At 37.5% G+C, this 72,089-nt stretch overlaps 1 protein-coding gene across 4 annotated transcripts; it reads right to left on the bottom strand.

The window, feature by feature from the left end:
- Nucleotides 1–49,205: 49,205 nt before the first annotated feature.
- On the bottom strand, nt 49,206–68,501 carry LOC131065064 (uncharacterized). Of its 4 annotated transcripts, none has more exons than XM_057999465.2 (2): nt 66,515–68,501; nt 49,206–49,350 (listed from the first exon to the last, which is right to left on the bottom strand). In XM_057999465.2, exon 1 carries the CDS (start codon nt 68,144–68,146, stop codon nt 66,515–66,517), a length of 1,632 nt encoding a protein of 543 aa, XP_057855448.1. In that variant the 5' UTR covers nt 68,147–68,501; the 3' UTR covers nt 49,206–49,350. The 4 variants fall into 4 exon arrangements, with proteins under 4 accessions (XP_057855448.1, XP_057855449.1, XP_057855447.1 ...); XM_057999466.2 differs by lacking the exon at nt 49,206–49,350 and adding an exon at nt 49,950–49,968; XM_057999464.2 differs by lacking the exon at nt 49,206–49,350 and adding an exon at nt 54,096–54,453.
- Nucleotides 68,502–72,089: the final 3,588 nt, after the last annotated feature.

Raw genomic sequence — 72,089 nt, 5'->3', positions numbered from 1 at the left:
CACTCAATGGAATGTTGTCGCGTGGCTGATTTCTTGTTCTGCTCATTGCAATGATGAACTATTTGGCTCCAACATGTCTAGTCAGGCATTATTACCCTACGCATGCTCCTATTTTGCCCCCTCACTCAATCCAACGCTCGGGGTCATACCCTACGCATGTGACATCCATGAAGGGATATGAAGGGATATTTTGTAAACAATCAAAAACCTTTAATGATAATCAAGTTGAAGCCTTGAGATTTATGCAATATGGTTCAAGTCCAAAACTGTACCTTGAAGCCACACACTCTTCCCTCTCCCAACATACACTAATGAGTCACAAGTTAACATAGAATCTGGAAGGATTTGATGAGAGCGTTTTGATTTTACTTATGTCTTGTGTATTATAATAAAGACCAATTTGCCAATGTGACATCTTCATATGAGAGAAAAGCTTCATTTTATCTCAATACAGTTGTACCTATTTCATTATTAGAAAAAATAAATATACAAAGATTTGTTATTAGCATCCTCCATATTATGGATTTGAATTGATGTTCTCAATTAGTTATTATATGTTCAGTTTTTCTTCATAAGGCACAACCATCTGGTGGTTATCATATCAGGACAACCATCCATGACTTTCAAATTAATTGATATTTATTCCTACACCTCACACTCACAAGATTAATAATGAAATGACATTTATGATTCATCAAATGCTGACAAAGTCTAATCAAATTTCAACTTCAAGATGTATACAACATATCATATTCAACTTCAAGATGCATACAACTTACCATATTCAAGCTCATGCCAACCACCATTTGGATATTGTTATGTGTTGATTAAAGTACAATATATGTAAGAAAACCATATTGTCTTACAAAAAAGCCATCATAGACCATCTATGTCAATTAAAGTACAATTCATTTGTAACAGGGGCACACTCACAATCTGAAGTTGCAAAGCCCTATGGGAAGCATCAAATTAGAAATTTACTAATCTGACTCATACTACTGTCAAAAGCATCAAAGATGCTACTGCTAGAGAACACCATGCTCCATTATGGAGAGAATATTAGGTGCATCTGATGTCAGCGTCTAAAAATGAAACAATGTTATTCAATTGCCAAAATCTAACTGACTTTATTTTATAAACCATTAATAAATAAAAATAGACAAGGTTACCTGAGTGAAAGTTCGATGACCACCTTGACTAGTAGGTGTTGATGTTGAAGGCCCAACATTAACCTATTTACCTGACTATCAATGTAAAATGTTTGATTCAATAGATCATCTGTCATGACAATTTGATCCACTGCAGATGTTTCCTGGCCACATGCATTTGAATCATCTTCATGATAATAAACGACGACAAGACCCACAATTTAATCTCATTAATGCACAAAGGAATATGTACCATCACCAAGAGAGGGTCTTGTCAACAATGAATGATCTAGCATGAACCTGTATTTTTAAGAATTGTTAGTCTACACATAAAATGCATGGATGAACATAAAGGATTTATGATAATCACTTCAACTGAAATGCATGATAATAAATGAAAAGGTGGGATTATATACCATAAAAATACGTCCCTTTAAATTATATCAACAGAACCCACTATGTTGATGCAAAAATCATAATGTGATACTGTTGTATATCATCAAAAAAGACCTTCATGAGCATAAAGGTTATGCGATAATTATATCATAAAAAATATCAAATAGTGTTGTCTAATAACAAAAATTGTAAAGCTCATCAAATGCATGATAATAAGTCGTGTTGCAAAAATACGTCCCTTCCAATTATATCGAGTGTACTCGCTATGTGCATGCAAAAACCGTGTTGCCAAAAAAAAATGTTCATCAATAGACCTACATTTTGAACACATCCTTAATATACATGTAACAAACTTGAACATTAAGGTTTAATGATCATTGTTTGAAATGAAATGCATGATAAAAAAATAAGGCACCATTAAAGACCTACTACTCAAGTGTTCTTGAAGGGTCATCTCTTTGCTTAAGAGTATCCAGTATTGCTTCATGATCAACAGTAGTCACTATCCATAGCTCTTTGGTCTTTGGTTTTGCTTGATGCTTCAACAACTTGACATTTGTAGCTATAATAAGGTGTGAATACATTATAATGGTTTTGTGTCTCTCATAGTCTTCAAATGCAAGTATACCATTCTTTCTAATCATGTATGTTCGCAACCAAGTTCCCACAACAACAGCTGAACTTGTAGGATATGTGAACCCATCATCATCTGTCATTGGTTGTGTTAGCTTTTATTTTTCCTGTACACATCGTGCCAACCAATATTCTGATCTCTCTTCATTCCCTTGCGGTACAACAACTGCAAAAACATGTCCTGGTTGTACAAGATCTAATAGACGATCATACTCAAGTGAACTTTCCATGTCATTGTTTGACAAGGATATTGTTTGAGATAAAGGAGTTAGATAGTGGGGAACCCATGTATCAACCCACTCACTTCACTGGCATTGATCCCAATCACACCGAACACAACTCTGACAAAAACAAGCCAACTCTCATGTCCAAATGGTCCATGTACTTGCATCTGAGCTGAGAAATGAATGCATCTTTGAAGAATCTTTATTTGTTTGACAATCCAATCTATCTCCCACTGTTCCCTCCTCAACCAACCAAAAGAATTTTCTCACTGTTGAATCAAGAGTACCTCCATGTGACAATGTTGAACTACACCAATCAACAATAGAACGTGCATCAGAGAAATTTGCACCTAAAATCCTCAATTGCTCCTTAACTATAGCTCTCTTCAAACATGCACCTGCTCCATCATGCTCTCCCTTCACATGCCCCGCCTCAAAAAAACACCAAATATGAGGTATACACCTCTCCACATGCATTCTACTCAACCAATAAAACATACGGGCATTCTTGAATTGACCCGTACAGTTATCTGACCATATTATATGTCGGTTAATTGCAATATCTTTCTCATGCAAGAACTCAAAAAAAATCTCAAAAGAATGTTGCACATACTCGGAGGAGTGTGATCTATCATCACTCATATAAAAATGATACTCCCTGATTATCTTCCTATCCTCTTTTGTACTATCAGGAGCATGTCTATATGTAATGTGAACAAAAATAGCAATCTAGAATAAATTGTAGTACTGAGACTGTACCTCATTTTGTGGTTGCAATGTATAGTTCTCTGCAAAATCAACCACCAATACAATAGTGCCAATCAGGAAAGAGTTCTTACACATCCTGAACTGTTGATCCAACCACTAAGACCTATGGGTGTGCCTTGCATACTTGTAGAAAATATTTTCCTTAAAATCAAAAATAAAATCAGCAATACTTACTTCTCTTGAGACTAATTCGCATCTAGAACCTTCAACTCCACTCTTCAAAGTATATTTCACTGTCTCGTATCTTTTTTTCTCAACATAATTATTTCCAAACTCGTGTTCGCTGCCCTCATGAAAACATGAAACAAACTTTGACAACCCACTGCATTCTAAGCACTTTTCATTCAAACAATCATTTCTATAGAAATAGCAGCCATCATCTCTAGGGCATAAAAATAGATCTTGCAAATCTCTTGATGATCTCAGAAATAGCATTGCACCACACTCCTGCAACATCTCATTAGTATGCATCGTAGAACGAATATGACATAAAAGTTCATGGTACATTGAAAACTCCACATGGTACTTGCAACAATAGGTATTGTGAATCTTAAGAGGAACAAAATAAAATGGTTTCAAAGATTCAAAGGCCCTTTGTGATATTTGAAAAGTTGGATGTAATTCACAAAAAAAATTGTACAACATTGTTTGGCTTGATTCCAAGAAATGTTTGGGATGCGGTGTGCGGTCTTGGTTGCCGATTCTTAATTTCAAAACATCATTTACATTGGGTGACACTCTAGAATTAGAGTGCCAAAATTGTTGAATCTCTTCCTTCACATTGTCGGTCAACTTTCTATCAACACGTGGAAGCCTCCCACCAAATTCCCATGTATCTTGTTGAAGTGGATCGTCAAGTCTTTATCTTCGTGCAAGTGCTCTATCCAAAGTTTTACGGTTTATGTTAAAATCAACACAAGTTTGTCTCATTTGATGAGCCTTCCTCAATTTATGGCTTACTAAGGAGGTTGTAATCACTCTTTGAGCGGCTCTCTTATCTCTGTCTCCGGTATTCTTTCCAATAGAATTCAGAGCGTCAAATAGATTTTTTGCAATAATAGAATTTCTCTCCATCTTCTTGTTCATATGAATCTTCAATTTTTTTAGCAATGGTCTCATATTTATCATCTTTAGCAATTGAACAAAGAGTTGGCATTTCTCGGTCAATGTCTTATTGCTAAAATTTTGGTTGAAAATTTGTGTAGCCCACAACCGAATGATTCTTGTTGACCTCTTGCCTTCAAGATTCACAATAATGTTCTCATCGATTTCAAAAAACCATTTTGGGGTTCTTGAAGGTCTTGGATTTGGAATTTGTCTTTCATCCATGAGAGGGTCTTCATTTCTAAAGTAATTAGGTGTTACATATGGTTCACTTGGTTGAGCAATTCCACCTTCAATGTTAAAGTTTTCCACATTTTCACCTCCTATGTCAAAATTTTCAACATGTTGAGCATTTTCATTATCACTTTCAACATTTTCAAAATTTTCAATATTTTCACTTTCAAAATCTATATTTTCATTTTCAATAACTTGTGGCACATTTTCAAATTCAATTTCCTCTTCAATTGAAGTAACATTAGCAATATTTAACATACCTTGTCTTCTCCTCCTATGACATTCTCTATCTCTTTCTCTATACACTTCAATTTGGTCATTTGAAAGTTTTCTTTTGTGTTTAGACTTCCAATGACTACTACTCCCCATTTCCCTCCACACATGCTCCTTTGTGATTGACAGTGTAAGTTTTCACTTTAAGAATATCCCAAAAGCACAAATTTGTCTCTAGCTATTTGAAAACCCATGATCCTTGACAGAAAATAGAATATATGCAGACTGTTGGTCGTTGGAATCTACATAATGGCCCACAAACCCTTTTTTTCTCGGTTTTTTGTACAAAAATCGGATATCGGATAAAATCGGATATCGGATTTTATCCGATATCCGATTTTAATACAAAAATTTGTGGTCCCCAAAAAAATTCCCGTTGCCCGCCATTTATTTTGTAATCTGCCACATTGCAGAAATTCGATATCCGAATAAATCAGATATCAAATTTTATTAGTCATATTTTAGAGAGAGAGAGAGAGAGAGAGAAGGAAGGAGAGAGTGAGAGAGAGAAAGAGAGAAGGAGAGGGAGCGATGGAGAAAGAGAGAGAGAGAGAGAGAGAGAGAGAGAGAGAGAGAGAGAGACCCCTATGGACACCCTATGACCCCTAACGACATGATTTGGTGTCTTAAGGGGTCCTATGGTGTCGTTAGGGGTCATATGGTGTCTTGGGACACCATAGGACCCCTTATGACACATATGACCCCTTTTCCCTACAATATGACCCAAAGTGACCCAATATGGTGTCATTAGGGATCATATGGTGTCCTAAGAGGTCATAAGGGTTCATGGGACACGATATGACCCCTATGGACACCATACGGCCCCTAACGACACCATAGGACCCCTTAAGACACCAAATCATGTCGTTAGGGGTCATATTGTGTCCTACAACCCCGTAAGACAAAATATGAACCCTAACGACATGATTTGGTGTCTTAAGGGGTCCTATGGTGTCGTTAGGGGTCATATGGTGTCCATAGGGGTCATATGGTGTCTTGGGACACCATAGGACCCCTTATGAAACAATATGACCCCTTTTCCCTACAATATGACCCAAAGCGACCCAATATGGTGTCATTAGGGGTCATATGGTGTTCTAAGAGCTCATAAGGGTTCATGGGACACCATATGACCCCTATGGACACCATATGACCCCTAACGATACCATAGGACCCCTTAAGACACCAAATCATGTCGTTAGGGGTCATATTGTGTCCTACGACCCCGTAAGACACAATATGACCCCTAACGATATGATTTGGTGTCTTAAGGGGTCCTATGGTGTCGTTGTATGGTGTCCATAGGGGTCATATGGTGACTCGAGACACCATAGGACCCCTTATGATACAATATGACCCCTTTTCCCTACAATATGACCCAAAGCGACCCAATATGGTGTCATTAGGGGTCATATGGTGTCCTAAGAGGTCATAATGGTTCATGGGACACCATATGACCCCTATGGACACCATACGACCCCTAACGACACCATAGGACCCCTTAAGACACCAAATCATGTCATTAGGGGTCGTATGATGTCCATAGGGGTCATATGGTGTCCCATGAACCCTTATGACCCCCGTGGACAGCATATGACCCCTAACGACACCATAGCACCCCTTAAGACACCAAATCATGTTGTTAGGGGTCATATTGTATCCTACGACCCCGTAAGACACAATATGACCCCTAATGACATGATTTGGTGTCTTAAGGGGTCCTATGGTGTCTTTAGGGGTCGTATGGTGTCCATAGGGATCATATGGTGTCTCATGAACCCTTATGACCTCTTAGGACACCATATGACCCCTAATGACACCATATTGGGTCACTTTGGGTCATATTGTAGGAAAAAGGGTTCATATTGTGTCATAAGGGGTCCTATGGTGTCCCAAGACACCATATGACCCCTATTGACACCGTATGACCCCTAACGACACCATAGGACCACTTAAGACACCAAATCATGTTGCTAGGGGTCATATTGTGTCTTACAGAGTCGTACAACATAATATGACCCCTAACAACATGATTTGGTGTCTTAAGGGGTCCTATGGTGTCGTTAGGGGTCGTATGGTGTCCATAAGGGTTCATAAGGGTTCATGGGACACCATATGACCCCTATGGACACCATACGACCCCTAACGACACCATAGGACCCCATAAGACACCAAATCATGTTGTTAGGGGTCATATTGTGTCCTACAACCCCGTAAGACACAATATGACCCCTAACGATATGATTTGGTGTCTTAAGGGGTCCTATAGTGTCATTAGGGGTCATACAGTGTCCATATGGGTCATATGGTTTCTTGGGACACCATAGGACCCCTTATGACACAATATGACCCTTTTCACCAACAATATGACCCAAAGCAACCCAATATGGTGTCATTAGGGGTCATATGGTGTCCTAAGAGGTCATAAGGGTTCATGGGACACCATATGACCCCTATGGACACCATAGGACCCCTAACAACACCATAGGACCCCTTAAGACACCAAATCATGTAATTAGGGGTCGTATGGTGTCCTAAGGAGTCATATTGTGTCCTAAGGGGTCCTATGGTGTCCCAAGACACCATATGACCCCTATGGACACCATACGACCCTTAACGACACCATAGGACCCCTTAGGACACCAAATCATGTCGTTAGGGGTCATATTGTGTCCTACGACCTTGTAAGACACAATATGACCCCTAACAACATGATTTGGTGTCTTAAGGGGTCCTATGGTGTCGTTAGGGGTCATACGGTGTCCATAGGGGTCATATGGTGTCTTGGGACACCATAGGACCCCTTATGACACAATATGACCCAAAGCAACCCAATATGGTGTCATTAGAGGTCATATGGTGTCCTAAGAGGTCATAAGGGTTCATGGGACACTATATGACCCCTATGGACACCATAAGACCCCTAACGACACCATAGGACCCCTTAAGACACCAAATCATGTCATTAGGGGTCATATTGTGTCCTACGACCCTGTAAGACACAATATGACCCCTAACGACATGATTTGTTGTCTTAAGGGGTCCTATGGTGTCGTTAGGGGTCCTATGGTGTCCATAGGGGTCATATAGTGTCCCATGAACCCTTATGACCTCTTAGGACACCATATGACCCCTAATGACACCATATTGGGTCACTTTGGGTCATATTGTAGGGAAAAGGGGTCATATTGTGTCATAAGGGGTCCTATGGTGTCCCAAGACACCATATGACCCCTATGGACACCGTATAACCCCTAACGACACCATAGGACCCCTTAAGACACCAAATCATGTCGTTAGGGGTCATATTGTGTCTTACGGGGTCGTAGGACATAATATGACCCCTAACGACATGATTTGTTGTCTTAAGGCGTCCTATGGTGTTGTTGGGGGTCGTATGGTGTCCATAGGGGTCATATGGTGTCTTGGGACACCATAGGAACTCTTAGGACACAATATGACCCCTTAGGACACCATACGACCTCTAACGACATGGTTTGATGTCTTAAGGGGTCCTATGGTGTTGTTAGGGGTCCTATGGTGTCCATAGGGGTCATATGGTGTCCCATGAACCCTTATGACCTGTTAGAACACCATATTACCCCTAATGACACCGTATTGGGTCGCTTTGGGTTATATTGTGTCATAAGGGGTCATATGGTGTCCCAAGACACCATATGACCCCTATGGACATCGTATGACCCCTAATGACACCATAGGACCCCTTAAGACACCAAATCATGTCATTAGGGGTCATATTGTGTCTTACAGGGTCGTAGGACACAATATGACCCCTAACAACATGATTTGGTGTCTTAAGGGGTCCTATGGTGTCGTTAGGGGTTGTATGGTGTCCATAGGGGTCATATGGTGTCTTGGGACACCATAGGACCCCTTAGGACACAATATGACCCAAAGCGACCCAATATGGTGTCATTAGGGGTCATATGGTGTCCTAAGAGGTCATAAGGGTTCATGGGACACCATATGACCCCTTAAGACACCATATAACCCTTAATGACACCATAGGACCCCTTAAGACACCAAATTGTGTCGTTAGGGGTCATATCTCTCTCTCTCTCTCTCTCTCTCTCTCTCTCTCTCTCTCTCTCTCTCTCTCTCTCTCTCTCTCTCTCTCTCTCTCTCTCTCTCTCTCTCTCTCTCTCTCTCTCTCTCTCTCTCTCTCTCTAAAATATGACTAATAAAATCCGATATCTGATTTAATCGGATATCGGATTTCTGCCATGTGGCAGTTTACCAAATAAATGGCAGCAACGGGAAATTATTTGGGGACCACAAATTTTTGTAGTCAAATTTTCAAATTTCAAATTTTGGCTCGGGATTGCTTTGGTATTTGGCTTGGAAGTGACAAGCCTGGAAAGTCAACTGAAAAAACGTGTTTTTCAGTATTCCTTGATTTTCAAGATTTTACACTGGTGGCTGACAACTTTTTTTGTAACCAAAATTGATAAAACGAAAAGGGTTTTTAAAGGACGTTCCCAGCTTTCCAACAATATAAGGCTTGTCTTATTTTGACTTTAATAAATTATTATTATTTATTTTCTAATTGAATTCTGACAATAGTCCTGATTGATATACTGATTGAAAAACACTCATAACTTTCAAACGGTATAACATTTTTTGAAACCGAAACATGTGTCACATCCTATGCTTCGTCTACTATAGCGAAAAATCAAAAAAAATTAAATTTCATAAGGTTTTGACCAAGTTAAGGTGGTCAGACGTAGGAGTTTCTGAATTTCTGAAAAGCTTGTAGTAAAAAATTCATAAATAATTATTTAATTTATAAAAAAAAATTTAAAAAAAAATGTGTCACATCCGGACATGAGTCTAATAATTATATTATAAATATTATAAAAAAATATTAAGATTTGATTGTGATTAGGGTGGTCAGACATACGTCTACTTCTTATTTTTTTCCTAAAATTTTAGTACCATTGCATTGAAATTTGAAATTTTCATCAAATAGGATTTTTTTTTTCCAAAAAACAACTAGTAGCTTAGAAACTACATTCAATTTTCTATATATTCGCTTCTTACATATTTTAAAAATAATGTTCACAACTTATTCAAATTTTCATGTCAAGTTGCATAACTCTGATTTTCTGAAATTTCATTGCCACTTAAGGGCCTATTTTGCAACACCATGATCCTGCACATACCCAAAACCTAAACAAAACAACAATTTTTTTTTTAAAATTGAAAAAAAATATACATAAAAAATAAAATAGGAAAAAAAGCCTACCTAGAGGGGTTGGCAGGCGGCTGAATGCTCTTTGAATCATGATCTCAAGTAGGTAAAATGACTAGGATCCTGATTTTAAAAAAAAAATAGTTTTTCGAATCAGGATCTTGATTCATTTAAAACGAGATCCCAATTATCACTAAACAGGAACTCGTTTCTAAATTTTAGGCTTGGGATCTTGTAGCCTATGGGATCCTAATTCGTTTGTCGACCCGAGATCCCAAAGCGAACCGAGATCCCAATTCATTTTTGTTGTGCTTCGTGTGATTTACGAAATTTGACTAAGTGTAAAACTTCCACTCTAAGTGGACTCAACTTCTTGCCAAGAATGACTTATTGGAAAAATCAATCTCAAGGTCAATTCTCATTTCTATTATCAATGGTCTCAAAGCAGATTCAGCGGGTCCATTTCCTTCATGGATACATACATACAGGAATACCATTGGTGGGCCTTTGTTCTCCACTACATTTTTCAAGTTTGATGCCACTTGTGAACTTCTTGATCATGCCAAAATTGATCCTCATGGGTACCCATCCTCTTTTCCTCTTCCTTCAGATTTACCATCTTCTAAAGAATCTTCCAATGGGAAAAAAAAATCAGTATTGTTGTATCTTTCTAGTTTTTTGTGAAGATCTTCTTCTAATAGTATGTTTTGGATTGTAATATGGGCTATAGCTATGGTTTTCTTCTTTCTGTATGTCGAGGGTTGATAGAACTCCCTTTTTTTGGCTTTCTTGTGTCAACATCTATATGGGGTGTATAGCACTAGTTTTCTTCTCATTGTAAGTTGAGGGTTGACGGAATTCTCTTCTTTTTGGCTTTCTTATATCTTATATGTAAACAATATTTTTATATATTATATATAATATTTTAGGCTTTGGCCTTTTGCCCAAAAAAAAAACTTCTTGCACTTACCCGCTAAGCATTCAATTTCTAAATATTTATGTTTCTTTATATTGAAGTAATAGGAACTCGGTTATTTCTATTCTTGCAATTCCTATGAAACTTATTTGTTATCTTATACATGAACCTTGGGTGAAGTAACCCTCATATAGTGTAAAACAACATGTGTTTTAGGTGTGTTAGGAGAGTCACCTACATCATTATTCTAATTATTTAATTAGTTAACTAAATCTTTTATAATTAAATTAATTATTTAATTTTTTTAATTATTCACGTTTCAAAAACAAATTCTTCTAAAATAAATTTAAATCTTTATTTTATTTATTTCTCTCTCATGCACATAAATTAAATAATATATTTATTTAATTTTTTTCTAATTCCTTTCACATGCTCAATAACTATTACTTTATTATTTAATAGTAATTTAAGTCTTCACTTCCACCTCTTCAACTCACACTCCCTTTGAGTTCAACGAACTAATCAACCTCTTAACTAATAAATCATTTTTGTTTGTCTCAATCATTCAATTAGTTAACCACGTAATTATCTCAATCGAATCATCTCATCAAACCTCAACCATTGATCATCAAATCTTCTAATCAAATCTCCATTGTTGATCGATATCAAAAAAATCTATAAAAGCAACTTTGATCATCTATCAATTTAAACCATATTCTTTGAGATTTCATGCGATCATGCTACAGGTTTTCAGAACAACATACTACCATTACGCGAAGGTCAAGAAGAGCAATTGAGTCAATTATTCATTTTCTAAGGATATTTCTTGTAGTAATAGATAAAATTATTATTTTATTTATTTACCACATGCACATGAATTAAATTAGTTATTTGTTTCTCCTTTTCTATTTCTTCTCTCATATACTTGATTAAATATTTTTAAATTATTCAATTATTATTATTTTTTTAATATTAATTAAATAATTATGTCAAAGACATATTACACTCACATACGGATGTTAAAACATGTGTTAATAAAAAATAAAGGCATTTAATTTGACCTATTTGTGAGTGGCAAAGAAATTAAATTAAATAAATTGAATTAAATTAAATAACTTAAATGAAGTGTGGTCACTATCATTTAAACTCGAGTTGAAATATCCAGACTTTAAGTTTGTTGAATTAATGGTTTGATACATAATTAAAAATAATATCATTATTTTTAATATACAATTAAGAGAGAAAATGAACTAATTAAAATTTAAGAATTATAAAATTAAATTAAATAACTAAAGTATTGGTCATTTAAACTCAAGTAAAAAAATTCAGCACTCTAAGTTTGTTTATTTCATGGTTTAATACATTAAAAGGAATATGATAATTTTATTTTTAATATAGAATTAAGAAAAAAAATAGGCTAATTAAAATTTAAGAATAAAAAAATTAAATTAAGTAACTTAAATTAAATTAAATAAGTAAAATATTGGTCATTTAAACTCATGTTAAAATATCGAGAGACTAAGTTTGTTGATTTCATGGATTGATACATTAAAAGGAATATCATAAATTTTTTTTAAAAAATATCAGTAAAAGTTATTTTATTAATAATTTGAATTTTAAGCCTGGCCTGAACCAAGAAGGGCTACAACCAAGGAGCCACCTCCCCATTCCACAAATCACCATAGATCAAATACCCATCAATAGGTCAAACAACTAGACATCTACTTAACTCCACTTGGATCTTGGGTGCAAATAAGTTGGTTAAAAGCTCTTTCCTTCATTGTTTTTTAATTCCTCTTTCTCTGCACCTCTATCCACACATCTCCCTCTACAATATCACCTTGAGACATACCAACAAACTCACATGATGAAGATTCCTTACCTTCCCCCACCACCCCACCACACAAAGTGGTTTCCCCATGACTACCATCTATAATCTCAACAGATCAACAACCAACAAGAGCATTGTTCCTGTCAATAGACATCAATTTCCCTATATATTTAGAAAATGATGAGACCTTGCTCATATTGCCCTTCACTGATTTATCAGCCTCCTTTCTTGTAGCGGCCTGAATCAGTTCTCCCTTAGGAATTATAGCAACTTCTTTGTCTTTTCCCTCATGCTAAGTGGAAACAACCTCCTTTTCCATCGAGTAATAGTGGGGAGAAACCTCCCTCCACCAAGTAGCTATTGTATTCAATTTTCGCTTAGCACAATTAGTTGCCACGTGAACAGTCTGATAGCATCTTTTGTACCTAAAGGGAATATTTTCATAATCAACCAGCTACACCCAAATCTCATTTGCCAATTTCAAAGACAGCTTAGCAAGAGGAATATTTAAAATCCATATCAACTAAAATTCTTACATAGGCGGTATGCAAGTAATTTATAGAACCCTCATCCACTCCCAAATATTTCCCTAAAGTGTTTCCCATACATTGGAAACAAGATTCAAAATGAAACTGCAACGGCAAATTAGGCAACCTTACCCATAAAGGGATTTTGTCAAAAGAGTTTGTGGCAAGGTTGAAAGCTGGATACCGCGGTTTTAACAAAAGAATGTATTTCTTCTCCCAAATCCAAAGATACTCACAAAGGATTCTCTTTTCATCTTGCTCATTGTCAAAAACCACCACAAAAAAACTTTAGGTTCCAGGATAAATCTGCACATCCCCATCCAAAATGGAGTTCCAACATTCCATGATCTACTTGTGTAATTCTACCAAACTTGGCCAAAACCCTTGGAATTGTCCAATCAAGCCCATCTCAGCAAAATAAAGTTCATTCTCCTTCACGTCTTCAATGGTTTCTGCATCAAAACTCATTGATGGCCTTTTAACTACTTGATCGCCCTACGAAAGGGGCAAAATCTTTCCTTTGGAGCCCTCTCACCCATTGACTTTTGCACCAAAAACACCCTTTCTCTCCACACCCTTACTCTCCACATTCATATGTGAGCCCATTTGGCATTGCCTCTCGACCTAGTTGCTCTCTTTCAGCCAAGAAGCAGAACTAGTACCACCTCCCTACCAAGCACCATCAACGCCAAGCTAAGCTTCACGCATGGCAGGAGCAGATGCAAATCACCTGGAAACTCACCCATTATCTCACCAAGCGTTGATGATAGGTGCCACCAAACTAGAAGACTGTAATTGCCAATGGGAGCCTGCAACGTTGCTGCGAAAATCAACAGAAACCCTAGAGCGCATGGAATAGCGTCGCAACGGTCGCATTTTTCCTTCACACAATGCATCGAGTTTTAGGAATATCATACTTTTATTTTTAATATAGAATTAAGAGAAAAAAATAAGATAATTAAAATTTAAGAATTAAATTAAATTAAATTAATTGACTAGAATTAAATTAAATTAAAAAACTAAAATATTGGTTATTTAAGCTTGAGAATTGAATAATCGAAACTCTAAGTTTGTTGATTTCATAATTTGATACATTAAAAAAAATATCATAATTTTATTTTAAATATAGAAAAGAGAAAAAATAAGCTAATTAAAATTTATTTATTTAAGAGTTAAAAATTAAATAAAATATTTTAACAAGTAAACTAAATTAAATTAAATAACTTACATTAAATTAAATAACTAATCCAATAGGTAGTGCCTGATCCAATCATCTTATACTTAGTCTAGTTAGCTTGCAGTAGTGTAGGAAATTATTTTATGAAAATTACAAGCTTTCCTTATTAATATTACTCTTAACAAGAAGAGAAAGTATATGTTGCATAATTTGCAAGTTTTTCTTATTTATAATTTGTCAGGGTGTTGCTTTGTGTCATGGGTTTGGGAAACCCAAATCAGAGGTGATGTTTTCTTAAGAGTACATAAATTGGATATTTGTTGTGAAACAAAGATCAAGGTATGTGTTTAGAATTTTTAAATATCTTCAGTTTCTTTTATTTGAAAAAATAAATTATTAAACATAAACAAATGACAATGAAATCCACATAAAATAATTTTTGAAATATTTTTTTACAATTGTCCAGGTTATTTGAATCATATTTATATCTTGGAAGAATAGGTTTGATTTTGATCTTAATTTTTTAAATAAGAATGTAGCTTCTTCAAATAGGATTATTCTTTTTTTACGAGTACTAAATTTTGTAAACTATAGCAGGATGATGTTTTTGTGACAGTAGTGGCCTTTTTTCAATATCGTACTCTTGAAGAAAAGGCCAATGAGGCTTTTTATAAGTTGGGTGATATAGGGGACAAATTCAAGCATATATATTTGAGGGTAAAGTTAATCTCTGGATGATTTCTTTTGAAAAATGAAATTCAAAGGATAATTCTAAATGAACAATAAAGATAAAATCTCTAACTCATATCAGATATTGCAATTGGTAATATAATTTACTAGAATCGTCAATTTTCAAATCCATGATATTACTTTAATATAAAGTCTTGACCACTTTAATCATGGATTCATTTGTTACTCTTTATTCTTATTTCATGGATGACAATTGAAGAAAATAAATCATGACCAACAAATTTCAAATTATGAAAGACGATTAGGCTCACTACCTTGTTTCAAATTTTTTATTTACATTTATTCATTGTACTACTTAATTAATAGAAATTGCCTTATAAATAATTTTTTAATTAATTTTGTTGAACTTCAAAATTGCGCTATTTAATTTTATTAGGACATGCATAGAGATATTATCTCTAATTTTAGATATTTTTTAAAAACATATATTTGACTCAAATTTAAATTTTATGTTATATGACTATCTTTAATAAATTTATTTAAAGAAAATTATTTTTCTTTAAAATAAAATAAACTTTCATTAATTACACATTAGTTAGTTATTCATTATACTGTTCAAGCAATAGATATTGCCTTAAAAAAGCTAATTTTGTTGAACTTTAGAATTATTTTATCTAATTTAATTGGGACGTGCATGGAGATATTATCTTTAATTTTAAATATTTTTAAAAATATATCTTTAATTTAAGTTTAATTTTAATGTTTGATGGCTATCTTTAATAACTTCTATAAAAGAAATCACTTTTTTTTAAAAGAATAAAAAATCATTGAGTACACATTAGAAAAAAATTTATTAAGCAAAAACAAGTTTTTAACGGACCCAAACCCTATACAAAATAGGTTTTAAAAGGGGCTCCTGCAACCCACCACATGAGATATTCAATCAAGTTCACAAAATAGAACGAAACAAAACAAAGAAAGGGTAGAGACCCCAAAGAGAAAAGTTGTCTCAAAAGAAAAACCCAACTGCAGGTAGACCATAACAAACAACGGGCAGTAGAGAGAATAAATCAAAGAAAGTTCCAGCTACCCACAAGGGTAAAGACAACCCCCCAAACTTAGGATATCCCTATGGAACCCTTCTTGTGGGATCGAAGGGTCATGTCAAAAGAAGGCGAGGACCGCTTAGAATGTGTGCCTTTGACCTTAATCCAGTCATCTTCAACTTTAGGAGCCTCATCTTGCCACTCCAAAGAATCTAGTGCTGGAAACCTAGCAACCATGGAGTGACCAGCATACAACACAGCTCCAACAGGACCAGCAAGGCTAGAGCCAGAAACTGCCCTGGTAACCGAAACAAGCAAAGGGACCGCACCAGCAATCTCCCCAGAGACAGGAACAACCCAAGCAAACTGGTCAGATCTAGCAACCGAGGCAGATCCAGTAACCAAAGAACCACCAACATCACCTTCCTTCCTAACGGAAATGGGAGGGACAACTTCAATAGAAGAAACACCAGTCGGCAACCCACAACCCCCAGCAACCACCTCAAGCTGCAAGGAAATAGAGCCACCCACCATGGGGGAAGTCACCCCATCCGTCAACGGGACCGTTGTGGCAGTCGGGCTATCTTGAGTAACCACCTAGAAAAAAATTCGATGTGAAGAATTCTTCACAACAGAATAATGTTGAGTTGAAGCACAGTTCTACCAAGACACAGAGTGTTTCTTAGTAACACCAAGATCACATTTGGCAGCAACATGACCCATTTTAAAGCACCTTCTACACCTGAAGGGAATCCCTTCATAGTCCAAAGGCTGAATTCAATGGCCCTTAGGAGACATAAGTTTAATCTCTGCAAGCAATCCCTTAGACACATCAATGTCCACCAAGATGCGAGCATAGGTAGAATGGAGAATATTAAAGGAATCAGAATCGAACATCAGGAAGTCCCCAAGAGCCTCACTCACTTCCTCAATCCACCCAAAGATGAAGTGGGAGGTTAGGGATTCTAACCCATAGAGGCATCTTATTGAAAGTTTCAGAAGAGGGATTGAAATATTTGTGCCAAGGTTTAATTATTAACACAAAATGGTCATCCCAACTGAAGAAATGATCACACAGAATACAATTTTTGTCCTCAACAATGTCAAATTTTTCTATAAAAAACCATTTAGCTAAAGGGAAAATATGAATTATACTAGAAATGAGGAGCTCCCAGTGCTTGGAAATCCACACATGAAGTTCCAGAAGGCTGGGCCAAAAACCCCTAAATCTACAAATGAGACCATGAGCAGCATGATCAATCTCGGCCACAGTATCCTCCTCTAGAGAAAGGGTAATGGACCTACAAAAAGGAAAAGGCTCAGCAACCGAAGCAACCTTCTTCAAGACCCCAGCATATGGGCGGCTGCCCCCAAGAGGCAGAGTAGAACGGGAAGAAATCCCCTTCAAAATGGGGGCGGCCGCAGCAAGCTCTGCATCCAAACCCACATTCCCAAAGCCCCCAGCAACAACCGATGACCCAAAGATGCCACAAATCGCAGAGGAAGGAGCATGAGCAGAAGACGCAAGGTTTGAAACACCCACTGGGTAGGAAGCGACCGCAACCATTTTTTACAATACCCTCTTTATATATTCACTATCGTGGAATCTGGAGGTGTCCTCGCCGAAGCAAGACTAATCCCCCAGTGTGTACGACCTGCTCACAAGGTAGAAACACACATAGAGTTAACATAGTCGGGGACTCGAACTCAAGACCATGGGGAGCATACTATTTAATTTAATTGGCACATACATAAATATATTATATTTAATTTTAGATATTCAAAAAAATGCATTTTTAATTCAATTTTATGTTATGTTTGATAGCTACCTTTTAATAACTTTCTAGAGGAAATTTAATTAATGCATTACATCATTAGATTAGGGTTAGGTTTAGTGTTAAAATTATAGAATAAAGTTTGGGATCAAGGTTACAATTAGCATTAAGGTTTGTAGACGTATAAAAATGGCCATATTCCTAACTGAATATCTTATGTTCATTTCTCTATTTAATTAAATCCAATTTAATTGAATTACTCACATTCCTCTATTTAATTAAGTAAATTACTCCATTTATTTAATTAAATTCACTAGACCTCTTTTACCATTTAATAGGATAAATCATTTTATTCAATTAAATCCCCTATCCACTTTTTAATTATATTCAAATTTAATTAAATAGTTTATCCTAAATTGAATAAATCTAATTTATTTAATTTCCCCAATTGCAACCCAATTGAATTAAATTCATTTTATTCAATTAAATCATATTATCCCTCCATCCACTTGCAAAATCCTACATCTCCCACTTGCTTCCTAAACCCTATTCCTAACCCCTTCTAGACTCTTCTAATCACTTCTAAATTAACCTAACCCATTTCCTAAACTTTGTCACATCCCTAAGCAAGGGGAAGTCACTTCTCAAACCCTCAAAGCCTTTGAAAACCCTTAAAGGCTTCAACCACTTAACTTTGAAAGTCTCCCAAACCATTAATGGTTAACTCAACCCTCTAGCATGATTAAAGAATTTCCCTAAACTCAACCTCCATGTAACCCAAAGGTCTCATCAAGCATTTATTGCTTTGACCATGGTTATCCTTAATCCTTTGCACAAGAGTTTATCCTTTGGATAAAACCTTTATACAATGGGTAATCCTAATTTAACCATAACCATCACCCCCTAAGCTAACCATGAGGTCTTCTCAAGCATTTAATGCTTCTTACATCTCTTCTCAACCCAACCTTATGTTGACATTTGTCACCATTTCATTGGTGAAAATTGTGAACATGGATTCCCAACTTTCAAACTCAACCCTTGATTACCTCTTTCAATCCTGGCCATTCATTGCCCTATTTTTGCTATAAATAGAGCTCTCCATCCTCCATTTTAATCATCCAAGTCTTTAGCATCATACTTATACTAAAATCCATCCAAGCTTTAATATATCATTTGTGCTCATCATTTAGCCTCTCTTTTCAATAGGAATTAATCTAAATATGCATGTATAGAGTATTTTCTTTGTCATTTAACTTAATCATAGACCAGTATATCATGCTAGGATAGTCTTGCTACTAATCTTGTCATCTTATAATCTAGTTTATTGCATTTATAGGATCATGCATAGTTTAGGATGCATTTCATCTTAAAATCAACCAAAGCATCCCTCGTTCTTGCATTTGTCATCCCTAAACCACTTTGCTCAGTGATCTGAGAGAAAAGACATTGGTTTGAGGGACCTTGTGAGATAAAGAACCATGGAACCAACCTTGGGAAGCTAATTCATACTTCATGACTCCATAGCTTGCACCAAGAAGTCTTGTGGGTGTGTGAGCAAGGCTCCTTAGGCTTCATTTTTCACATTTTAAGTTCTATCGACCCACTTTTGCCACATACATTTCTGGCACCCACCGTGGGGCACGACCCCATATATCAAATCGATTTTTGAATTTAACCCCTTTTGCAAGTACGCGGGAAGTAAGAATCAGCGCGTGGGAAGCATTCCCTAATGCATCTAGTTAACAGCCTAGCGCATCCTACTTACTGTTCAGCACATTGGGTCTGTCTTGTAGCGCGTGAGGTCTTTGTTATAGCACATCATCCCACTAATATTTTCTTGTAGGTCTCAGTGCGGGAGAAAAATAGAGCATGTTATCACTGATTAAAAATGGGCTTTTCTTTTCCCATAATTGGCTATGGTTTTTTGAAATTTTGAGTAAGGCGCATTTTCAAATGCTTCAGCTCTGTTTTAGGCCTTAAGGGTTTAGGGTTTTTTTATTCTAAATCGCCTGATGTCTGTTTAAAACCCTCTGGTTTTTATTCTTTCGTTACTTTATCCACTTAAGTAATGGGTCATGGGATCGTAGGAAGTGTCCCCCCTTGTCATTTGCCTAGGCGGTCATGTTAATTAATCACAAAAAATTTATGCCTTATGTGTATTGCTCCTAAAGTTGTCAAGCCCAGTAAGTAGTGTGCATCTCATGGATGGATCTACGGCTTTCGCTATTTCGCTAAGCAAAGTTGCACGTAGTTTAAAACCAGTGAAGTTGCAAAAATGACATGGCATGCCAACTAGGTGGTCTAGCTGGTCAATGAGGGCGAGTAAAATGGCGGCACGTAGCATAAGCTACAACAGTCAGCAAGTCAGGATTAAAGGTTAAAAGGCGGGTCCCAGAGGTGAGTCACGTCACAGGTTAGGAGATGACATGGCAGATACAGGGGTCAAGAATTAATCGGAGCCCAGTGCTTTCTCTCAGCAAATAAAAAAGTGACATGTCAGCTCTGAAGATGACTGTACCCCAAGTGTTCAAAGTGAGTCAGAGGGCCCACCCCTCCCGAAGCCTATTCAGATGGTTAAAAGCCGATCAACTAAAAAATGATCTTACTGCCCGCGCTATTTCGAAGGGGTAAGATGCTCATTCTTTATACCCTGCGAAATAGCGAAAGTGAACGAGAATCGTCCATGTGTCGTGATGGATGGTAACGTATCTAGGGACATGTGGTCTTAGAAGAAAGTCGTGGGCCCGCCAAGGTGGAACCGGCGGTATAAGAGAAAGACACACGGCCAGCGTTGAGTCGAATGTGAAAGGCATTTCAAGGCCAGTGGTTGAGTGCCACGTGGTAGCACGTAGCCAATAGAGAAGTGGGACCCAGCGTGGAGCCAAGGCTGTTAGTTATTGTAACGGTCGATCAAGTTCTTTTTGATCGGACGGTCGGTGCTATTTCGCAGGACCAAGCTGCCCAATAGTTATGCTTCACGAAGTTGCAAAAGAGTGAAAAGAAAGACTTGCAGGAACGTTGTGACCCATTGGAACGAAAAATACGAATTCTCCTATGAATTCAATTTTGAAGGGACGGCCGAAGCATGCGAAATCAATGTTGTAGTTAAGACCCTAGGTAAAATATATGATTTCCCATCAACCGGATGAAGATATCTTTTTAAAGAATTATTGCAGAGGAGCGGATGCAGAGATATCTTCTTCAGGTACAGAGCAAGTCAATTTAGTTGCAGAGCAAATTCCTTCGAGTTGAGACCAGGTTTTCTCGTACTCTTGTGTAGCAATTTTTGTGTGGTGTATTTCAGATAAGATATTGAATCGTCACAGAAGTATTTAGGGGCGGTATTCATTTCTTACGTTTTTTTAAAATGGCTCCTAAAAGAGAATTTTCTGGCAAAGTCAATTATTCATAAAGAAGTATCTATGATGATTTTCTTGAACAGTTGACGTTGTCAACTAATCAGGCATCGAAGGCAAAAGAATTAGTGCCTAGAGCTCCCTGTTTGAAGATAGGAGAAGGACTGTATGACAAGGGTAACTGGTTGAGAGACCCACAGGTTGGATTGTCTGGGTTGGGGTTATTTAAGATTGGATTTGGAATGAGAAATTCTCCGGCCCCACAAAATAGTATTTGGGAATTAGATGTTGGGAAATTGGTAGTCCCAGGGGTATTTATGGACATAGATTTGTTGACCCAAATTGCACTCAACTATGATCCAGTCACAAGAAGCATTCGGGATATAAATGGAAAAACCCTTATTGAGATTAATGCCGAAGAATTCAGAAATGCTTTTGGGCTTAATGAGTTTACCAATTTTCTAGAGCCCATAAATTTCAAGTCACTAGCTCAAATTTATAGTGCACAGAGGAATCATCTCAGGAATGGGCCACTCAAGGAATTTTTTGTAAAGATAGGTGGATTGGAAGTTGTAGGACCCAACACAGAAGAGCCCTTTTCATTGAGTATGTTCACCCTTAGGGCTAAGGGAATGTATTGGGCACTTTGCCAAGTTTTGGGAGAAGATGCTGAAGCAAATATGCCCAATCACTACCTGTTAATGATTGCTCAGATCTTGAATTATTCTCTTGCAATTACATTTGATTATGCTTCTTTCATCGTTGATGCTATCCATGGAGGGTTAACAAGAATAAAGAATGGAAAGGTGGATAGGCCTTTCGGATGGTACTCACTCCTGATGCATCTATTTCTTTTCAAAGGTGGTGATTACTTTGCCAGTGGATTGGACCTTGTCAAGGAGAAAGAAGGAGAAAAGATGCCAGTACAACTATGGAGTATTGTCTTGTCATGGGATAGGGAGGATGCCAGTTTCTTGAAGTTTGACAAATACTTTGCATCCAAGATCAGGACTCTCCTCTGCTCGAAGAACCCAAGAATCCCCAAGGTTCTTTTAGAATTCATAAGACCAAAAGAATTCGCAGAGAACATAAAAATTGTTCACAATTGGGGTGACATTTATTTGTATCCAATCTCGACAGTTTTCAGAGTGTTTGGTTTTAGAGGCACCCCATTCTTGCTACCTTGCCAGGTCCCTCTCAAAGTAGGAATTGCAGAGATCCTTAGACAAATTGGTGGTGTACAAGAGGCAGAACTGACAGGCAAGGGTAAAGGGACTATTTTCCCTATAGTTACCATAGCCCACCAATTTGTAATAACAAAAGGGGGTTGGAATTGCTTTGAGGATTTTCTCAAGCCTTATCATTTGTCTACTATAGTATCCAGGTGTGCTGATCCAGAAGACTTCTTCAACGGCATGTTTAGAAAGAGAGCAGCATGCAGAGGTAGGCCCCATCAATTTCAATTTCCTAAAGACCTCATCAGAAATGAGTTTGATATAGATGAGAAGGAGCTGAGGAAAGAGAAATGGGTGGCTTATAAGAAAGCCTTGGATTTCGTGCATCAGTTTGATGCCAGCTATGACCCATTGTCTAGTTTTTTCCTTCTGGAGGAGAAAATAAAGTTTTTAATTGTTTGCTTTGAGGATGTGATGCAGACCCTGAAGGAGAAGAGAGAAGTTGTAATCAAAAGTAACCCTGAAAAGGTGAGAGTGGTCCTAAGTAGGTCAGCTTCTAGCAAAGCAATCCCTCCTGGTGATTATACGTTGCACAAGAAATCTAGTTACAGTGTGTTGATGCCTACAACAGGGGAGCCCTCTACCTCTGAAGGAAAGAGGAAGATACAAGATGTCATTGACATCCAAGAGAGCCCAAAAAAGCAAAGGGTAGGGAAAGAAGCACAATTGGATGCACCTTTGTATTCTCCATCCCAATCCCCTATCCAAATAGGAGATGAGCAAGCAACAGCTGAGCAACTCCTACAGTTAGGCAGTCTAGGGGAAATTGCCTACACTTATGATGAAGTGGAAGAAGGAATGCCAGAAGAACCCCTTGCTGCTGAAATGGACATTACCACCACTGAACTCAGAGGCCAGGAGTGGGATCCTGAGATAAAGCAGGCAAGTAATGCCTTCTTGGCTGACAACAATTTTGTCACATTAGAAGCATTTATGCAGTTTATATGGTAACAGAACATAAATAAATACAATGCTAGATGTGAAAAGAGAAAAGGTGAGTAGCCTAATAAAAATCCAGCCCTGGTAGAAGAGGAAATAAAGCAAGAGATGATGGAATAATTCAAAACCATCACCCCTGAGCAAGGGAGAGATATGGTGGCACAAGCTGGAGTGCTTATTTTACCCGAGTGGGATATAGCAGATGCCCTAGTACTAGACGCAGTGAGGAAGGAGACCAAACCCATGGAGGGAATTACTTTTAGTAAGGATAATGTTGCACTCGTCATGTGGTCTCTCAAGAGAAATGAGAGTAAGAAAAGCAAAGATACCCCAAGGTCAAGTTACCTTGGTGGGATGATGGTGAAGAGAGTGCAGAGTACAGGGGTAGTGGAAGCTGCTAGCACTATGCTAGAGACTGCAAAATTTAGTGTTGCAGTAGGAGAAAAGGAAGCCAAAGAAAAAGAGATCCTCCAAGTCAAGTTAGAAACAATTTTGAAGGCCTATAATAGTGCTAAGGAGGAGGTAAGAGGTAAGGATAGCATCATTGCTAAGTTGCAGAGCCAGTTGACTGGACAATACCATCAAGGTGAGTCTTCAACACTGATGATCTCCTCTTCTCCTACAAGACCTCCACCTACTAGCCCTATCATTGAGTTTCCACCATCTCCAGCACCCTCCAGCTCTCAAATGGTTGAGATTACTCCTCAAGAATTAGAAAATTTAAAACAGGCTCGGGCCTTATATGCAAAGAAGTATGAGGAGAGAGTAAAGGCTACCATTTCCAGTTTTGCAGATACAATAAATGCCTCATTGCTATATAATAATGTAGGTAAAATTTCGGATATATGGAATGAGCTCAGGGGAGATAAGGCCATTTTGACACCTATTTTTGACAAGTGGAGGCCTAGGGAGCAAGATTTAGAGTTTATATGTGCATCTTATGATGAAGCAGGGGCCAATCCTATCATTAAATCCACTTGTGACATCACTAAAGATTTAGTGCAATTAGCAGCAGGGGTGGATAATGTTGATAGGAAAGTTAATTTTTGCAAAAAGGAATATACTGATCAAGTTTTTGAGTTGCTCCCAGGAGTTTTTGCTGGCCCGGATCAACTGAAGGATAAACAAATGTGGCTTAAGGAGATAGAAGCCAAACTGTCAGCAAGAATTAAAGGAATTATTGATCTAGATGATGCTTCTTTCTTTGTTATAACAATACAAGAGATAGAGAAAATTAAGGCACATTATGGTTTTCTCAATTCAGAAGTCAACAAATTGAGAAACTACTGGAAAAGGTTGACCAAGGCTAAAGCTAAGGTGATTAATTTCTCATGGCCTACCAATGATGTGTATGATGAGTGGACCACAAAATATGCCACCCATGATCCGGAATAGTTGGAGAGCGCCCCTGAAAAGGTAGAAGAAGTTACAACCGAACAGCCTATTGAAGAAATTGCAGAGGCCGAAAAGAGCTTGTAACTGTTTTTGTGAAAAGCTTGTAACCTCTTTGTTTTGAAAGAAATGATTGTAACAAACTCTCCTCAAGAAGTCTAAAGCTTTGTGCATCCATGTTGTTATAAATGGATACCAGGACTAGAGGAAAGAGGATCGCAAAGAATTGTAAGAAAACACTGCTGAAATTCATAGCTGAGCTTTTCTAAGTATAATGGAGAAAATTTCAAAGTTTTGTAATACTTCTGTAAAGAATAATATCAATATGCAGACTATCGGCTTTTGAGAAAACTTTGTGTTGTCTTCGAGTATTCCTGCAATTTGTTTATTGTTTTCATTCTGAATAATCCAGGGTTATTTTGTTTGAATGGGGTTGCAAGGCAATTTTCAGTAGATGTGTTTGCTAGCTTTTCTCTTTAGGAAGGAAATTAAAGATGCAGGGATCATTCCTACCGGTGAATTCTTTGTAGGGAACTTTGAATCTTGATGATCATGGTTTAATTTGATATGCATAAATTCTTATAAGTGTTAGGCACATATAAGGATTAACAGAAGTCGAGCCAATGGGATGTGTGAAGATATTTTGTTTTGGGGAGTATTGTCTGAATTTTAGATGACTATGTGACCTTGGATATGGCACTGGTATTGATTGGAGTTGTCTATTACATGTTTTGTTGGTCACAATACTGAATATGAGTATAATTTGCATTCTTTTGTTTCAATCAGTTTCAAGGTGATTAAATCCACTGGTTTTCTGGACTGGTTTGTTGTGGGTTTATGTTTGAAAGTGTGAATTTAGTTCACAAAGGTATACCCACCTGGACTCTGAGCAAGTCCGAAGTGTAGAAGGTTTATTTAAACCTTGTCATATGTTGTCTTGAGAATTTCCTTATCTTTGATATCTCTTCTGCCCTGAGTTCAATCATATTATATTAAGGATGTTAAAGAGAATCAGATTTTGAAGACAACAGAGCAGCGCATCCGGAAATCAGCTTAGCGCATCTTGAGAACAGCCTAGCGCATCACTGTCATCTTGTAGCGCATCACTGCCATATTGTAGTGCATACAGTTTGTTCTGTAGCGCATCAAGGACCAAGAAAAAATCAAAATTTGTAACCAAACCAAAAATGTTTCTAACAGTTTGATTGACTTTTGCAGGGTTTTAACATTTTCTTCCAAGGGGAGCTTAGATTTTATGGACAAAATTGCAAAGAATTTTATTTTTTTGTTAACTTAGTTAAGTTAGTAAAAAGCTTGGGATTATTTTACTTCTGTTTGGATAAAATTGAACTCACTTTATTTTTGGGCTATAAAAAGAACCAAAGTCAAAAAATTTCTTGCTTTCATAGGAGAAAAACTATATTTTGGGCTATAAAAAGAACAAAACAAACTTTCATTTTTGCAAAAGTAGCTTTAAAAAGAACCTCGCCATCCTTTGGTGTATAAAAGGATTCATTTTAAAAAATTTCAAGGAAAAGAACCACACTTTAAAAAAAAAAATTTACATTCAAAAAGGGAAGTTCTTCCCCTTTTCCGATTTTCTTTTGTTGACCAAATCGAAGTTTTGCTTTGTTGACCAAGTTCTTTTGCTAGATTAGATAATCATTGCTTTAAGGAAAATAAAAAGAACACCATGTTTTGTAGGGCAACATCTCCATATAGATCTTAGAAAATCATTGACTTGAAGGGTAAAAAGAACTTTGTTTGCCTTGTCTCGAAAGTGGAAGGTATATGCTCTCCCCTTAACTGGGTGACCAAAAAGCCAAACCACTCTTATGCTTTCGGTATTCCAAATAAATAAAACCCTTTAGTAGACCTGCCTTCCCAAGGGGTTGAAATCAACTCTTAAAGCCATTTATGGCCGGTGTGAAGGGGACGACCTAAGTGGGAAACGGTTTTGACACCAAGTGTTCCATACCCACTATAATCAAAAGTAGAAAGTGACGAAAGTCCTTTTCAACGGTTGCACGTAGCGATTAGCCTTCCCCCAGTATCCGTGAGATACGTAAAGCCTTTGTTATAAAGGTTGGGAAGCCTCTTAAGGGAGTTTATCACTAACGGCCAAACAGGAAGCCTGATTACCAACCTTATAAGTAGAAACCTTGAGCCAAGTCAGTAACCAGACATTTATAATATCATAGTGCAAGGGTGGAGAAGAATTCGCCCCCAAGATCACTCACCATATATCTCCCAAAATAACTACTCAATTGTGAAGTAATTCACTTTAGGTTAATTTCTGGAAAAAGGCAAAAAAATGGGCACCTCCTAGGGGGTGACAAAACTGTTTGAGCTGACGGAGTATCGAGACTAGTGGGCTATGGTATTATTTATGACCCTTGAATAAAGAGTCTTTCTGAAGTGTACTATTTGTATCCAAACCTGTTAAAACATTGGGGATTTGAACACATCCTCATACAACATACACTTATTGTTAGATTAAGCAACAGGGTTATCTCTTTGGTGTTGTGTTTGCATTTATTACTTCAAAAAATCATCTATCAGTACTGAAAACTCAAAACAAATTTCAAAAATTGCAACAACCAAACAAAAGAAAATATCAGGGCAGTCTAGCGCGTGAGACCAACTTCTTAGCGCGTGTGATACATCTTTAAGTGCATCAAACCTTCACTTTAGCACATCTAGATTTAATAGTAGCACTTTACCAAAATTTAGAAACAGCGTTAAAACAGTTAGCGAGTCCAAAAAACAGTCTCGCACGTCAAAGCATCAGCTTAGCACGTAGAAGTCAATATCTAGCGCATCAGGTTTATCAATTAGTGCGTGGAAAGCCCATACTAGTGCATGATCTTTTAAGAAACAATAGAAAACAATTTTAACAGTCTCAACCAATTAGCACGTAGACCGGGGCAGCCTAGCGCGTGGGGTCTTTTCCCTAGCGCATCAAGAAATTTCCGTAGCGCATTCGATCTTTGTTTTAGCGCATGATCAAACCCAGAAAAATAGGGGATAAAACAGTGGAAATTTTGAAAATTTAGAAAGCATTTTTGGAAACATCCTTTCATCAGCTTCATTTTTGTCGAACCGGAGTATCAAAAATAGAGCTTTAAAAACTATTTCTTGAGCAAATTTCATGTCAAAACAAAAGTTGTCCAGAATCCAAAACTGATCGCACGATAAACATATCTATCCTATCAAAATCGAGAAACATCATCGCACGTGACGAATAGGTCCTTTATCATCTTACGAATTATATCTCAAAAATACTTGTTCAAAATCTCAGGTTGTCAAATCAAGTTTCCATATCAGAAGACTTTATCCATATCATTTGACACGCTTTGTCGTGAGGGGGCATCTAAACCTTCACTTTGATAAAGTAAAACTTGAGTTTTCAAAACAGGATCAAATAAATCCAAAACAATTCAAAGGAAACCATTAAATCACTTATGCGTGACTAATCCCCATATTCTGAGAATAAATAATATTTATCGTAACACCACGTTGAAGAAACAACAACCAAGTTTTTCCAAATTTGTCAAAAGAAATAAATTTTTATACATCAATCGTCAACTCTTCAAATCTCATCGCACATTCCTTCATCACGTCAAACTTTATATCCAAAACAAATCCAACGAATTTGACAAAGAACCTTTGAAGACTAGGGCATATTGTCAAAAATTCGCATTCAGTCAAATCATAAACTGTGGAGGAAAGATCAATCTGGCATTCTTTCCCAACGAGTGCATTGCTTACAACACACCCCGATTTGAACCACCAACCCCCGAGCAACATATTGAAGAGGATTTTGTCCCCTTTATCACAGAAAGCTTCTACTAAAATGCCTGTTACTCACTCTCAACAAAACAAACAAAGCGAGACACAAGAAGAATCCAGTATGAATCGAAGGTTATCAAATCCTTTTGAAGGTCCACATCTAGGGGATACTGAAATTTCTGAAGAACTTCTTCAGGAATGCCAAGAAAGTGCTTCGTTCCAAAAACTTGTGGAAAGACTCATGGAAAATGACAAAGAGAAATACTTGCTCATACTCACAAGCAAAGGAGTTAAAATTCTTGAGGACCTTCACCCAGACATTTTTTGAACAAGATCTCAAAATTACGAATATCAAGAAAGACAAAGAGAAGAATATGCACGTGACCCTGAGCAAGAAATTCCTGAACAACACATCCCTAAGCAAAACATACCGTTCCATACACCATTTCAACCCAAGATTAATGCAAGGGAAGAACTCTTCCCTCGGCAAAACAATGCGCCTTTGGTTGCCTTTACTCAACAAATGCAAATGTTACAAAGACAAATGCAAGATATGCAACAAGGGACAACAGTACGGTATTCACTAAATGAAATTTGTCCTTATCCATTTGACAAAAGATTGCACATGATCCCTTTTCCTTCAAATTCAGACGTACCTAAATTTGACAAGTACGATGGGAAAAGTGATCCCCGTGATCACGTTAGAGAATTTTGTACCATGAGCCTTGAATTCGCTCATGATGACACCTATCTGATGAGGTTATTCCCAAGAAGTTTGGGAGGACAAACAATGGAATGGTTATCCAAAATCACACCTTCTGTTAGATCATTTGATGAACTAGTCAACAAATTCATCACTCAATATTCCTATAACATTCAACATGCTATAACCATGCTAGACGTCTATAACACCAAACAGAAAAACAATGAAACATTCATGGTATTCCTTCAACGTTGGTGACGTATGGTTTCACGATATCCTCGAGATATTCCTGAAAAAGAGAAAATGGAAATTTTCATCGACAACTTGAATGGTGAGATGAGTTACAGGCTCAAATCCAATGCATACCGTCTTTTGCTAAACTGATTGAAAACGGCATTCAAGTAGAAGAAGCATGTATCAAGAAAGGGATGCTCAAATTCTTCAAAGAAGGAACAGATTCATAAAACTACAATAACCAAAATAACAACTTAGACAAATCTAGATTCTGGACTCAAAACAAAAACAATGGAAACGAAAAAGGCAATGAATCACATGATCCAAAATCTAAACAGCCAGTGCTTGCATTATCAGGAAATCCTCAAGCTACAAAGAACCCCAAAGGTGCTAACCCAGACGCTAACACATATGCACCGAATACCAATCAAGGTCAACCCAACACAAACAACACCAGCAATACTCAGAACAATACCATAAATTGAGGACCTAATAACAATTCACGAGATGACACCAACAATTTCCAAAAACGTGTCTTCACACCATTGGGACAATCACTGGAGTCAACATTCAGAGAACTCCTGGCAAACAAGATTATCTCTTTGCCCGCAATCAGCAACTATGAACCACAAATCAAACCACCTTGGTGGAATGACTCACACTTTTGTGATTTTCATCGCAACAAAGGGCATCAAACGAATGATTGCATAAGATTGAAAAATATTGTTCAAGACATGATTGATAGAGGTGATTTAACAGTGGATGGTCTCAAGACAAATGGTGACCATGGAGCCTTTAAAAATCCTCTTCCAAACTACAACAAAGATGGATCTTCAACCTCAAACGATACACGTGGAGCTCATATAAATCACATCTACAATAACACTATCAATCAGATATTAGCTATAGACAATCATGTAAACATCATCACAATCTGAGACCAGCATAATCATGAATCTGTCAATGTAACAACCAGAGCTCAGAAATATGTCTTGAAGGCCATACACCAACAACTAACACTATACCAAAAATCCAATATGATTTAGTTAGCCAACTGCGCAAAACTCCTGCTCAAATATCTATACTAGAGTTGTTGAAACTGTAGCCAAAACACAAAGACATATTGGAACAAGCGCTGTTGGAAACCAATGTACCTCAAGATCTGGATACTGACAAATTCCAAGCCATGGTCGCTCATATGACAGGGCCTCATAATCTCACCTTCTCAGAGCATGATAATACTTCCTTAAGTCATCTGCATAACACTCCTCTCCATATTGAAGTCATCATCTATAAACACCGAGTAAAGTGAGTATTGATAGATGGAGGAGCTGGACTTAATATATGTACCTTAAAACTTATCCGTACATTAGGCTTCTCAGAGGAATCTATTGATCCACGCAAAAAAAATACTATAAAGGCATATGATGATGAGGAAAGATCTTCTAAAGGGACAGTATTGTTACCAATTCAAGTTGGCCCCATACAAAGAGATACTATGTGCCAGGTCTTAGACATAGACCTCACATACAATATTTTATTAGGTCGACCCTGTATACATGAAATGCAAGTAGTGCCTTCTATGTATCACCAGTGTGTCAAATTTCCCTATAACGAACAAGAGGTCTCTATATCTGCTGATCACAATCCATTTCAACATTGTAATGCAATGGGAGCATCCCAGGATAGTTTGGTTCCCCATAATAGAGAAAAACATAAATCCTCAACATCAGGTCTACAGAAGGCAAAGTCTGAATCATTACCTGGAGATTTCAAGCAGAAAATGCAAATCAGAGAACAAGGCATGGGGGAATACTCTTTGGAACCCATGTATTTGGCTAACTTACCAACATCACCCAGATCTCATGGATTACCTACAACATCAACACATCAAGTAACTCAGCCCATCACCAAATTTGTTGGTTATACAAAGATGAGGAAGAAGATAACAGAGCAGCTGCTCTGGAAATAGTTCTACCAACACACCTATATGGAAAGGGCTACTTAATCATGCAACAAATAGGATATAATGGTAAAGGACCTATTGGAAAATGCAAAGAATGAGTCACTAAACCAATAGACCTTCCTTCACAGCTCAGTAGAGACAAAATAGGATTGGGTTGTCAACTCACTTTCCTCCTGAGAAAGATACCACGCAAGAATCCAAAACCTCAATGGAAAGAAAAGAATAAGTACAAAGAAGAATCCTGGCAAGTAGCACTATTTGAGTCAGCAGAAACAATCCGCAAGGACCGTGAACGTCAAGAATAAAAGCAACATTAGGAGAAACTCCTCAATCACAAGAAAGCCATATCTGTAGCAGTAGCTCATATTCAAACACCAATATCTAAAAAAGCAGAACTACCTCCTGATATCATTATTCCTCCCCGGGAAGAAACAGTCTACAAACAAATGCAAAGAATAGAAGCAGGATCTAACACAGAATCAGAAAAAGCCAGCAAACTAGTATCAATCATCAAAGATCTATTTTCACCATACAACATACCTATTTACAGCACTGAAAAGATCTGGGATGATAACTCTGAGACTGATTCCAATGAATATGAATGGGGTAGCTGCTCAAATGCTACTGATACTGCTGAAAATACTAGTTCCATATCCCTTTCTCAAGAAGAGCATAATGCAGAAATTAGACTACCTAAATTTGGACCACAGAATATCTATGACGCTAAGGAAAGTGAGCAGAAACATTATGAACAAGTCTATACGGAGGATGATACCATCGAAGACCTCGACGGAATCCTGAACTTCTTTAACACCCGAACCGATCATGATGAAACCTCTGTCTTGACACTTACAATAGCAGAACTTGATCCACCAAACTATTCTTTACCACTTATCTTTCCAGACCTCATTGACTGGGATGAACCCGAAATACATGATATACCAATTTTCCCATACGATGAATCTATTATCCACTACCTATGTACCGTTAACCCAGAAACAGGCTCTGCCAATGAACGAAATAACGATGTCTACAAACAAGGGAGTGCCAAGTCTCTCAGTCGCAAAAATGAACCAAATAAAAGATCTGATGCTGAAAACCAGTCAATGGCAGCTCTAGATCACAAAAAAGTAAAAATAAAGGATGCATCTGAGGGTGAAAACCTTTTTAAGGCACCTAAAGATGGGAGACTTGACACTCTTCCTGAACATTTTCATGAGCGACCACCCATATTGATTGAGCCCACTCAATCAATCAACATTGGTACTACAGAAGCAGCCAAAAACATACACCTGGCAGAATCTCTGACAGAGGAGGAAAGATCCGCATTTATCATTTTTTTTAAAGAAAAATAAATTAACTTTGCTTGGTCATACACAGATATGCCTAGAATTGATCCACACTTAATCATGCATCACTTGTCCATCTCTCCAGGAATTAAGCCAGTCAAGCAAAAAGTATAAAAGATGAATCCATAGGTGGCACTCATGGTCAAAGCTGAACTGAAGAAACTATTAGATGTCGGATTCATTCGACCCGTCGACTATGCAGAATGGATTTCCAACAGAGTACTAGTATCAAAACCATACGGTAGTATCAGAATCTGCACTGATTTCGGAGATGTCAATAAAGCCTGTCTAAAGGATGACTTTCCTTTGCCTAGTATTGACATAATTGTAGACCTCACAGCGGGCCATGCAATGCTCTCACTAATGGACGGTTTTTCATGCTATAATCAAATAAAAATAGCCCCTGAAGATCAAGATAGAACAGCGTTTACCTGTCCTTGGGGAACGTACTGTTGGAATGTTATGCCTTTTGGCTTAAAGAATGCAAGAGCTACTTATCAACTAGCAATGACAACAATCTTTCATGAGATGATGCATATCTTCATGGAAGACTATGTGGATGATTTACTAGCTAAATCCTTCACCAGAGCAGAACACCTTAGCATCCTAACAAAGATTTTTGATCGATTGGAAAAATTCCAAGTCAGGCTCAACCCTAAGAAGTGTGTCTTCGGAGTTACATCAAGCAAGTTACTAGGCTAGATCATCTCAGCTAAAGGTATTGAAGTGGATCCACCAAAGGTACAAGTCATTATGGAGATGCCACCACCAAAGAATATTAGTCAGCTCCGCTCTCTACAATGACGACTTCAATCAATCAGGTGATTCATCGCTCAACTAGCCGATAAAATTCTACCATTCAATCACTTGGTACATAAGAATGTACCTTTCAGATGGGAAGCTAAGTGTGCAAAAAAAATTTATCAAATCAAACAGTATCTAATAAACCCACTAGTTCTAGTACCACCAATAGCAGGAAAGCCACTCATTTTATACATTTCAACAACAGATATATCATTGGGGGCACTATTGGCACAAGAAGATCAACAAGAAAAGGAATGAGCCATATACTACATCAACAGGACATTGAATGGCTATGAAATCAACTATACATTCATTGAGAAGGCTTGTCTAATAGTAGTCTTCGCTTCTCAAAAGTTTCGACATTATATGCTAGCACACACAATTAAGCTAGTGGCAAAAATTGATCCTCTCAAATATCTACTCAGCAGGGCAGCTCTTACAGGCCGATTGGCTAAATAGGTCATGATTCTCAGTGAATTTGATATCCAATACACAGAACGAAGTGCTATCAAAGGACAAGAAATTGCAGATCAACTAGCTGAAGCACCGCTACCAGGAAAACAAACTATGGAGATTGAATTTCTGAACAGAGACATTATTGCTATTTCTACCAAGCAATGGACCCTATACTTTGACGGATCCTACACACAACATGGTTCAGGTGTTGGCATTCTATTTATCACTCCTGAAGGACACACTATACCAAGATCATATAGGTTGATGTTTCCATGCACAAATAATGTGGCTGAATATGAGGCATTGGTTATAGGCATCAAAATGGGTGTAGAATGGAAAATCACGGAGTTAATGGTCTACGGAGATTCACAACTAGTCGTCAATCAAATCAACAATGACTATCAGATAAAAGATGACAAGCTACTACCCTATAAATGAATGGTGGATGACTTCAAACAGTATTTTGTACACATCACCTTCGAGCAAATACCAAGGTTGAACAACAAAGTAGCCGATGCAATGGCTAACTATCGCTTCATTACTACAGATTCCAGAGCAACAGAGTTGTTACGAGTTTCTGGTAGAGCAACTGTTCTCCCCAGCCTATGACCACTCTGAATCCCATGTTATCTATGCCTTGACTGGTTCAGATTCTCCTTTGTATGGACCGATATATGATTATCTAAAGAACAACATCCTACCCATTGACCTATCTTGAAACCAAAAAAGTAATTTTATCCGACAAGCCGCCTGTTATACCCTTATTGTTCATACTTTGTACCATCGAGGTCTAGATGGTACTCTTCTTCGTTGTCTTGATCGTAACGAATCTGACTCCGCTTTACACGAGCTTCACGAAGGTATCTGTGGCACACATTCAAGTGGAACTACTCTTGCTAAAAAGCTTCTAAGAATGGGATATTACTGGCCGACAATGGAAAAAGATTCTTATCATTTTGCAAAAAAGTGTCCTAAATGCCAGATCCATGGCAATCTGATACATGCACCAGCACAGGAACTACAGCCATTTACAACATCCTGGCCCTTTTGTCAGTGGGGACTTGACTTGGTCGGCAAAATTCATCCTTCATCTTCACATGGACACAAGTTCATTATAACTGCAACAGAATACTTTACCAAGTGGATAGAAGCAGTCCTCATGACCACAGTGACTGGAAAACAAATTGCCTCTTTTATCCTGAACTATCTAATCTGCAGTTATGGTATTCCAAGCTCCATCATCACCGATAATGGATGACCTTTCAAAAACCAAGATGTCCGAGAACTATGTGAACAATTCAAAATACAACATCGGTTCTCTACACCATACTACCCACAGGGGAATGGTCAAGCAGAAGCATCCAACAAGATAATACTAAAAATCCTAAAGAAAATAGTGAATGATGCAGGCAAAGATTGGCATGTACAACTCAATCCAACACTTTGGGCATACAGAACTAGCATCTACACACCTACAGGAGAAACACCTTTCTCATTGGTCTATGGATCAAAAGCTATTTTACTCCTGGAGGTAGAAATTTCATCTCTCAGAGTCTCTCTAAAAGGCTTAATCCCAGATGAAGAGTATCGAGTCAACCAACTACAAGAACTAGAACTATTAGATGAAAAATGTCAGCATGCTTACGCTCATCTCAAAGCATATCAGCAACGCATGTACAGAAGCTACAATCACAAGGTCATTCCTCGAAATTTCAAAGTTGGTGACCTAGTCCTTAAGGGAAATCCAAGAAATCAGCATGATCGAGAAAAGAAAGGGAAATTTGAACCTAACTGGTTAGGTCCCTTTGTCATCATATCAGTCTATGGATCAGGTGCTTATCAGCTAACAACTTCAGAAGGAGATGTGCTCGACGAACCAACTAACAGCATTCATCTGAAGAAATACTATACTTGAGTAGTCTAATGCACGGAAAAAGTCAAAAACAATCAAAAAAAAATCAAGGAAAAACAAATAAAAAGGTACAATAAAAGCAACTGGTGAAAACCTGGTAACAGGCGCTATTGTGAAAGGACAACTCCTTTATCTATATCCACATCCTTATCTCTGCAGTAAAACACTATCGGTCATCGCCCGACACTTAGCAAATATCCATTCAGGACATACTTAGCGTAGTCACTATCCTGATTTGTCAATCTATCCTTTCACCACATTTTACCATGGCTTGGTAATCACTGTACATACCCACATCGAGAGGTACACTTAGCTAGGGACAATAAACATCAAAACTTACAAGCATGTTCAAACCATCAAGACTATTTGCAAAACTTAGAGCATCGTGTCCAACAAACAAAAACTTACACAAACCCAAATCAAAACATCGATTGATAAAAGATTCACAAGAGAAATACAATGGATAATTTTCTGAAGTAACAAATGTTGCATTTTGCATAAAGTCTTGACTATTTTTGCATTTAAACTTTTTGAATTATTGGATTCTCTAAATTTTCTCAACAATGCTTCCAAGCTAGAGAACATCGAGAAACTCCAATATTTTTTTAGTCTTTTGTCTGTGAGGCGATCATTTGTACTATGTAGATATTTGTCTCGAGACGTGATTCACAACATATCACTGAAGACATGATTCCACTTTACGCATACAAATGGTTTAATCTTGTCTGTTTATACGCAATCCACACTCTGGTCGTCCTGGTTCAATTATACCTTGACACTTATGCTATCTTGCAAAATCAAACATCATGTAAATTTTTCTCAGGTTATCATGGTTCAATTATACCATCATGCTTGTATAAATTTTCAACATATCCAAAGATCAATCCATGCTCAGTGATGATACAGATATCGAAAGCAAATAACATGTGGTTATATCGGATGACAAATGCAGAATGAGGATGCTCCAAAAACAATTAGTTGCATATCATTTTCACAATTAGTTGCATATCATTTTACAATTAGTTGCATATCAAATCATACATCTCATTTTCATGATACATCTCACAGCATATCAAATCATACATCTCATTTTCATGATACATCTCACAGCATATCAAATCATACATCTCATTTTTATGATACATCTCACAGCATATCAAATCATACATCTCATTTTCAAGATACATCTCATGAACATCATACATTTACATCATTGCATTTCACTTCATCATATCATCTATCTAAGCATTGCATCGTCATAAAATAAATACAAGCATATAGAAAGCATGCATCCATAACACATCACATGATCAAAGAAAATGGTGTCATATATATATCTCAACAAATGATCAATGTACAATATATGTCATGTATGTGCCCCGTACAACTAAAAACAACGATCAAAAATATAAATGGAGACATCGTCTCTCAAGTATGACTATCTCCTGAAGGAGACGGTCTCGTCGCAGAAGTCCCAGCCCCTGGATCTCCAGGTGGATCATGTCTCGATGGCCCTGTCACACCTCTGCTCTCTGACCGCAATCCAGTCTCTCGAGATCGACTCAATCTCGACTGCGTAAAACTCTGCACTCAGCGCTCCCTAGGCACCAAAGCCTCATAATGTCGACAGTAGTACTCCACCTCCTGGGCTCTCAAATCCAGCTCTCTCAAGGTGTCCCTCATCGGACCACCTGTTGCTGCTCTCTGCACGCTCGCTGTGAGCTCCTCTGCTCGACCCCGTCGCTCTATCTCAGTGTCGCCTCAGTGGTTAGCTGTGTAATCTAACGTTGATGTGCTAATAATTGTGCCTGCAGTTGCTGCACTGTCACTTGTAGGGTCCTAATCTGGGTGTCCTCCACATGAGTCGGAATCCGGACCCGTAGGGGTACCTGTGAAGGGGTACCCCCTGTCCCTCTACCCGTTCTCAGTGCTGGTGGAGGTAAAACATCAATCCTCCTCCTCTGGGCTGGCTATATCACCTCATCAGTCCCTCCCACTGCTACTGTCACCTCTGTCACTCTCCTCTCGCCCCCTACTCCAATAGCCAAACCTCCTCTACCTCTATCCATCACAGCTCGTTGAACTACTCTCTCCACCCTTCTATCACCCCTATCTCTACCTTTGTTTCCTCTCCTCCCCCGATCTCCTCTCCCTCGTCGCCCTCCTCCACCTCCTCCATCACCTCCCTCATCCCCATCTCCACCTCCCTCAACCTCATCATCATCAAAAGCGGGTCGCATCTCTGCTGGATCTAATATCCTCGCCACGGCACGAGCTGCAAACAATCGGGCAAACTCATCCGTCATCCCAGCATCCAAAATCTCAGGGACATAGTCTCATATCTGGCTCGCTAGCTGCACAAACTCCTCTACGACTGTCGCACTGTCAATAGTCGGACCCCAATCTGGTATGTCCTTCCTCCGGCATGCATACAAACAGGTTCCCTGTGATATCCCCTGCTGTTGACCATACTGCCGCAAAACTCTCGTAACCAAAAATCTCTCGATCACAAAAGGGGTCCTCCCTATCAAAAATTAGGTCATAAAGACATATGGCATCTCCAACCCATCTTCAGCCCAAACCTCGCAATCTGTATACGGTCGCCAGATGACCATATCAATGTCATCCAATACCCTCCTCCAATGCTCCAGCTTGCCCAGCTTACGCTGGACAACTAAACCCCTGTATCCATATGCATAGGCACGCCCAAAAGGCCTATCTCTATCCACCAATGGCCTAGCTGCGGGAATGTGCTCCCAGCACCATACCTGTAGAAGTGTCACGCCAACTGACAAACTATCGTAACCCAGGTATACTACCTCATGGAAGTCCCTGTACAAATGGGCTAGCATAGCCAATCCCCATGCGAACCTACGACCCTGTGTCACCATCTCCTCCAGCACCAGTCCCCATCCCACAGAAAGTCCCTTCGACCTGCGGTCAGAACATAGAAAACCACCTACAAAACCTGTCAGTACCAATGGAAGAGGCGCATAGTCCAAATCCAAAAACTTCTGCCATGGAATCTCGTATCCACACACTGTATCATCGTGAAATATCCGGCGAAGTGCCTCTATCCCGCCCTCCTTTGACTGCTCATAAGGTAGTAGTGCACCTACTACAAGTATGCGCAGGATCCGGTAACAATCCTCTAGGGTCACTGTCATCTCCCCTGTGGCAAAGTGGAAGGTATTCATGTCACTGTGCCATCTCTCTACAAGCGTTGTAAGTAAACCCCGATTCACAGTAAACCGAGGCATATCTAATAGGGAAGACAGGCCACATCTCTCAATAATGTCTAGATCAGCCTGTGCCAACCGTGGTATCAATGCCCATGGTCTCGGGAACCGCTCGCGTGACTGAACCACTCTCAATCGCTCCTGTCAAACAGCAAAACAAGTCCAATATCAGTTTCCTCATCAAAACATAGATATCAAAATCAAAATCACATCATATCTATCCATATCAACTTGTAACACAACTCAAGTTTTCAAAAACCATATCAAACTTGTAACACAACTCAAGTCCCCACATCACATCAACTTGTAACACAACTCAAGTTTCCAACCCATATCAGCTTGTAAAACAACTCAAATTCCACAATCATATTAGTTTGTAACACAAATCAAGCTCCACATATATTAACTTGAAACAATGCAAATCAAATCAAGTTTATATCAAATCCACATCAATATCTATGAATAACTTAAAAAATCGCAAAACAAACCAAGTTATATCGGTACTTATATTGGACAAACTATCAAAATCATGACAGCAAACACAGAAACAAAACATTTACACCTATCCCAGCAAAACAGACCTTATCCTATCAATTTTCCTCACTCGCAAATCATCTTTTCTCACAAAACCGACCGCATGCACTAACTAAATTTGGCTATGCGCTAGATTGACTCTATGCGCTAACTTGTTTTCTCCACACGCTATCCTATCTACCCCATGCGCTAGATCGGTTCTATGCGCTACCTATTTCTTCCAATGCGCCATCTAATCTACCCTAAGCTCTAAACCTATCCCATGCGCTAACCTATCTCGTGTCTGCGCTACTTATCTAACCCTATGCACTAGGTCTAACCTATGCACTACTTACCCCTACCCATGCGACTCCCTGTGTACCCAATGCGCTAGGTTTACCTGACGCACTACCTATTTCACCTTCTGCGCTACCCTGTGTCCCTAATGCACTAAGTTGCATTTATGCGCTAACCTAGCAAATATGTGCGCTAACTTATCAAATTTGTGCGCTACCCTAAGTTTTCAGATGCTACCCAAAAATGAAACCCTTATGCGCTACGAAATTTTTCGTATGCGCTAAACCGGAACAACCGCGTGCCAAAATTTAAAACATGACCAAAAATGACCAAATAAAAAATCAAAAAGGGGTCAAAAAGGTTGACTTACCGGTGGTCCATATGCGGCAGGCCTCTGATACCTCCGAATGCGCTCAAATTGATGTGTAGAATACGGGATAGGCATTTTGTCTTCTCTCCAAAGTTAACAAGCACAAATGAGACAAAACAATGCACTTTTCCCCTTTTATAAGGTGAAATAAAATTAGGGTTAGGGGATTGAGCATGTAATGAGCTCGTGGTCTTCCTCGTACCCTCGCACACATCCATATCGGGAGATGAATCAATTATTAGCATTCCAGATAGCCAACATTTTACAATGCAAACACACTTATCAAATCAAATCAAATTTTCCAAAATTTTGATTCATCTCCCGAGGGGGGCATTATCAACATCAAATATCAAAACTGGGGCATGGCATATCTCAAAACAACATAAAATTTTTATTTGATCATAAATCACGACAATGCATCATTTTCTTTGAATTACCATGTACACACACATCACTTCAAAGAGGGGCAAAATGTAGACGTATAAAAATGACCATATTCCTAAATGAATATCTTATGTTTATTTCTCTATTTAATTAAATCCAATTTAATTGAATTACTCACATTCCTCTATTTAATTAAGTAAATTACTCCATTTATTTAATTAAATTCACTAGACCTCTTTTACCATTTAATAGGATAAATCATTTTATTCAATTAAATCCCCTATCCACTTTTTAATTAAATTCAAATTTAATTAAATAGTTTGTCCTAAATTGAATAAATCTAATTTATTTAATTTCCCCAATTGCAACCAAATTGAATTAAATTCATTTTATTCAATTAAATCCTATTATCCCTCCATCCACTTGCAAAATCCTACATCTCCCACTTGCTTCCTAAACCCTATTCCTAACCCCTTCTAGACTCTTCTAATCACTTCTAAATTAACCTAACCCATTTCCTAAACTTTGTCACATCCCTAAGCAAGGGGAAGTCACTTCTCAAACCCTCAAAGTCTTTGAAAACCCTTAAAGGCTTCAACCACTTAACTTTGAAAGTCTCCCAAACCATTAATGGTTAACTCAACCCTCTAGCATGATTAAAGAATTTCTCTAAACTCAACCTCCATGTAACTCAAGGGTATCATCAAGCATTTATTGCTTTGACCATGGTTATCCTTAATCCTTTGCACAAGAGTTTATCCTTTGGATAAAACCTTTATACAATGGGTAATCTTAACTTAACCATAACCCTTACCCCCTAAGATAACCATGAGGTCTTCTCAAGCATTTAATGCTTCTTACATCTCTTCTCAACCAAACCTTATGTTGACATTTATCACCATTTCATTGGTGAAAATTGTGAACATGGATTCTCAACTTTCAAACTCAACCCTTGATTACCTCTTTCAATCTTGGCCATTCATTGCCCTGTTTTTGCTATAAATAGAGCTCTCCATCCTCCATTTTAATCATCCAAGTCTTTAGCATCATACTTATACTAAAATTCATCCAAGCTTTAATATATCATTTGTGCTCATCATTTAGCCTCTCTTTTCAATAGGAATTAATCTAAATATGCATGTTTAAAGTATTTTCTTTATCATTTAGCTTAATCATATACCAGTATATCATGCTAGGATAGTCTTGCTACTAATCTTGTCATCTTATAATCTAGTTTATTGCATTTATAGGATCATGCATAGTTTAGGATGTATTTCATCTTAAAATCAACCAAAGCATCCCTCATTCTTGCATTTGTCATCCCTAAACCACTTTGCTCGGTGATCTGAGAGCAAAGACATTGGTTTGAGGGACCTTGTGAGATAGAGAACCATGGAACCAACCTTGGGAAGCTGAGCCATACTTCATGACTCCATAGCTTGCACCAAGAAGTCTTGTGGGTGTGTGAAAAAGGCTCCTTAGGCTTCATTTTTCACATTTTAAGTTCTATCGACCCACTTTTCCCGCATACAAGGTTAAACTAGAATTTAGGTTTAGGATTAATTAAGATTAAAATTAGAATAAAGGTTGTCATTACAATTAGGGTTAGCGTTAAAGTTAAAGTTAGGTTAACGCTAGAGTTGAATAGGATTAGGTGTCCATTAGGATTATAGAAGAAATTTGTTAGTTAAGGTTAGGACTAGGGTTAGATTATGCTTAGAGTTAGGGTTATATCACGAATAAAATTTCAATGGCATTAACATTAATATTATCTTAGGGTTAAGGTTAGGGTTAAGATTCAATTAAGAATAAGGTTAATTTTAGATTAGGTTTAATTAGAGAAAAATATTTCAATTACAATTGGAGTTAAATCAAGGTTATGATTAGGGCTTAATTAGATTATAACTAAAATTAGGATTAGGGTTAAATTGGAGTTACGCTAGGGTTTAAACGTTAGCATTAGGCTTCAATTAGGGTTAGTTTTAATGTTAGACTAGGGTTAATGTTAGGGTTAGAATTGGAATTAGAGATAGGATTAGGGTTAGGGTTAAATTAGTGTGAAGTTTCAATAAGGGGTTGAGATTGTGACTTAAAAAGTGTTAAAGTTTGGATTCATTTAAATTAAGATTAATATTCAATTAATGTTATTGATAGAGTTTCATTATGGTTAGGGTTTAATTAGTGTTAGTGTTAAAGATTTAGTTAAGGTTCAAATATAGTTAATTTTATAGTTCAATTAGGATTAAGGTTAGAATTGAAATTAGAGATAAGAGTTTCAAATAGGGTTAGGGTTTAATTGGAGTTTCAAGAAAAATCTTCAAGTTAGGGTTAGGGCTAAAATAAGGTTGACGTTATGGTTGTTATCTCTTAAAGTTTCACCCTCACCAAGTTGCAGAACTTGGTACTTCAGAGGAACATGGAAACACTCCTAGGTTGTGGGTTACCTAAAATTTGGAGTGAATCTCCAGATAAGGTTTGCTCCTAGTTAGTTATCACCTAAAAACTAACTAACTATGTTGCTCTATCAAAGAAAAAGGAGAGAAAAAACATAAATTTAAAACTAGAAATGAAAATAAGGGGTGATACACCAAACTAAAAAGGACCATGAAACTCAGAAATTTCAAACTCTTGCCTACAACAATACAAGAATAAAGATGCACAACCTATTATTGTATGCCTTTGCATAAATATTTCACAAAAGGGTCATAGAAATCAACAACTTTTAGTAGGAAAATTTCTTCACAGCTTACTACTATTTTGCACTTCAAAACACAATTTGCAACCTACATTGACACACCTTCTGCATTAAGGCTTCAAGAAGCATGAGACAAAGTTAAAAGGAAATAATCAATATTCTCATAGATAACTTGATCAATCATTTTAGAATACAATAATGTAGAGAACAAGTAGGCAAAACCTTATATCAATTCAAGGTTCTCACTGTATTTCATATCCCAAACTGATTTACAAGGTACAAAATATCTGTCAAAGAACTGAAAAAAAAAAGTCACTTAAGTATAAAATGCATAATAAGAACTGAGTACAAATGAGTCAACAAAGTGACTATATCCATCCACCTCCAACTAGTTACACCAAAATAGGCACTAGAAACTGCCTTGGGTCGGATGCCTCCAAAAATCCTAAAATCTAGCAGTCAATTGTCATGAATTGTGCAGTTACATCATTTGACATGTCATTTGAACATATGTCGTTATTTCCTTCATGAGAGATATTTATTAAATGATTTATAATCTACCATTTAATAAATACTCATTACATTGAAATTGTTTGTTAAGTGATTGACTAAAAATCACTTAATAAATATTATAACAAGGCAAGAAAGATGTAAACACTTAATATTTATTAATATCCACAGTGGTATTAGTAAGAAAGAAAAAATGCTAAAAGAAAGGCAAAAATGCCTTAGTGTAGTCGAACATATTAGGGTATACAAACCCTAATGCATTTATTTCATTTCTTTTTGGCATTTTTTCCTCTGTTGGTGTCGCCATGATGCATCTTTGCCTTCAAGGGTTTTTGAATGGAGATTTCATGGAATCAAATTGCAGAGCTGGTGCACATTGTCGCTGATCTTGGTAAGTTTGTTACACTACAAGTGAGAGGACTCTTTCTCTATATGATTTGTAGAAGAAAGAAAAGAAAAATCACAATCTTAAAATTGCTTGCAGGCTATGATTCTACTAGTTTGTAAATCTGCTTTCAAGAGCTTTTAAAAGCATGATAGTGATCATATTATTGTATTTGGTAAATCATAGATCTCCTTTGGCAACGTGATAATTTTTTGGACTCTAGACAACCGTTTTGGACTGCTAATTTATATATTGATGATCCCGATGTCGCCTTTTGTTATGGTTGCACATTTTTCTTTATTTACAGTCCTTTGATATGCCTTTGTCCAAAGGTACTGCTACTACATGTTCAAATAGATGATTGCATTTTTTCTTCATGATTGTACTATGAATTTCCATTATTATCAATGTTTGAGATGAAGTGTCTTACAAATATGGTCGCTCACTTAATTTAGATTTGCAACTGTATCTCTACCATGAAGACTGCAAATCTCAAAATATTATATCTTTGGACTACGAATTTCAGACCCCAATATCTTTTGTTTTGACTGCAAATTTCATTTGTTTTCTGCCTTTTGATATCTGAGAGCTATCCCCAGCCATGTATGAATAGTGCTTGACTCATCAGATAACTGTTGAAATACTTGGTCTCTCTCCTCATATGTACATTTTGTTTTATTTACCTATCAATGTATATGTTATTCTTTGTTTACTACATTGAATAAGTTAGTCTCATGGCTTGTGTGAGACAATGTGCATTTCATTATCAATAAAGATTATCTTTTTTCAGAAAGACTTGTGTAAATCTTCCCCATTTTTACATGCATTTGAATCATGCAATATGATAGAATGGTCTTCAGATTTCCTTATGCACATGAGTGTAATGTAGCAAAATTAAAATGTACCTTACTCTTCATTTAAAAATAATAAAAGCTCTTCCGGATTGAGCTTATTAACGAAATTGGGTAACATTTTAGGGAAGCTATTTTAACCAATCTATGAATAGTTTTGTTTAAACGGCTTCAAGTTGACTAGTTAAAGTAGGATAGTATAGGATTTCCTTTCCTCCAAGTGCTTTGGCACATTGTATTTAGTTTTCAGTTATTTTTTGTTTGTAATAAGTGCACGAGCACAGTCTGCTCTTTCGGAGTAGCAGATAATTTTGATGTCTTCCAAGTTGTAAGGGCAGTGGTTTCTTCATCTTCTTCAGATTTGACTCTATGCCCAATGGATTTTATAAGGCCACTGATCTTGTGTCAACCAAGCTTACCATCCACTCTAAGTTGTCAGAAATGTTGGCAATTTTTGTGCCAACCTTAGTAAGATATCAAATCCAAGAATTTAGTATGACTAACACATTGTGTTATCCTACTCAACAGAGTTAGGTGCTTCTTTATTTTTTCAAAAAATGCATAACACAAAGGTTATGTGATGCGTCAATAACACGAAGGTTATTGACCCGTGCCTTATAGTTACGTCAACACCTCGTACGAATAACACATCGTGTTATTCTTCACCTCGAGGTAGTCATCGCATGTTATTCGACACCAAGGCAGCAACAACGAGTTAAGGTTTTGTCAGACTCAAGTTTCACCCATGCGGAATGGCGGGGAAGGTAAGGAAGTCAATTCCTTTTTTTCCCCTGTGCGGGCATAAGTTAACAAAAATGATGCTTGCGGGGAAACAGGAACCAAGTTCTTGGTAATGTTCCCCGTTATCCCACAAGGCAAAAAGGTCAAGAGGAAAGGACTTGCGAGATAAAGAAAAAGCAATGTGGGCGATGCTCCCCGCCACCCCACGAGATGAAAAAGCACTAAGGAAAGAGTGTTGCAGGGCAACAAAAGACAAGGGCGGATGGCTTTCCCCACCATCTCGCAAGGTAAGTGAAGGCCCAAATGATGTGCGCGGGATAAGGAAAAGCAAAGTGTGCGGGTTTTCCTTGCCATCCCGCGTCGAATAAGAATGCACAGAGATGGCCGCGAGGGGTGACCAAATCCAAGGAGGATTGTTGTTCCCTGCCATCCTGCGCGGTGAGTCAACCAACTCGACGGTCAAGCATAGCAGAAAGAAATGTGGGCCCAGGACGCCATGTCAAACATCAGCGGTCGTTGAATCTTCATAATGGCCCGATCCGACGGCCATGTTTTAAAGCTTTATTGGGCCCCATGGGGGGCTACATGCCTCGATCTCGGGCATCCATCTTCGCATGATTCGGAGGATCAACCTGCCAAAGTTCAATTTTGTGGGGGTCGTTGAAAGTTTAAATCCCTACATGCAATGGTTGTCGACCAAGTGGTTGAATCGAGTTTTGCCTTGGTCGACGCTCCAATCAAATCCGATTTCGTTCCAACTATCAGAGGACTCCGCCATTACTCAAGAGGTGACCCTGAGGTCGTTCTTGGACGCTAACTGCGGCCCATTCATTGCTATTAGAAGACTTATGGATCTAAAGGCCTTTTTCAGACGCATTCAGGTGCGGAGTTCTCCCTGATTTGCGGGATTTTGCTTTTCCCCATGCTACAGAAGACCATTTTCAAAGATTGCACTAAACACATCATCAGATCCTTGATCCGATCTTCCTCATCTCTGATATTTTTTGTAACCTAACCCTGCCTAGAGTTAGGGTTTCTTCACTGTAGCTAAATCTTAGTTATGCCTAAGCTTTAAAGGCAATGTTGTAATTTCTTCCTTTTGCAAAAAACTTTTGTTTCTTTGCACTTGTAAAGATTTGATTTGCCTTCGCATGAATAGAATTCGCCTATTTTGCCTTTATTCAGTTCTTTCAGCTTGTGTAATGTTTTACCTTTTTGTCTAAATATGTTTTAATTTGTTTCCTTAGCATAGGTGAGTGTGTTGATCCTTTGTAAATGTAATCTGTGAGCTAAATTAGTTCCTCCTGCTATTTTGCAAATTCCAACCTTCACTCTGCATTTTGAAAGCAAATTAGAATAGAATCTTGTGCATGTCTTTGGTGGTTTTATTTGTGTTTTGTGCAACTACAGGCAAGGAAGATCATTTTCAATCTAGGTGCAAACCTTATTTCCACACTTTCAAGCATCCCCTCTTTCTCCCTTTTCCCTATCATATCATGGATTATGATTTATCAATGTTGGGTTAGTCCAACACTTACACTTAGATTGGAAAGGAAGTCAGCCTTTTCCGAAGATTCAACCTCAACAACGCAAGGTTCCACATTTGGAGGTTGTTTTCATATTACACAAGGTTGATGATCAAAGTCGTGCATCAAGCAGGTGAACTTTTGTAACAACAAAGGCTTAATTATGATTATGTTTTGAATAGTATTAGGATTAATATTAGATTACTAAGGTTAGAGTTAAGGTTAGGGCAATGTTAGATGAAGGTTCAATAAGAGTTAGGGCTAAGACAAAATTATGGTAATAAAAACTAAAATTGAGTGAGTGTTAAATTATTTGTTAGAGTTTATGTAAAGTGATGATTAAAAATTAATTATGGTTAAGATTAATATTAGATTAAGGTTTAAACAGGGTTAAAATTAGATGCCAATTAAGATTAAATTTAATGTTAAATCATTATCAATATCGATTTATTTAACCATTTCACCTTAATCTCATTACAATCAACTCTTTATTGTTATTGAATATTGAATATTTTCAAATTTGAAATCTCTTGACATACCTTAGATTTTTAAAATATAAGTATGATAATTTTAATTATTAAATTAATTCATTTTTTCTTGTCTCCTATAACTAAATAGTTATTTTAATTAGTTAACTAAGTTTCTATAATTACATGAACTATTTAATTTATCAATTATTCACTTCTCGAAAATAAATTCTTCTAAAATAAATAAAATCTTTATTTTATTTATTTTTCACTCATGCACATGAATTAAATAATATATTGATTTAATTATATTCCTAATCCTTCTCACGTGCTCGATTAAATATTTAATTAAATAGTTAATACTAATTTAAATGTTCACTTCAACCTCTTCAGCTCACTCACTTCGAATTCAACAAACTAATCAATCCTCTTAATGATCAATCAGTTTTGTCTATCTCAATCATGCATTTAATTAACCTCATAATTATCTTAATCAAATCTCAACTATTGATCATCAAATCTTCCAATCAGATCTCCATTGTTGATCGATATCAAAAAAATCTATGAAAGCAACCTTGATCATATATCATTCTAAACCACAATCTTCAAGCTTTCAATCAATCACATTGCAATAATAATGCTACAGATTTGAAAGCAATATGTTGTCATTACACGAAGGTTAAGAAGAGCAATGGAGGCCAACATGTTGCATGATTGAGTTAGGTATAATTGTGTAATTTCTATTTGATTTCAAATTTGTATTCATTTCTATTCTCTATTGTTATGGTTGGAAATTGTTGTGCTTCCTAAGCCGCCTTTTGTGGTCAATCTCAGTAATGAATCATAGGTGTTTTGAATTTTCCCCTCATACAATCTATATATTGTAAATGCAGAAGCATTGATGTCACATTTAACAGACTGAATCTGAGTTACCAAAGCTTGAATTTGTTTAGATATACTGTTCTATCGAGAAATACAAGCTTGTATCTTTCAAAACATGATTGTAACATACGTAAAAATGAGTAAAACAGCTGAGCTGGAAACTTTTCCTTTTGTTAAGGATAATGAATTCAATAACAGCAACTCTACTTCAAATTTAAAACAAGCGTAATATAAAGACAGGTTCTTCAAGTGACACGCTGAACAATCATAGGCATACACCAGCCTACTATAATTTGGAAGTCTCCAATCACTTTGAAACAATTTTCCTTCTCCTATACCTTGAATTTCAATACTCGAAGCTTTTTCAAATAGAAGGAGCACTCTTTACAACAAATTTCCTGCAACAACTCAAAAACAAGCCTATTCATTGCAAGGGTCACGGAACCCTTAAGGAAGAACAAAATTATGGATGACAGAAACCTAAATTGCAATGAAAAATTATCGAGTCGTCTCCAGGTGTAATAAAAAACAGTTAAGAGGCTGTGAATGTCTAAGCATAATAAATAGTTTCTTCAATAAGTATGCCTTGAAGAAACCAATCATACACACTTCCCTGTTTCATGAGTAATAGTGGCAGGAGATGAGAGTTGCACGTTGCCATTAAGACTTAGTGCTTCCATAAAGCTAGTATACTGCAGCTTAGCAGCAGGCAATGCTTACAAAATGTCGAAGATCTTGCAGAAAAGATTATCCTATGGTTTTTAAAATATTCTGCTCTGCAACAACCATTTCAGAATTATTAATTAATTTCACATAAATATTTTCAAATAAGGAGAAACAAAATCCAACCACTTCCAACTCCCCATTTAGCCAAAAATAATTCCTAAAGTATCTCAAGCCCATGCTGCAAACTCTCAGCTGTTCTCCACAGAACCACCATATAAAAGCCTTTTTGGAAGTTAACTCTACAGGTTGCAAGTCATCATCTGAGCCGATGAAATAATCGCACTAGCACTCTGCATAGAATCCTGAACTTGGGTTATGGTCCCATGAAGGAAGCATAGCTAAAATTTCTTAGACGCTAATGTTAAGAAGCCTTAAGAAACTTTTCCATTTATGTGGTCCCATGGATTACCTAAACTTTCTAAGAAAAAATATAGAAATTGAATCCAATCTTGTGGCCTTACCTTTTCCATTTTCCATTTATGTGGTCCCATGCATTTGCTAAACTTTCTATAAAAAAATATAGAAATTGAATCCAATCTTGCAGGCCAAATTTTCATCAAATTTTAAAATCCGAAAAAAGGTCATGCAGTATACCATTTAGACAAGAAACTTTCAGCCCCTCTTCCAAGCAGGCGGGGGCTTAAAGTTTGCTGGCTAAAAATGTGAGGTTTCCACTTCAGTTTAGCAGAAAATATAATTCAATTCCATATGTTTGATATGGCAGTAAAAATACAGTGAGAGCCCCTCCCATGGGATGCATCCATTATTTTATGCCAAGTCCAGAGAATATCTAGAACTTTTATAAAACTTCATATTTTTTGTATTACTACTTCCTCATGATTTAGTAGGCCAGTAGTTTTAAATCATATAAATCTAATGTGACATGTGTCCCCAGGTTTTTTGATGCATTTCCTTGGACAGGGACATCCCAGGTGCAGCAGGACTGGGACAAAACATTCCCTGACCATCACCCATGTCCAGTTCTCCACAGGGGCCCATCCCCAGTATACACCTCAGAAGCCAGAAAGTCTCTAGGGACATCCCATCTGGGAAGAACATGAGAGGATGTTTCACTATCCCCAATACAAGCAAGGGATGTCCGAAAGCACCTAGACCATCCCAAAGACAACCTCCCCTGAAGGCAGTACAAATGAGTAATTCAACGTAAAGACATTTTGCAAAAACAAAAAAAGGATTTGGAGCTTCTACTCCCAGATCCCTCTATGTTAAAGCAAAAAAAAGGGCTGCCCTTGATAGAGAAGCAGTTTGAGATAAACCAAATGAGCGTACTTTCCCTAATTTTATGAAATAGAGCTGCCCTTCATAGAGTGATTTTTTGTTTCCCAAGTTTTTCTTTGTTAAATCCTAAGTAGTTGAATTCCATTTTTTATTACGAGTAATGCTACTATGGTTACGATCAAATAAATGATCTTAGTAAAGATGCTTAGATTTCTGGCATATTTACATTTATGCTGCAACATGTTTGTGGACATCTTTGTAAAGTTCTACCTCTGGTGAATCCCTTGGGAAGATGCTGAAGCTCCTAAATACTATTATAAAATAGCCCATTCAAAATTTGCTAAATTACTAAATCGGCAGAACAACCCTTCATTTCCTGGTATAATTCGTACCAGCATCAGATTTGGATATGAATCGACTGTGGACTCCAGCAAGATTTGGCTTTTGGGGATCAAAATCATGTGGAATCATCAACACAAATACCCCCCTAAAATTTTAGGTTGGTCAATGCATTTGTAGGAGCTCCCAACGCAATTCCAGCGGCAGGTTCAACACATTTTGTTTGACTTTCATATGAAAGGGTCTTTTGATGAAGCAGGCTGAGGAAGCATAGCTGCAAGAGGAGAAACAGACAGCAACTGCATTCAAGGCCACCTTCAAGCCACATTCCAATCCCAAAGCCATGAGCACCATTTATCTTGATCACAAGGGATTCTGAAGGGCAGTAGATTCCACGAGGGAGACAAGCATGGAGCTTTGAATGCACACAGTGGAGGGGGGATCCAAACAAGAGGCCATTGTGAAGCATGCCAACAGCCACAGGTGTAATCACATTCATTAAAAACCATAAATCATAAATTGAGACGCATTAATGTGAATTGTTTGTTTTAGGATTCTTCATGATAAAGCAACTTTCATTATAACTATTACTTCCTCTACATATTATGATGCCCTTTATAACATTTTACTATTTTAACTTTATTTATTAATTATTAGCACATATCTTTATAAATTATATATATTATAATATTCTAGTTTTATGTATAGATATTATAAATACATTACTCTACTGTATTTTAAATTGGTGACATTTATGGTAGTTTTGTTTAGCCTATGAGTGATATGCAGTATTCTAAACTTGATTCCTGATATTATGCTGCAAATACATATATATTTATAATTTTTTGTCCGAATGTTAGCAGAAGATATCCTGCCCCCAAACTTCTTTGGCTGCACCATTGTAGCATACCCATCTACCCAGACCCATCCACAATTCCAATTCAACTACTTGTTCCTGAAAAATAAATTGAATGAATGATTCAATAATCGGATAATCTATTCAACAATATACAAGCATATATATAGAGATTACAAAACGACGTTCTAAATTAAGAACAAGTCGTTTAAAGTGAACTACCAAAAAGCTAAATGCTAAATAAAGCTTAAAAGCTAATTAACTAAAAAGTTAAATGACCATTAAACAAGGAACTAAATATAGGTGACTAAAATATAATTAAATATTCTAATACCCTCCCTTAATGGTCATTCTATCTACTAACTACCCTACAAAAGACACTGCAGGTCTTTTGATCACAAATGAAAAGAACACTCTGTTGTGGTGGAGACCCTCCCTGGATCTGAAAAGTGTTAATGACCAAGAATACCAAAAGCCATCCAAGCTAATGTAACCTTCACACGCGAATTAGAGATCTAGCACACACGAATTACTGAAGCCTGAAACAATGATTTTGCGAAAAAAATCATCAAACCCTTTTGCAGAAGAGCACCAACTCCAAAACTGACTGCAAGATACCACGGTTGCAGATGTTCGCCCTGGCAAGTGCGACCCAAACTGACTGCAACAAAGCACGATTTTTGAGGAAAAAACCGTCAAACCCTGAAATGGGAACCCTTGAAAAGAGAATTTACGATTTTGAGGAGAAAATCGAAAAACCAAGAAATCTAAGGTTACAAATCATCATTTTTGTGGAAAAAAACAGTAAAACCCAGATAACTAAAATCTTACGCGAATATCGCGGATTACAAATGAGATAATTTTTAAGGGAAAATTATAAACCCTGCGAACTATTTTTGAGGAAAAAATCATGAAAACCCTCGCATGATTTTTTGTGGAAAAAATCAAAAAACCGACAGACAATTTTTCAAGAAAAATCGTGAAAACCTTGGGACCTGTAAGACGAGGTCTGGCCTAAATCAATCTAATCAAGGCAACGATATTCAGATATCGTGAACATGCACTGTTTCCAGGTGTTGTGACAGTTGTTGAACTTTTGTCTGTGTTCCAACATGATGTTAGTCAAAGATGCCATCACAAAAATGGAGGTTGAACGAGGTCAACCTAGTGAAAGCATGAGACAGAGGAATCTGATTCAAAAATCAGAATAGAAGCAGCTGCACAAAAAATCTGAAACCCTGGAGGAGAATTCTGGCACAAACTCCAAGGTGCAAATTTCAAGGTTTGGAAGAAACCCAGAAATTAAAATTTTCTACACACTTGAAACAGCATAAATGGTGCCCAAAAAATAGCAAAAATCCCAACATCCACAGAAATAGCAGAAATTGTGAACTGTTTTTAAATTCCAAGGCAAATTTGCTGGCACAAAATTCAAGGCATGGAAAACGAGGCACCCAGAAAAATCTGAGACCAACCCAGAAAAGCTCTCGAAAAACAATTAAAAAAAAATCTGGAAAATATTCCAAAAAGAAGGCCATGAATTTTTATTAAAAAATTCGCCAAACTTTAAAGAATCCCATTGACACGCTCTGATACCATGAAAAATAAATTGAATGAATGATTCAATAATCGGATAATCTATTCAACAATATACAAGCGTATATATAAAGATTACAAAACGACGTTCTAAATTAAGAACAAGTCGTTTAAAGTGAACTACCAAAAAGCTAAACGCTAAATAAAGCTTGAAAGCTAATTAACTAAAAAGAAAAAGCTAAAAATGCTAAATAAAGCTTAAAAGCTAATTAACTAAAAAGCTAAATGACCATTAAACAAGGAACTAAATATAGGTGACTAAAAATATTCTAATAGTTCCCCAATTCTGATTCAGCAACTTTGAAAATTTAGCTAGCATTTTTGTATCTACTTTTATAAATTTGATAAATAATGCTAGAGCCTAGTACTCTTTTTTCAGTTGATAAATGACAATAAGTTTTATTATCTTTGAAAACAGCAACAATGCAAAATTTACTCAGATGGTTTACATCATTGACATTTAGACACCAAGCAGAGTAGAAGATCTCCTACAAAATTTAACGGTGGAATCTTGGTCAACAGTACAACTTCCACTTAAGAAGGTGAAGATAGTGATGAAAAAATATTAAGATTCAGTGTCTCTGATGCATAATGTCATACAGCAGAACAACATTGAATAAATTTCGGCTTCTTTTAGTCATATTGTTTACATTAATGATAAATTGCTCCTTTTACCATTTTTTGTAATTTATTTTTCAAAGTTTACACATTACTTCAATAGCCATCCCTCCGCTGTCCCAAAAATCTGCAATAAAAAACTGTCAGCCCCAAACCTCAGAGAAGCACTGATTTGATCCAACCAAGATCTAGGCGGCCCAATAGCGCCCTGTACGAGATATATCATTGGAAAATTTAGAATAACCACCTTATGTACTAAAGAATAATCCTCATATTTGTTAGCAATATATATTGTGGAAAAGACGGCATTTATTGACCAAATGTCATCTAAATACTCTGATCAAAAAGGGACCTACGATGGCACTCTAAGCTAATCATAGGCTCTTAATATCATAAATCATTGTAATTCAAGTTTTGATACTTGCCAACTGGGACAAATCCTTTAGGAAAGGTAATTTTTAACAAACTTTCTTTTTTGAAAAATGAAATATCTTGAGGTGGTTGAAAAGTAACTGCTAACTTGATATGGGTATACTACTGTAAGCTGCAAAACAATAATGCACATATACATTTAGGTTAAGGGTTAGCATTCTTTAACAAGAACAAGTGAAAACAAATAATCCAATAAAAATAACTGAAGAAAAATAAATTAAACTATTATCGAGCAGAAGTTGAGATTGTTTCACTTCAACTTTTTCAACGTTGGTTTCTTGAAACAGATCAATATAATTTGATTAATTTCTCAACCTCAAGTCACTTCTATATTATTGTGTGCAGTGAAATGTGAGTCCTAAACTGACCGAAATAGCAATAAAAACAATCATAAACACAAAACAAAACAACACTCAACGCTGAAAACATCACAAAATCAATCCCAAACACAGTATGGTGACCTCCTGGATGTGTAGATTTACCCAGCAATGCCAGATTCGATGTGTCCTAACAATTTTGGCAGCCTAGGATGCTCAAAGATTTAAGATGCATATGACGTGTTATGAGAAAAATGGTTAAGTGTAGAGTATAAATGAAGGAAGATGAAATTGGAAGGCTAAGATTGAATGCGTGAGATCAATGGTGGAGGATCATTTGATACTCACAATGCATGAGAGGTTGACAAGTGGCAACATAGAAGAGGAAGTGAGGACGATGGTGGTTGGAACTGGCACCCGTGGAGTATGGGCAAGATCTTACCATAATGGCGTTTCTTGTCCCCATACTCCAAGTACATGGGGAATGAGAATAGAGGAATTTTTAATTCCTTGAATGTGACATGTGAGGAAGGAACCCATGTACGTACCTTCCCAAAAGTGGGTAGCCTTTAGGTCTGATTGGGCATCTTGGAAAGTCACTTATGGCAAAAAGTTGACCCCAAGGGATTAGGGGTGTGCAAATGATTACAAGAAGGGAGAGGGGGCATATTAGAAATAGGATTAAGGTGCAAGTGGGAAACATTGGAGGATTTGACACTTGGAGAGAGAAAGCAGGGAATTAAAAATTGATTTTAATTCCATGTGGAAGAAAAAGGGATAAATGAATTAAATTTTTATTTTTATTTTTGGGTGGGGGGGTAAGCACTATCTTTATGGGGATAGCACCCTTTATTTATTTAATAGCAAATTTACATAGAAGGAATATAGGACCATAATGTTGCCGGCTCAATCTGTGTCAGCTACACACACCACCCTAATCACTCCATACTAGAACCATACTACAGCAAAGACATTACTCAAACATAACACCCCTCTCCACATCCTTCTCTACTTTCTCCCTACTCCTGCTCTGCAATTAAATTAAATAAATAAGGGAATTTATTTAAATAGATGAATGGCTATGGGGTATAGTAAAATTATTTACAGTAAATGAATTAAATTAATTACCTAGGGGGGATTGGCTAGGGGAATGGAAGAATAACAATAATTATGGGATAGCAGGGATAGACAAATAAGGGGAATAAATCGACCAAATGTAAATGGTCAATTTTGGGTGTCTACTTTCATCTTTTGGCCAGTGATGTTGCAATCTTTAGACAAAGCAAGTGATAAGATGAGATAGCTTTTAACATCCATAGCACTTCACAGAAAGCCTCAGTTTGTTCTTTTGATGTGTTATTTACCAAAATATCTAGCAAAATTTACAGTTATATGAAAAAAGAAAAAAATTTACAGAAAAAGGGAGAGGCAGCAGTGAGAGCCTAGTCCATGCAAACTAAAGCATAATCAGAAACTGAGAGTATAAAAAGGTGTAAATCAGAGAACAACCATACTCCAAACAAAAACGTTTGCAGTAGCACATAAAAACCAATCAGACAAAAAAATCCAGAGGCAAAGCCTAAATCAAAAATAAGTTCAAGCTATTACATAAGGATCTATCTATCAGCCAAGCTTCCGGTGAGAGAATTGAAGATCATCAAATACTTGTATTCTTAGATTACCTTGTTGGAAACTTGAGGCCCTTAAGCAGCAGTATGTCAGATGGCTTGTCCTTTTTGTTGCGAGTCCCTAAAGCATGTGTATCCTGGAATAACAGTGAGCATGTTCTTGCAGAGTAAACTTTTGGTCTTAGCTTTGGAATGCCAATCTTATGCAATGAAAGTTCCTAAGGTCTCCATTCAGTTTGAAATTGTACAATAACCACTTGTTAGTCGCAATTGGAAATTCTAATTGTTGTTGGCCACATGATTTTGGTTGTTTAGCCACAAGACTTTGGAATGTCTGTCTTCCAATTGACACATGTTTTATTATGTCCCCTTCTAAATTTTCCTATTTTCTTTAAGCAAAATAAACATTAAATAATAGTAGTTGCATAATTAATTGTAAGTATAAATTTAAACTACAACTTGTAGTTTTAACAGTTATCATATAATTGAGATTTAAAGCTTGTTATGTATCTTGGAAAACATAAACTTATCCTTTTACCTCTGCTATTATTCTCCTCCAATATACAGTGATCTCTCTCTTTTAGATGCCTTTGAAGTATTTCTAAAGTTTGCCGAAGTCGAGGGTTTTTGTCCACTAAATCAGCTAATGAAATCAAGGGGTTTTGTCCTTTATTTTCAGGCCTAGAGGGTTTCTGTCCACTAAATCAGCTATAGAAATCAAGGGGTTTTGTCCTTTAATTTCAGGCCTAGAGGGTTTTCGTCCTCTAGTTGGTTAATCCTTGGTTTATATTTCACAAAGAAAATAATAAAAAAATGTCTTGATTAATTAATGTCCTTCCTCTTCATTTTTTCTTCCTTTATATACCCTTTTTATTTAATTGATGTGAATCTTCATTTTGAGCCCTTTGACCCTTTCATAAGTTAATTAATTCTTAATTTTTATGATATTGCTTATTTCTCCTTGATCACTTCTTTTGGTGGTGATAATTAAATTCTATATTATGGGGGAAAAAATCGATATTTTATTAGCAACCAGCAATTGATTTCTACGTAGGGGCATTACAGTCCACCCTTCCCAAGCAATAATAACTCCATAAACATTTATCCACTTCATGCCAAGACCACATAACATGGATCCATGCTCATTGATCCTAAGCATTTCAACAAATAAACTATCTTCTTTAGCAGTAATACTCACTAATCCTGGTCTCCACATTGCCCCCGCTTCCTTAATGAGCTTACCATCATATGTGTAAGCTTCAACATCATGAGCAAATGCCTATTCTAAAACTTTATTATGAAGTTCACCATTACATTTGTTGATCATGAGCCCCCATGTTCTCCCCTCTGGAAAATGGTTTAAAGCAGACTGTATGAGTGCAGATATGAAAAGAAAATTGAATGAATGATTCAATAATTGGGTGATTACATTAAAAGATATACACGCGTATATATAGAGGTTAAAAACTAATTAAGCTAAATTAAGCGTGAAAGCTAAATTAAGCTTAAAAACTAATTAACTAAAAAGAAAAAGCTAAATGCTAAATAAAGCTTAAAAGCTAATTAACTAAAAAGCTAAATAACCATTAAACAAGGAACTAAATATAGGTGACTAAAATATAATTAAATATTCTAATACCCTCCCTTAATGGTCATTCTATCTACTAACTACCCTACAGAAGACACTGCGGGTATTTTGATCACAAATGAAGAGAACTCTGTTGTGGTGGAAACCCTCTTTGGATCTGAAAAGTGTTAATGACCAAGAATACCAAAATCCATCCAACTTGATGTTGGGTAACCAAACTGAAACCTGAAACCATGATTTTGAGGAAAAATCGGCAAACCCTCCAAAACTGAAGATACAAATCATCATTTTTACGGAAAAAAATGGTAAAAACCCTTGAAACGATTTTCGTGGAAAAAATCGAACAAAACCTTGAAACTTCGCATGGCAAGACCCAAAACACCACGTGGTAAGACACCAAACATCACGCGGTAAAACATCGGACATCATGCCGGAAAACAACAGACAACATCACGTGGTAAAATACTAGACATCACATAGTAAAACAGCAAACCTCACACGGCAAAATAGCAGACATCACGTGGTAAAACAACACTCCCTGATTTTTGAGGAAAAATCAAGCAAAACCCTCCCATGATTTTTTTTGTGGGAAAATCAGAAAACCCACAGACAATTTTTCTGGAAAAAATCGTGAAAACCCTGGGACCTGTAAGACGAGGTCTGGCCTAAATCAATCTGATCAAGACAACGATATTCAGATATCGTGAACATGCACTGTTTCCAGGTGTTGTGGCAGCTGTTGAACTTTTGTCTGTTTTCAACATAATGTTGGTCAAAGATGTCATCACGAAAATGGAGGTTGAACGAGGTCAACCTAGTGAAAGCACGAAACAGAAGAATCTGTTTCAAAAATCAGAATAGAAGTAGCTACACAAAAAATCTGAAACCCTGGAGGATAATTCTGGCACAAATTCTAAGGCGCGAATTTCGAGGTTTTGAAGAAACCCAGAAATTAAAAAAATTTGCATACTTAAAACAGCATAAACGGTGCCCAGAAAACACCAAAATTCCCGACATCCACAAATATAGCAGAAATTGTGAACTGTTTTTAAATTCCAAGGCAAATTTGCTGGCACAAATTCGAGGCGCTGAAAACGAGGCACCCAAAAAAATCTGAGACCAACTCAGAAAAGCTCTCGAAAAACCCACCAAGAATCTGAAAACAGAAAGCAAATCCGACGGCTCAAAAATCGAGGCACAGAAAACAATGCACCCAAAAAAATCTGACGATGACCCAATTGAGGTCTCGAAAAACCCACCAAGAATCTGCAAGCAAAATAAAATTTCAACTTGAACTGAAGGATCAAAACCCTAGTCGAAAATTGCAGAAACCCTAGGAAAATTTTCAATCTGCAAAAAAAATACTCCAAGTTGCAGGCCCGAAAATCTCCAGAACTTTAAAAAAAACATGAACTGCTGCCCAACACAGAAATTCGCCCACAAACCAAAAAGCCTCAAAAAGCCTTCTAAAAGGCAAAATCGTTTTTTTTAATAAAAAAACAATAAAAAAATCTGGAAAATATTCCAGAAAGAAGAATAAGAAATTTTACTAAAAAATTCGCCAAACTTTAAAGAATCCCATTGACCCGCTCTGATACCATGAAAAATAAATTGAATGAATGATTCAATAATCGGATGATTACATTGAAAGATATACTCACGTATATATAGAGGTTACATGACGATGTTCTATAATTAGAACATAATGTTGAAGTAAAAGATTAAAGAGCTAAATGCTAAATTAAGCTTAAAAGCTAATTAACTAAAAAGAAAAAGCTAAATGCTAAATAAAGCTTAAAAGCTAATTAACTAAAAAGCTAAATGACCATTAAACAAGGAACTAAATATAGGTGACTTAAATATAATTAAATATTCTAATAAGATAGGCGATTACAGCAGTCACATAAGTTCATCACTGACATTATTGACAATGATTCTACATACTCAAAAAAAAAAAAATCATGCAGCACCACTTACTAGACCAAAAAGTCTCCTTTGTATCTGTTGGTATTTAACTGCCCAAAGATAATACCATCAACTGAAATGTTTTGCCGTGGATGTCATTTTGCTTTCCCTTGCTCGAAAATAAAGAAATGTTAGCTGGAAACATTCTTGCATCATTCCCAAATGCCTCCTCAAGGTTTAAAGTTGGAAGATACCTCTTCAACTTCCTCTCTATGGCTGTCCAGAATGGGTGTGGAAAGCTAAAGAATATAAGTAACAGTAATACTAAGATCAACATCATTCACAATGACCCATGTCTAGGGGATCTTACCTCCAAAATCCCAGACAACCAATGCTAGGATGGTGACTCTTCCCAAAAAGGTCCCTTTTTGCCAATGCCTCATATGGTAACCATTTTTGGTGTGCTACCATGATCATATTCAAAATGGATCAACATTATCATAATGATATCCTACCTTGAAGGGAGTCCTTGATTATCTCCATGCATGGTGTGGCTTGGCCTTTCTGAGCATACATCTCCATTCTTTTCATTTCAGCCATGCTTGAGGCTCTATTCAAAATGCCTTGGAGTATCCTCTCATTCCCATCCATTTTGAATTTGAACTCCATAGTTAGATAGTTTTGAGTAAATCCTCCTAGTGAGTGCAACCATTGCACACCTAAGACTATATCCATTTCGCCTAATCCCACAATGTATAAATCATTCCTAACATCATAATCTCCAAAAATAAGTTGGGCTATTGTAGTCTCTTGCAAGGAATGATATGGTCATCTACAAGCACACCATTAAACCCATTAAATTTTCATATCCAATCCTTTCCCAGAAACCAAATCTGCATCTATAAAATTATTAGTGGTCCAACTATCAACAAACACTGTCACCTTGTGGCCCTGCAAAACTCCCCAAACTCTCAAAGCACGGTATTTGGGTGCTCTAGAAAACGTAGCAAGAGTGCCTCCTAGAATCTACTCTTCTTCTTTGCTTTCATGTTCTATCTCATTAGTCATAGCCTTAGTCTCAATCCTTTGGTCTCTAAGTCAAGCTTGGGATAAACCTCTATAAAGTGTATTTGCCCCTTCCCCAAGCATCTATGGCCTAGCTCCCATTACTCTCTACAAGAAAAGCACAAATTCTTCCTCTGAAGCTCATTCTTAGTTTCTTCAACATTGTTTGGTTTTGGAGGCAATGCTATTGGTTGAGGGGTATCTTTTCATAAGGGCTTCTCATGCTGCCCCATCAACGCACTTTTGTGATGGGATTTGTTCTTATATGTTGAATCTTCCAATTTAAAGCTGGTCATTGAATCTTCCAATTTCAAAGCCTAAATAGCATCTTGTGGAGATGAAGGCTCAAAAGCTCAAACCAAACTCCAAAGTAACTCCAAAAGCCTTCTAATAAATAGAAACATGAGTCTCCTCTCCATAATATCCAGCATCATTACTAAAACCTTTAAAAATTCTGCTACATACTCCTCTATTGTACCTTGTTGCCTTACTTGTGTCAACTCCCTAAAGTGTATCTCCAGATCTTTCCTATCAAATCTGTCTATAATCCTTTTTGTGAAGTCAGTGTATGTCACGATTTGATGATGCCCTTGAAAAATAAATTGAATGAATGATTCAATAATCGGATAATCTATTCAACAATATACAAACGTTTATAAAGAGATTACAAGAACGACATTCTAAATTAAGAACAAGTCGTTTAAAGTGAACTACTAAAAAGCTAAACGCTAAATAAAGTTTAAAAGCTAATTAACTAAAAAGAAAAAGCTAAATGCTAAATAAAGCTTAAAAGCTAATTAACTTGGACGGTTTCATCCTTGAACAGAGTTATTGTTTGGAGATCTGCATTTGTTATCTGGCTGCTCGTGAAGTTGGCCGACCCTTATCTTGGCGTTGTCGTGGTCTCTCTGCGATTAGGTTATTACCATACTCATATGTATTGGCCAGATCGAGCATTGGATCAGCCGTGATCTTTGGTCATCATTGGTTCTTTGTCCGGGAGATCGAAGGTGTTTTGTATGCGTGGGAGGGTTACATTTTTGTTGGATCTCATTGCATTGTGATTGACTTTCCTTTGTCATGGTTTACATTGGCAGGCCCATGTCTTTATATTTTGGTCGATGCTCTTATTATTTCGGGAGATCGTGTTTTGTGGCTCTATTCTTTGAGCCGATGAGGTTTTTGGTTGAGCCTATTATTACAGGAACCTTTTGTCTTTTACCAGATATTTCTTAAAAATCCCAAGTTACTTCAGTTGGTGGGCCCTTACAAGGTAAACTTGAGTTTGACTCTATAAACTTCTTCTCTACATATAGTGTTTGCAGATTTTCCTTTAAAAGAGATGTGGGTTGAGATCGCCCCACGTGGCCCCCATCCCATTTTATTATTTTAAAAGTTTTAATTTTTTAAACTTTTCAACCAAATCTTTTGAAAGGAAAAGATTTGTTTTATTCCCACAAGGAATATGCTAGAGGTTATGGAATATTCTTGGCTTATGTATTGCTGACGTCATCATATGCAATGGAGTTTTTCAGCCCCCTCTCCATTTACATTTTCAGTTTAATAGGCGAACTTCGAATGGTGATATCTTGGGCATATAACATCATTTTTCAGTGCAATATTTTTTGATTTGGGGTAGAATTTCACGCTCTTCGTAGGGGTGCAGGTGGTTTTCCATTTTGATGCACAAATTTTTCAGAAAATGCAGATCTTCATCACTGTAGCTGAGTAATCCCCGTTTTTGCAACTTCCGGGACTCCGTTTGGGCTCTCATACGAACTCCTTTTCAGGTGCCGTTTTTTTTTTGAAAGTGCATAATTTTTCGTCTACTTTCATAATCTACTATTAGTTTGTAGTGATTTTGAGTAGAAATTGTACTTTCAGCATATGGTCCTTTTTGGCCAATTTGGCACTTGTATTGCATAGATCTATCTTTCTAGTCTTTTGCATTGTAGTTCTCAGCCTACTGGGGCAGTTGTAAAACAAAATCAGAAGTCCACCTTTCCATTGTTTGCAAGTGGCCCATTGTACATGCACTACATATAAAGTGTCAAAATCATCATTTGGGAGAGGGTAATTTGATTGAGTGAATTTGGGGGGGTCTCTCTTGTGCTTTTGTTATCTTGTGTTCTTTCCATTTTGCTGCTATGGGTTCTCCTAAGTTTCCTCTCTTAACCCCTCATAATTATGATACTTGGAAAATTGATACATGGAGTACACTTATGGAAAAAGGATTAACTAATTACATTGATGGAACTATTGTTGCTCGCGCTGATCCTAAGGATGATCCTGTTGCTCACTTGGATTGGCTCACTAAAAATATCATGGCAATTGGTACCTTAAGAAAGTATGTATCAAAGGATCTCATCTTTCATATTGAAAAATGTACCTTAATTAAGGATGCTTGGCAAGAGTTTCAAGACTTGTATGGTCAAGTTGATGAGATTGGGGGAGATATCAGATTGATAGTGATCTCACCATGTTAGATCCCAAGAACGTTGATACTATACAAGATTATGTCACTAAGGCAAAAGAGTTGAGGGCACAACTCAAAGATTGTGGCATTGATGAGAAGGATACTCAATTGATCTTCAATTTGATGGGCAAGCTTCCACAAGAATATGCAGCATTTGTTTCTAGTTTCTCATATGGGGGGGAGACTTATTCCTCACGTGGGGTTTTATTCCTCACACACTTCTATGAGAGTTCTCTTGTATAGTTTTCATCTCTCTTTTGGGGGAGGGTTTTTTCCCATTGGGGTTTTCTCTCTTTCCCCACTCTATGAGAGATTGAATTGGTTTGCTTTGCATTTGTACACGGGTACCTAACATGGCCTCGTAGCCGGGACCCATCTTGCATTGCTTAGTTGCATTGTAGACTTAAGTGCATTCTCTTAAATTGGACTTAAGGGGGGTGTTGGTTTAATTATTTATTCATGTTGGATATTATTACACCTTACTTAAGTTTACTTAAGATAATGCATTTCATAGTAGTTTGGGTATGAGACACTTGGGTGTTTGTGCCACATTGGGATAGTGTGTGTAGGAGAATTTCCATCTTTTGTGGTCATGTTGTTACATTCCACATTCGGTGGGTGATTCACCTCATGTGGAATATTATATTGTTTCTCCCACCTACCACACCTATTTCCTACCTACCGTTGTTTCTTATTGAGCCACATGTCATGTTTGTGTGCTCACATATCCATATAGCCTTGCCTATATAAGTAAACTTATCTACATTGTATGTAACAACTATTGAACATTTTGATCATTTATCTATTGATGAGAATACAGTTTATTCTTGTCCTATATTTTGTCTCTCTATTTTGTACTTTTCATTGAGCTCTTGATCTTGGCAAAATCTCACAAATATTTATTGAGTACTGTATGTTCTTCTGCCTTATTCTTTTGAATCTCTTCAGTCTGTTGCATTTGTTTTAATCTTAAGTCAGTTTGACAGGTTGCAGATCAGACATAAAGGAGTGTATGCATCACACTTGAATGGTGAGTGTAATGGGCACGGCGAGGACAGAACTGGGTGATAGAAGTCCAATGTGATATCCTGTAGGAAGACAGAGACCGTGGAAGTTGGACACTTTTATGAGTGTTTTAGGTTCTGGCTCATTCACCATCCTCAGAGATGTTTTCAAGTGGACTCTACCCACAAGCTCATCCAGGGATATTCAAATATTCAAGTACACCCCCTTAATATCATACAGGCGCAGGAACATCCCAGTCACAAAAAATCAAGCAGCGTTTTGATTCCCACGATTTTTAATAACTAAATTATCAGATCTCTGAGTCTTGTTGACTCCAAGCAAATATGCTGATGACAAATCACATTGTGATAATTGCACGGTTATGATATCATAGAGTTTAATAATGTAGTTTGACAAAATCACTGCAACCAACAAGGCTTCATAAATACACAAAGGCCTGATCACTTGATAAACAAGTGCCAATTCTTATATTTTTGGTGCAGAATACCTCTGAACAGAGGATCCATCATCATAAGAACAATAAATCACAACATCAAAAAATGTTGCATGCTTCTACCCTCCATTCATTCTGCATTGGAGAACCGTGTAAAATGCAGTCCTATGGAAGAGGCTACAGGCTCTATTCTTCTTCTGATGCCAGACCCATAAAATAAAACTATAAAAAAACAAATAAAATAACTACAGGCATAAGTGAAGTCCCACATTTTCAACATACGGCTGTGTTCAAAGTTTCCCACACCAGTAGGGACGTTTAGTTTTATGTCTATATGGTACCTCGCATGAATTCTCAGAATTTCCAAACATCAACAACAAGATCAAGCATCCATAAAAAAGGATAAAAAACAACCAACTGAAGAGTGCAACAGGATGCTAGTTAAACATTGTTAAAATGCAATGTACCTGCTTTGTTAGATATTTTATGGTTAGTTTCTTCAAACAGATTGTAATAGATGATGTTCACTGCAAAGATATTTTGTTTTTATATTGGTTTAGATAAAGCTGTTTTTCTGGCATTTACAGGAAGTTTTGAAATCCCCAATCTACAACTGAACCACAACCCTAGACACATGCAACAATATTGTCAAACCAAGTTATTTATATTTTTCCCCACTTTTGACGGTGACCAGCTAGCTTTATCATTTCATTACTTGCCTAGGCATAAGGTGTCTATTTTAGGTGTTTGTTTTGCACCTGCTTAAACAAAACAGAAACCCTCTAAACCCTCGTCAAACTCAAGCCCAACTGCATTAATTGAGCCCTACGATTACTTCAGCAAAGAAGTGGGAGGACAGGGCAAAAACAAAAGAGATATCTATGATCATGAGCATGACAATCAAGAAAGAGTCAGATAGGCACCGAAAAAAAGTAGCATACGATAGTTTGTTCAAACCCCAAATTTGCATTTCAGAAATTAGCAAATGATAAGAATCCCTTGAAAAACTCGATAAATCATCTTTCAATTTATTGAAGGAGTTGATTTTATACATCATAAAATTGGAATAAAAACTTGAAGCTGGTATGTGTAAAAGAAAACAAACATTGCTATGATGCTTTTATGGAGGAGAAACAACCTCAGATCATTGAGAGTTGACAATTCCAGAGAAACATCGAGCAAACTTTAGACAACAAAATGCCAACGTAATTTCCATGCCAGAGAGCCTTGGCATGTCTTTATAAACGAGATATGCACATAAGAAATGCATATATTATGTAAATATGACTTGTAGTGCCACGGGGTGGGTTGGACACACCTAGTTAAGCCTCCTCCTTTTCCTGATATGAAGCAATTCCCCATCTACATCCAAGGAAGGAGATGCACCAGTTGGTCTCCTTTGTGGAGAAGAAGACCTCCCTGAATCCTGTTCCGTGCTTCCTGTCTGTATGATGGCATTTGTGCTTGATACGGAAGGCCTATCCTCTGACACAGCAATCCTAGTTGCCCCTTGAACAGCTTGCTCCTCCGCGGGGACATTAGTGCTGGTACTAACGGGGTGTGCATTTGAATTTCTAGACTGACCAGTTAAAGCTTCGATCATTCCTTCCATGCTAGCCACTCTTTCTCGAATCGCAGCCAATCTCTCTGAGCTTGCCCTCTCAGATCTATGAAGCCTGTTAAATTCCATATGTTCCCAAAAGGTCTCCCTCTCCCTCTCTCTCTCCCTCTCCCTCTCACCCTCTCTCATTCTAAGCAAAGCTCTTCTGCTGAGAAGGTGCCTCATCTGCCACCTCTCTCTCTCTCCAGCACCAGTAACGTTCCCTGCACCTACTCCGCCTCCAGTTCCTGCTCCTGCTCCTGCTCTCTGTAAATCAGAACCTCGTCTCAAATCGGAACTGCGTCTCTGCAATTGCACAAGCCGCAGTCGACTCAGAATCTGATCAGCCGCAGCTCCGAGCAAATTTTCCACGCCCTCTGAGCCCTCCTGCCTGTTGGCATCTGCATCCCTATCACCATCTACCCTAATGTCATTTGGCTGACCATCCTGTCTCCTGGTTAACCTAATTGCTTCCACAAACCGCCTGGAAATAGGCCTGCCGATCCTTTGCCTTAGACTTTCTGTTCTGTGCGCGTGAGGACGGGGAGGGATCTGAATTTTATCTCCATCTTCTCCAATGTTGCTCTCGCCACACTGAGCTTCACAATTGCCCCGCCCATAAATTGGAGTGATATTGTTGTCGGTCACCTCCCCCTTACATACAGGGCATTCTTTCGAGACAGAGTGAACGTGAAGCCACTGATAAAGGCAAGGCCAACAAAACAAATGGCCACAGGTTGTGACCACAGGATCCCTGGAGATGTCAAGGCAAATATTACATTCGAAATTCGAAGCACTATTGTCGATTTCATCCGCTTGTTTGGCAACTTCTCCGACCGGCGGGCTGCTAGGTTTTCCCTTGGGAATTTCCCCGTCATTATCACTAGAGTTCCCATGATCGATAGCCCTCAAAATAATAAAAGGAGACATAGGCTCGCTCCTGACAGAAATAGGGCTTGCATCCAGAACGGTCGGCCTGATACGCCTAACATGGCGCCTCCAGCGGCGCCTCCCCATCGATCTATAACTCTGAACCTCGGGGTGCCGTAACAGCCCGTGCAACGCCTCTTCCTCTTCCTCCTCCACGCTCATACCTCCTCCTCCTCCTCTCCCTCCACCGTTGTCACCACCGGAATCCTGCGGATGATCAGGCAAAATATTCAACCCCAACCCCAACCCCCGCCGGCACAGGCGTCTTGGAAACATATCCTCGTCGATCAATATTCCGTCATTGGAGGAATCCCCGGCAGCTCCCAACCCTAGCGCTAACCCCAAATGAGGTGGCGAAAGCGGGGGCATCGACGGCGGGCTTAGATTCAAATTCAGATCCATATTTCCATCGTCGGCCATTACAAATAAAAGGGCAGCACAACACAGAACCAATAACAATACTTATAAAAACCCTAATAACGTCTCCCCATTTCAAGCAACGCCATTTCCGACTCCTCAACCTTCATATCATCAAAGATTGCCAGAAATAGATGTTGCAGTGCGCAAATCTCATGTTTCTCGCCCTCGCTGACCTTCTCCCCAATAATTCGCATTGTCCTCCTGGTTGGTTTTGTAAGTTAGTTCCGGCCGCCCTCGCTGACCATTCGTAAACGTGTGGGTGTGGAGATGGGAATGGGGTGAATCATATCACCTGCCACCAATAACTAGCATTTTCATTTTCATTTTCATTTTCCCATCAGGCCAATTTAGAATACAACTGTGTATTGGAAGCATCCACATGCCTCATCCATTTTTATATTAAGAATCTACTATGAGCTTATCGTGCTAATGATAAATTGGAATTTTATTTTGAAAAACTTAGGAGCCTCCTTTTTTAATGTTTTTTCAAGTGGGGTCTAGGTAGAGATTTTTCATATCAATTTAGGGTTTGTTTTTTCCACATGGAACTTTTATAAGATATTTGTAATTTCTTTAATTTTAATTGTTAAAAATTATGGTCGGCTAATTTTTTAAAAGTTTGAAAATTTGTGATTTTAGTTTTTTACTCATGTTAAAAAATTATGAGACTACAAGTTGCTATAAATTTTTATTATTAAAAAATTCATAGAATGTCCACTTGTCAGATTTTTCATATAAGACCATAATTTAATAAAATTCATAGAATGTCCACTTGTCAGATTCTTCATATAAGACCATAACCTTAAATTATGACATTAAAAAGGGGGAGGGTTTTGTATGACTTTTTTAATTTTAAATTATATATTACAATGTTAAAATTTATGAGATTGTATAATAAGTAAAAATATGGCGTCGAGAAGGAGGCTTGGTCTGCAACCAAGGGAGTTCAGAGATTTTCGGCAGAAGGCTCAGCCCAGTTTCTTATTTCCATCGGCCCCTCATTCGTGGTCTAAACCGAAATGGGTTTGGGAGGATCAGAACGAATTTTCCCATTCTAGTTTTCCAAGGAGAACTCGCGATTGGAGAAACAAGGGTTTTGGGAGACCCAAAGAGGAACCGCTAAGGGCTTTCAACAACCGCAACAATACACAGTCAGGAGCAAAGTCGAATTGGCAGAGAGTGAAAGATAAGGAGTGGCGACTGAGGAAGATTCCAAGAGGTGAGGATCTAGACAAGGAAAAAACATAGCAGCGAGAACCCCACAAGCTCTCATTTTTTTTAGACAACAAAAGCTAGAACGATTCAGTATCTTATTTGAGGGCCAGGGGGTTTTTCGTGAAATAGTTTGGGGATGGACCTGCGGTTGGCCGCGTCAAGAGCTAGTGTGAGGAGAATCTGGCCTTTCAAAGTTGACCTTAAGACAATGCCTAACGGCTTCTTCCTAGCCATTATTGAAGACAGCAAGAACAAAAGTTGGGTTCTAAACAATGGCCCTTTCTTCATGGGAGGCAGAGGTTTGCATGTCAAAGACTGGGAAATTAACTTCAACCCCCTGAATGCCCCATTAGAAGAAGTGTCAATCTGGTTGTGCTTGTACAACCTACCGCAAGAATATTGGAATGAAGAAACCTTCATGATGATTGGCAACAAACTAGGGTTTTACATTAAGTCGGATGAGGCCATCAAAAAGAAAGATTTTAGCATGTACGCAATAATTTGTATTGGTTGGAAGCTGCATTTCCCTCTTCCATCCTGTATTGAGATAAACACAAATGCAAGGTGTTGGTTTCAGTCGATTGAGATGGAAGATCAAACGAAACATTGTAAATTGTGCAACAAGGATGGCCACTCCGAGGAGACTTGTCTGATTGGTCCCAAAGGCAAGACAATGGAATCTATGATGGATATTGTTGTGGCAAAATTTATGGAAGAGGAGATTAAGGCTCAAAAGGAGAAGGATGGTAAGGTTGGGACTTCGGCACCTACCAAGCAACCTCAATTCCAAAGTGTTTATGGTGAACATCATGATCATGGGGTTACTCCTGGACCAAATGAAGTTGACCAGGTCACAAATCAAAAGGAAGTTGTTCATTTGGTTGAAGAGGCTATTAACAAGGTGGAAGAAGCCATGGAAGCTTTGGATGCAGAGAGGAAGGGGCCTCAAAAAGATCAACACATAGAGGTGAATCTCCAGGTAGAACATGAAAGGAAAGTAGGAGAGGAAGGAGGTGAGCATAATGCAGAGAATATGGATCCAAAAGAGGTGGTAGGAGAAGAAGAGGATGAATGGGGCTGGATGGATGAGGAAGATATTTTAGACATCTACACAATTAATCAAATAAACTCTCAGGTGGTGTCAGCTTGTTTAGGGGAGAAGAAAACAAGAGGCAGGAAGTCAAACAGAGTCAGAATCACTATGGTAGGAAGTGTTAAGGGGCAAAGCAAACTCTCAGTAGGGAAGGGTGGGGCCCTTCCTAAAGGAAAATGAAACTCATAAGTTGGAACGTCAAGGGATGCAGTGCCCCTAGCAAAAGGTGTTTGATCAAGCGTGGGCTTTGATCAAATGAAGCCTAATTTAGTTTGTTTGCAGGAAACCAAAATGAGTTCGGAGGAGGCGAAGGTTCTTTTGAGATTTTGGAGGTCTCGGTCGGGCATCTTTTCAAATGCAGTCAGGTCGGCAGGAGGTTTGGGTATTTTGTGGAACTCAAACTCCCTTAAGGTGAAGGAACTTGTCAACTCTCAATCATGGCAGCTTTGCAAGGTTCATTCCTTCACTTTAAATTGTGACTTTTTCCTATTAAATGTTTATAGTCCAGGGTGTATGCATGAAGTTGTGGTACCAAAAAGGTGCCACACTTCAAAAAAAATGAAAAATGCTCATAAGGCGCGCGCCTTATGAGCATTTCAAACTTTAAAAAAACCCATGTCCGCATTTTGGATGCATTTTGCATTCCCAAACCCGCGTTTTGGCGATTTGGGGTGCCATTTTCTTGCGCTCGCCCTTTGTAGAAGCTTTATATTGGGCACTAAGTTGTCCATCTCTCATCAAAATGCTGCCACGCCATCGAAGAGCCCAAAGAGGTATGTATTTTTGTTTTCTTATTGTCATTTTTTTATTAATTTGAAGATTAAACTAGGTTTATTGATTTAAATTTATTTTCATTATCAGGAAATGAGATTAGACAAGATAATGTTGAAAACACTCAATCACCTCCTCATGAAGACCATATCGAAGAAGAAGCACATCAAGAACCTCCTACAATCCCTAGACATCCCATAGGTACACAAGAAAACCTATTAGGTCAAATAGAAAATAGCCAAAAAGAGCTTGAAGGTTCAATCACAAGGCTAAAAGATCCCACTGGAACAAACTCCCATAGGACAAACCTTGCCAGTTCTTTGCAATCTATTGTATCTCACATACAATCTGTGAGTGGGCAAATAATTTTTTGGTCCAGTAAGAAGGAAGAAAAAAAGCAATTTTATGCTGACAAATTATCATATGCGGCAGTGCAAAAAAAAAGAAAATTATTAAATTTGACTTGTGCGCTCTTTTTATGGACCCCTAAACGAATCAATCTTTACACCCTGGATGTAGGAGATTCCTTATTCATTGGTGTCATCATGAAGGGATTAAGAACAATTTTTGGGATAGGTGGTGGATGGTATTTGATCAGCCCCCATGCAATAATCATGAGGTACCCCAATACTTTTTGAGAAAACTATACTGTGAGTTTGTCCTTAATGAGATCCCAAACTATTTTGATTTTCTAGATTTCCAAGGTAGAGGTGGGGGTTCCTCGCATGATAGAGAGGGTGCACGACATGACCCAAATCTCCCACCAAGACCCTTGGTCAGACCTGTGGTGGAGCATGTTATTATTCCTTCTATTGTGAAGGAGAGTATTGAGGTCGAAACTCTAGACTCCATTAGCTCACTCAC

The sequence above is a fragment of the Cryptomeria japonica genome, chromosome 11 (genome assembly GCF_030272615.1).
Source record: "Cryptomeria japonica chromosome 11, Sugi_1.0, whole genome shotgun sequence".
Taxonomy (NCBI): Eukaryota; Viridiplantae; Streptophyta; class Pinopsida; order Cupressales; family Cupressaceae; genus Cryptomeria; species Cryptomeria japonica.
The sequence above is the reverse complement of the archived record's forward strand: the minus strand, read 5'-3'. Positions and strand labels throughout refer to the sequence as shown.

Excerpts from the sequence above, each read along its gene's own strand:
- LOC131065064 (XM_057999465.2), bottom strand. The coding sequence starts at position 68,146 with ATGGCCGACGATGGAAATATGGATCTGAATTTGAATCTAAGCCCGCCG.